This window comes from Phyllostomus hastatus, unplaced genomic scaffold (genome assembly GCF_019186645.2).
Source record: "Phyllostomus hastatus isolate PE091 unplaced genomic scaffold, TTU_PhHast_1.1 phas_scaffold_177, whole genome shotgun sequence".
NCBI lineage: Eukaryota > Metazoa > Chordata > Mammalia > Chiroptera > Phyllostomidae > Phyllostomus > Phyllostomus hastatus.
Window position 1 is genome coordinate 1,538,759 of NW_025334012.1, and position 72,089 is coordinate 1,610,847.

At 39.4% G+C, this 72,089-nt stretch overlaps 4 protein-coding genes across 4 annotated transcripts; 2 read left to right on the forward strand and 2 right to left on the reverse strand.

Moving 5' to 3' along the window:
- Window positions 1-21,673: 21,673 nt before the first annotated feature.
- Window positions 21,674-22,609, forward strand: LOC123831500 (olfactory receptor 9Q1). Its single transcript, XM_045858381.1, has one exon. It carries the CDS (start codon window positions 21,674-21,676, stop codon window positions 22,607-22,609), a length of 936 nt encoding a protein of 311 aa, XP_045714337.1.
- A 10,419-nt stretch (window positions 22,610-33,028) lies between these two features.
- On the forward strand, window positions 33,029-33,961 carry LOC123831509 (olfactory receptor 9Q2-like). Its single transcript, XM_045858391.1, has one exon. The coding sequence runs from the start codon at window positions 33,029-33,031 to the stop codon at window positions 33,959-33,961; it is 933 nt and encodes a 310-aa protein (XP_045714347.1).
- A 10,348-nt stretch (window positions 33,962-44,309) lies between these two features.
- On the reverse strand, window positions 44,310-45,278 carry LOC123831524 (olfactory receptor 1S1-like). Its single transcript, XM_045858404.1, has one exon. The coding sequence runs from the start codon at window positions 45,246-45,248 to the stop codon at window positions 44,310-44,312; it is 939 nt and encodes a 312-aa protein (XP_045714360.1). The 5' UTR covers window positions 45,249-45,278.
- Window positions 45,279-54,988: 9,710 nt separating this feature from the next.
- Window positions 54,989-55,948, reverse strand: LOC123831443 (olfactory receptor 10Q1). Its single transcript, XM_045858318.1, has one exon. It carries the CDS (start codon window positions 55,946-55,948, stop codon window positions 54,989-54,991), a length of 960 nt encoding a protein of 319 aa, XP_045714274.1.
- Between the last annotated feature and the right edge of the window lie 16,141 nt (window positions 55,949-72,089).

Here is a 72,089-nt window from a genome sequence, read left to right on the forward strand (position 1 = left end):
ATTGGTTTTAGAGAGAGAGATGGAGGGAGGGGGAGAAGGAGAGAGAGAGAGAGAGAGAGAGAGAGAGAGAGAGAGAGAGAGAGAGAGAGAGAGAGAGAGATTGAGATCAATGTGAGAGAGAAACATTGATTGGTTGCCTCCCATATGTGCCCTGACAGGGGATCTAACCCACAACCTAGGTATGTGCCTTGACTGGGAGAACGTTCCAACCAACTGAGCCACACCAGCTAGGGTGGGTTTTTAACTTTAGAGGGGTTTCTTGCACCAAGACTTTGATAACTTGATGATAGCTAGGTGCCTGTATCTGAGGAAAACAAACATACCCTTATACCATCACATTTTGCAATTAAGAACATAAAGGTGAGGCTTATGTTTATTTACAGGAGAAAAAGGGAAATTTCTCCATAATTAGAGTTCATGTTATATAAACTACTTAATTAATTTCAGACCTCCTAAGGGTGAGTGCCTATAAATCGTCTGGATTATTCAAATTTTATCATATCACTATTTCAAATTTTCCTGCTAGATAAGGTCTGACTGTGGCTATTGAATACTACTATGAACTGAATCTTATTTCTCCCAACTCCTATGCTAGAACCCTAATCCTCAATGTGATTGTATTTGGAATAAGAAAGTAATTAAGGCTAAATGATGTCTTAAGATTGGGCCCCAATCTGATAACATTGGTGTCCTTATAAGAGGTGACACCAGGTATATCACTCTCTTTCTCTCTACTTTGCGAGGGCACAGCAAGGAGGCCATCTACAAGCCAGGGGAGCGCTCCCACCAGAATGCACCCTGGCATTCTGATCTTGGGTTTCAGCCCCCAGAACTGATAAAATAAATTTTTTGTTGTTTAAACCACCCAGTCTATGGCATGTTATTATGGCAGTCCCAGCAGACTAATACAGATACAAAACCTGAGGTGAAGAGAACTTTCAAGTATTAATAAGAGTGGTGAGCACTTGGCCTGTGTAAATAGAACCCAAATTCTGTACTGGAAAAACAAGAATGAGTAATCTTAAATTTCACTTTGATGCCAGTGGCACTGCTGTTTAAAGTGAAATCCCTTGAAGACATACTTACCTTTAGCAAAGTCAGGTTCAACAAGTATTATGAGAGAATCCTCCTTCATTTAGCTCACTGTCTCAGAATGATGTAGTCTCTATTGGTAGAGAAAAAAAATAGTATGGGCAAATTAATAGCCTAATCAAACAAGTACTATGTAAGAGCAGTCTTTTGTTATTTTTTAGGGCTTTAGACTGTTTTTTTTTATGAGGAATTGATGTGATTGTTGGAATGGATTCCATTTTTTTCCCCTTAAAAAGTGAACATTTATTGTGATTCTATTCTGTATTCACCACTGGGGTAAATCTAGTTTTGAAAAATGCAAGAAAATAAAAGACACGGTCATGTCCTCAAGTTCTGCGCAGGAGGCAAGGCTGACATACAGGAAGCAGCACCAGGAGAGCACGTGCATCAGCTGCCACAGTGTGGGGGGCAGTCTCCAGGTCATTTACGAAAACATGCTTCAAGACCATTTCGTTAGCAGTTAGTCCAAATTGTAAGATGATGGGTAGGTGATAAAATAGAAATTCTGTAATTTAGATTTTCTCGATTCAGATTGGTCTTCTTGGCTAGAGAGATCTTATGATATTAAGAAAAAAATTTATGTAATACCTCTGCTATATTAAAGGTATTTTACTCATGTCTATATGGCCTAAGCATATATTTTATTTTAAATAGTAAATATCTTACTTAAAAAATGGAACCACATTGTAACAGCAGATGTTTTGGAGGCAAGGAAACTTCTGTGGGATTTCCACTATAGCAGCCAGTACTCTCTTGTCTGTCTGTCTTTATCCATCTCTTCTGTCTGTCTGTGTCTCTCTCACTCTGTACACACACACACACACCACACATATTGATATTGTGTGCTTGCAGTGTTTATCTGTCATATATAATATATATATGTATATGTAATATATGCATATGTAATATATATGATAATTTTTGGCTCATTTCCTGTACAGCAGAGTCCTCTATAGACATAAACTCAACACCTTGCGTTTCAGTTCCAGAACAGCTTATTAAACTATCAGCACATGAGAAATAGGAGAAGACTGCAGATGTTGGAGAACAGAAAAGATTAGACTTCCCTATACGATAATGGATTTTCTTCCAGTAACTTATGAGTCAACCTAATAATGCTTTGGAATGTAAGTTTTAGTTACTCTTGAGGTATAGACCAAACCCTGAACAAGGCTTGTAAAACCCTACGTAGCCTGGCCCTAACCAACTGTACTATGCTCCCCTTAGTCAAGCCCTCATCATGCTGTTTTCTTCCAGTCTCTTAGATATGTGGCTTTGGCTAATTCCAGTCCAGGGCCTGCCCAGGTCATCCCTTCCGCTCCCTCTGCACGTGTGGCTCCCAACAACAGTCAGCTCTCAGCACACTTCCGCAGGAAGCCTTCTAGGACTTCTCTTTCCTCTCTCATAGCTATGCATGTTTCTTCTTTTTAGCACTTGGACACAGTATAATTTTACATTTCTGAGCAATTATGTAATGTTTAATTACCATCTATTCTCCAGTTGGATTGTAAATGGCAACAGTGCATGAGCTGCATCTCTTTTGCTTATTATTGAATCCCTATCCTCCAGTAACAGAAATAATGGTTGAGAAGAAGTAAGGAGGAAAGAAAGGGAAATTATGGAATGGTTGGAGTAGCATATGCTTCATGTGGGGCTTGAAAGTTCTGAGGGCTTCATTTTCAGAAGACAGAAGGAGCAGATGTGACTAGAGAGGTGCATGAGTTGTTGCCCTTCTAAGTTCTTCAGCTAAATAGCTAATGAGATAATCCTCCCATCCTTTGGGCCTCACTCCCCTCTCAGCTCCTTTAGTCAGGGATTGTTGGTTGTGGCAAAAGGAAATCTGCTTAAGCTGGCTCAATAAAAGTGGGAAATTTTACTGTAATGATAAAATAGCCAATTTCATGGATACAAGAGCTCAATTGCAGCTAGAGCTCATGGGAACTGGGTTCCAGAAGTGACTGGGGAACCAAAGCTTCACTCTCAAGTCTCAGGGGTGCCGTGATTGGATTCATCTTTCCTTCACTCTGACTCTTCCTGGGCCCTTCTTTTGGCAAATTTCCTCTGTTTGCAAGGGCTCAACACAATTACAAACCTTCAAATATATATTATAAATCAGTACAAATTCTTTCTATGAAACTGATTACAGATCTGCATTTTGAAAATTTTTATTAAATTTATTGGGGTGACATTGGTTGGTAGAATCATATAGATTTCAAGTGCACATTTCTATAATACTAGATCTGTATATTGCATTGTGTGCCCAACACCAAAGTCAAACCATTTTCTGTCACCATATATTAGTCCCCCATCCCCTTTGCTCTGGTAACCACCCACTGCTGTCTGTGTCTATGAGTTCAGTTTCATAGCCCACATATGAGCGAAATCATATGGGTCATAGCTTTTTTTGACTGACTTCTTTCGCTCAGCATAATATTCCCCAGGTCTATCCAGGTTCTTGATTAAAATTCTCTAGAGAAAACATGTGAGTCAACTGGCCAGATACACTATTTAAAAAAAAATTTAGATTTTTAATTTTAGTGACAATCTTTTAATCTTTTTATATGTACATTAAAACAAATACCATAGGTCCTTCTGAATAATAAATTTTAATGTCTGGAATTCCCTAACATCATGGTTCTTCCTCAGTTCCCCATGTTCCACCATTGCCTTTAACTCTCATCTGCAATTCCAGGGAAAATACTACTCTTCCATAATTAAAGGAGGACAGAACCTACCTATTTCCCAACATTTTCTTCTTGTTCTTGCTATTAAGAGTTTGGTCTGGGTCCCCAGCAACAGTAATAGCAGCATCTAGCTTGGTAGAAATGTAGACTCTCAGGCCGTACCCTATGGCTGCCGAGTTGGAGCCCGCATTTAAAGGGGTCCTCAGTAATTTGCAGGCACATTAGAGTCTGGGAAGGACTGGGCCATAGTGTACTGCAGACCTGACTCACAGTCCACACCACCAGAGGCCAGACACTATTGGGTGTGTTGTCCACTGCATGTTCAGATGAAGTCTAGCCCATAAGATAGAAACATGGCTTCCCAGGTCTGCTGTGCTTTAGATGTTTTTCATAATGACAGTTTTAAGACAAGTCAGAGGTAGTAGTTCAAAATAGTGTCTATTATACAGTTGCATTGGGTCCATGTCTTTGCTGCATCACACCCCTTTGAAGAGACCACCAAGGCTGACAATAAAGCTCTCAAATGCTCCATTCTCTAATTTCCAGCAGTGAGTACAGGGTGGTCAAAAGAACAGAAATTGGTGCTCAGTAGCCAAGGTGATCCCACCCATATGGCCACAGTTTATGGAACAGGGAAGGTCACCTGACTCAAGTTGGGCTTTTGAGACCCTTCTGCAGGAATTTGAAATTGCAACTAGGAAAGACTGTCTGCTCTAAGGGGCTGAACTCACAGTGTATACGACTGGGAGCTGTCCTTGGCTGTATCCACCACGTGGGCTGGGTTGTGAAGGAAACAATCCTTCAGGGGTAGAGAAATAGGACATTGCTGTGTAGGGAGAAGCAGAGGTGAGAGATGAAGAAACACTGCCTGGGTTTCTGATAGCTTCCTGGGAGTTGTGCTCCCTGGGTTTGGCTGCACAGCTGCTAGTGGGTTCTGTGAGAATCTCCTCAGTCCATACAGAAAGTCCTTTCATAAAAATGTTCCGTTCATTTGAATTGGTTTCTCATACTTGCATCCAAATATCTTAACTAGTATAAAAATCAGGATGATCAGGAATAACATGTGCAAAACCAGACTTTTAGAAAAAAATGTGGTGTCATCTGAAACATTGTGGGGGACAGTGGAGCCTTCCCCATCCTGGGATGAGAAGCTGACATTCACTCCTTGGTAAGTGCTGACAAAGCAATTGGTGGTGCACTACCTGTTGCCACCTGGGACTCAGACCACGTGCCCACAGAGATGGAGGAGTCTTAAATATCAGGAATTAGAGCACAGGTTGCTCCTTGCAGTCTCTGGTAGAGAGCAAAAGAATAGAAGCAAATTCTTGTCCAGATGTCCCACATGAGAAAATAGAGAATCCACAGAGTTGATATTGCCAGCTAAAAAAATTAATCATTAGATTGGTGAGAACTTGGAGGAACTGAGACATCTCCAACAGATTCTATTCTCCCCACCCAAACCGTAACAAATCCTCTTATCATAGGCACACAGCCAGGAGCCGATTTATGAAGAGCCTTGTGGACTTTGAATTCCCACACGGAACTTTCAATTCCTATGTGGAAACTTTTGATTTATAACCTGGAGAAACAAGAAAAAGAAGCAGTTCTTGAGATAGGCTCCTAACGGTTATTCAAAGCCTCTTCGTAACTGTGTAACATAGTAACAAGACATTACTGACATCAGTTACCAGTATAAAAAGTCATAATAAGTAAAAATGTCTTAACTTTCCTGAGAAAATCACCTTTCATCTTTTATAAATGTTATATTTTATTTGAATGTGGTTTTTGTAATAATGCATAGAGAATCATTCTAACAATGGGTTGTCAGACTGGTAAAACCTGGGGTCTCTGATTTACGACTCTACTAAGGATGTGGTCAGTGAATACATTATAATTGTTATGAAAATGGTTTCAGAAGCAAGGAATAGGCAGGAGCCTTGTGTTAGTGAAGCTGCCTACGCCATCCTCTGTTAGAAAAAGATCATCCTGGGTTTTTTGAAAGCTAAGACACTGAAGTGAAGGGTGATTTTATTTTCTGACACTGTAAGGAGGCAGGAGAAGCAAAGAAGTCAGAGAAATATTCACAGTACCAGCTGGTAGCACTAAGAATGTAATTTAATACCATTGTTCTGAAAAAGATGATATAAGACAAGTGAAATAATAATTTTTGTAGTTTGTGTGCTTCCTATATGCCAAGAGGGATTCTAATGACATCTCTGTAAGGTTGGGGGGTGTTAGGTGAATGACACTGGGTAACCTTCCATCCTCTTCCCCTACCCTCTTCTATGTTGCTGCTCCAGCATAATATGCTCTTCACAGAGCCCTTCTGAGCATGAAATGGATGGGACAGTGCTCTGAAAAGTCAAAGGCACTCTGCAAATGTAAGAGCCCATCCGTTTTTCTTTCTTTGCATTTGAGCGGCGCAGTGAAAAGAAAGTGAAGCAGCAGCCTCGGTCAGAGGCATCACATGGGTGAGGGAGATAGACAATGAATGTATTAAGTAAATTATAGCTTATTTCAGGAGGTGATAATTCCTCTGGAGAAAAATAAGATGGGGCAAGAACAACAGGGAGTTTGAAATTTTACATAACAAACTTCAGTCCAAATGCCACTTCCTTGGGAATCGCTTCCCTAAATTTCTATCCTGCTGTGGAGATGATTGCTTACATACATGAAAGTTACAATGACAATCAAATGATTTTGAGTACATGGTAGCCTATAAAATTCTTGAAGGCAGGATGTATGTGCATGTGTGTGTGTGTAACTTTCAGCCCATGGTCTATAAAGCAAGCACCTTCCACAGTAAAAAATGACAACCTGACAACGTGCAGGTGGCCTCCACCTGTTCCACCCTGGTCCCATCTTTATCTAAGGGGTTTCTTCCTGACCTTGTTCCTTTTCTTTTTCTTGCCTGGACATTTTGAGATTCATAAAAAAAATGCTTGTGCATCAGATGCTAAGAATAATTGCCACAATTTCTCAGCCATAGAGAGCTGGCAAAGGTCATGCCAACCTGCAGACTGTGCCAGTTGCTTCTCTGGGCAGTGCACTTGTCCTACTTATTTTTCCCTAGGGTTTCTCTTGTGTTAAAGATGAAAGGCAGAAACTTGATGAAGCGCCTGACTCCAGGAGGGCAAACTGGCTACAATGGGCCTTGTCTTTCCCTAGGTAAATAGGTTCCCATTATACCACCCCTGGGTAAAGCGTGGAGGGGGCAGCTATGTATCTACAAAACGTCTTTCTCCCAGGTCACAGCTGGTGAGAGCGGCAGAGCCTATGATTCTTGTCATTATTCCAAATGAGGAAATCGGACCCTGGAATGCAGACGTCTCCTTGTGTGACAAATCAGAACCAGAATTCAGACTCCCTCAAACATTGTTAGGGAGGGCACAACAGGGCAAATGCTTTTAGCAAGGGGGAGAGAAGATAAACCTCTTCTATTCCCATATGAAGGGTGCCATTTACCATTTACCATTGCCATTCCATAAGGAATCCCAATATCCACAATAACTTCTTCTAGGGGACCCAGGTCAGCCATTGACAGGACATAACAGTGTTGGGGGCAGAACACATTACTAGAGTCTTCGGCTGAACACAAGTCCAAGATAGAGAATATTCCTATTCTCCCCATCTTCCCTGTGCTCACATGGCCTGCGGGGGGAGGGTGGCATATAGTAACCACAGGTAGGAATTCTGGGAAAGAGAAGTAGGAAGAAGGGCTAATCAGCAAATTAAAATCCCTCCGGTTTCACGTCTCCAGATGGCTAAGTCAGGTCTATCCTCAGATATTTTTTTGAGGGAGGGTGGGTATAATAAACAGCTGTGGAAGTGGAAGCTTAGCGAGATTAAGAACTTACTCGGAAAACTAATAGCTAGTGTAGGGTGGTGGTGAGGATGGAGAAGGGAATGGGGACGAGGACCCAGGGGACTGGCTACTCATACAGTGCTGTCTTTCTACACCTTCAGCCTGAGATTACAATCGGTGGAAGAGCAGAAGGTCATGAGCAATGAAAGAACAATGAACAAGGAGGGAAAGAGAGTGTCCAGAGAAAGATGAAGTGGGTTTCAGGTGAGGAAACTGATCAGGTTTACTTGGTCCACACCCATGCCAATGCTGCCAGATCACATTTTCTTTTACACTTGTCATGTGGACAATGGCTTAGTTTAACACTGACCTTGTTGCCTGGGCGTTTCCAGACATACCAAAAATTCTCCCTCTGCAGCCTCACATCAGAATTCTGGCACAGCTTCCCATAACTGATTAACAGAAATTCCCAGCATCATCATGGTCACATTGAATTATTAAATAGTTCCTTTTTGTACGATTGTTTCTTCTCCCAGACTCTGAACTCCTTGCTGATCTTTGAACACACTAAGGGGTGTTCTCGCCTCGGGACCTTTGCACTTGCTGTGCCCCCTACTAAAATGCTATTCCTCTAGAAATTGTCTAATTTATCCCTTGATTCTTTCAGAGCATTGTTCAAATGTCACTTTTTAAAATTTTCACCCAAGGACTTTTTTTTTTCTTTTAGAGAGAAAGGAAGGGAGAGAGGAAGAGAGAGAGAGAAACACTGATTTGACAGGGAAGCGTCCATTGGTTGCATCCTGTACACTCTTGGACCAGGGATTGTATGCACCCGGATTGGAAATTGAATTTGCAACCTAGGTCTGTGCCCTGATTAGAAATTCAACTTGCTACCTTTTGGTACAAAAGGATGCTCCAACCAACAGAGCCACATCAGCCAGGGCAATACCACCTTCTGATGAGGTTTTTATGATCACCCTATTTAAAATGGCAAACAACCTCCCCAATAGCCCTTACTGCTATATTTTCATGCATTGCTCTGATTACCATCTGACAAAATGCTTCCTTTCTGTGTTTTACCTTCCATTGTCCCACAATTATGTAACTTCATGAGCGTAGGGCTCTCTGCTGTGTCCTCAGTGCCTAAAACAGCAAAGCATATAGGAAGTACCCAGTGAATATTCAATACTTGTGGACTACGTGACAAGTAGTCCCAAGTGCATGCACTCCTTTATGTGGGACACACTGGCCCCTACCTAACACAGGCTCAGAGTCTATGGCATGAAAGGAGACCAATGTCGTTTCTTCCAAGGGTTCTATTTAAAAGCCTCTTGATCATTTCCTACTTTCTCCCGCAGCTTCATGACTTCCCAGTCTCTTTGGTCAGTTATGTCTAAATAGCTTGAACTTTCAGGATGAGTTCCTTTATCCTAAACGTAACTGAACAGGCTATTTCAATATGTCAAAATGGGTGATGTTCTTTTTGGTTAGGCCTTTGTTAATTGCTGTGTGCTTCACTCTGTCATCAGAGAATGTCTCTTGAATGGTTAATGAATTTGAATGATAGTTTGGTTGGGAATTAAAATTAAAATTCAAAATCATTTTGTCTGATCTTTATAGATGTTTTTTCCCTTTGACTCCTGGTATTCAATACAGTAGATGAAAATCTGGTGGCAGTTTGTTTCTTGTCCCCTTTTGGATCACTTGTTTTTTTTGTTTGTTTTTCCTCTTCCATTAATGTGTAGGATACTCGTCCGACCTTTGAGTCTAGAAATGTGTCTTATTTGCAATGTTGTTATCAAGACCTTCATGAGCTCTTTGGATCTGAGGGCTTAAATTTTTTTTTAAGTTCAAGGAAATTTTTTCTTATTATTTCTTTAATTTTATTATCCTCTTTATATATGCTCCCTGAGCTTTTTATTAAATGGATAATTATATTTTGTGTCTGTTACCTTTTTTCTTGATTCTTGTCTTCCCAGCTGGTATTTGTGCTGTATATTGTGGGTGTGTATATATATATATATATATATATATATATATATATATATATATATAACAGTTTTATAATTTACAGTTTCAATATAGGTATGCAACAAAAATAACTACTTTATTTTAAGTGAACTCAATATTTATTCCACTGAAGGCAGAAGGAAAAAAGAATCCTTCCCATCCTAGGCAACTCAGTCACTTTCAGTTTTAAACATGGCCCATTCAGGACTTAAATTCAGTCAAAATTCTCTCTTCTTTATTTCCTTCTTTTCTCTGGGAGTGATATGAATGCCAAGAGGTTTTATGTATCATAATGGCTTTGGGAGTAGGACATTTAGTATAACTAATTTCCTCTGTTCCCACTTTCCTCTGTGCAATGGTAGCTGGTCCTTTCTGGTTCTGACTGGCATATGTTTCTATCTGCCACTCTCCATGGCCATCCATGGCTCCTCTCTTAAGAGACATACACGGTCTGTCCAGAAAAAGTCCCATCATTGTTAACATAATGAGAATGGTTTATGCAACATCATGTAACCTGGCAGCCAAAGAGAGTGGGCTGGAGTGCGCATGTGTGAATGGTGACAATTTCACTGTACTCGTCAGTCGGGGAGAGGGGGGTGGGCAGTAGGCGCCATTGAGTGAGCATGTGTGACCATCGCATTCAAAATGACTGAGCCAGTAGAGCAACCAATCTGCATCAAATTTTGCATTAAGCTTGAACATTCCTCCGTGGAAACTATTTGGATGATTCAGAAGGCTTTCAGGGACAATGCAATGAGTGACTGGCAGCTTCATCATGACAATGCTTCTGCTCATGTATCGCATCTCATAAAGAGTTTTTTGGCAAAACATCAAGTCACCCAGGTGACTCAGCTCTGCTATAGCCCAGATTTGTGATTCTGTGCCTTCTGCCTTTTCCCAAAACTAAAATCACCTTTGAAAGGGAAGAGATTTCAGCCTGTCAGTGAGATATAGGAAAAAACAACACAGCAGCTGATGGCTGTGTGAAGTTACTCTCGGTCCCTCTGCATCTATCACCTCATGCTGGTAAGTTGCTATGCTGCCTCGTTGGATGCAGAGAACCCCTAGAAGGTTTGCCACTGCCCTAGAGAGTGAGGCACTTATATCCTCTCCTTCAGATATAAAAAATGAGATGGGAGCTTATATGACCTCCTGACCTCTCTGGGGCTCACTGGGGCTTGGGAGGTGTTGGAGGCACTGACACCTTGGTAACAACGATCACAATCTAATCAGGATACCCTCTGATTTTTTTCCTCTCCTGCCTGCTGATAATATTTTTTTTTCTTTTCCAACAAGAAAAGAACTCTTTATCATAGTGTGAATTTTAGGTTCATGGTATAAACTCCCTACTTCCTGTCTTCTAGGATTGCCCTTTATATTAAAAGATCCATTTGAGGACTTTTCAAGGAAAATCTTTTGTTTTTCAACATAGTCTGTCACAACTAAATGCTATACTGTCAACACTTTTATTCTTTTAATGCATTAAAAATTCTGCTTAGAAGTTCAATTGGTTTTTCAGTCCAGGGTGCATCAGGCTTGCTCCTGAAGGGAAGGTGCATGACAAGTAATCCTTGCTTCCTGAGTCATGGCAGAAAACAGGGGCTGTAAGGAACACAGGCTGTTGGGTTGGGGGAAGTGGCGGTGGTGGTGGGAAGCCAGTGCTCAACATCCTAAAATATTACTTGACTGAAATTAAGGTCTCATCTTTGGAAATACGAGTTAGATTTTCAGATGCCTATGATTATTTTGTACACATTGTCAACCCCTGCTTTATGACATCATCATGATTCCCAAGGTGTCTGGCGGAGGCTGCTGACTGCATATTTTAGGAGGTTTGACAAATGTAATCCTATGTACACATTTCACTGTCTTGTGCTCCTTCCGTGGCCCTCATCAATTAGTTTCATTTTCTGTGACCTCCCATCACTGCTAGCCCTGACTGGGTGGATTGCTTCCTGTAGCAGCTGCTGCTATATAGGATTTCTGCTACTATATCTGAGTTGCTCTCTCTTCAATTCTCTTCAATGACCAGACTATCTGTGATCCTGTTCACTTACCTGTTCACTAGCAAAACCATCCAAACATTGTCAGATTAGGTCTGCAGGTTAAGACCTGCTCTACCTTTGCCTCATTTAAAACTGTACTTGGGTTGATCTTCGGGACCCATGCTTTAATTTAGGTATGCAATGATTTAGGCAAGACCCTGGAAAGGAAAAATCTATGACCATGTTCTGCCTACCACTGAGCCCCAGGCTGAACTTTCTGATTTTATAGCTGAAGAGCAAAGGAGTAAAGGAGGCCCTGAGGAAAGCTCTTAATAAACCAAGTTGTACTCATTATCTTCACAGCTCTGCAAAATGCTCATCAAAAGCCTCTTCTTTTGTATTAACATCTGGGCTGTCATTATCATTTGCAAGTGTGTGCAGCACATAAGCAGGGAACCAGGCTGGTGAAGCAGAGAATCTTCAGGTAAGGAACTTTCCCTGAAGCCTGCCTCCAGGGAAAGTCATAAAAAACAGAATGTCAACAAAGGAAATTCCACATCTTTTTCTTTTGGAAAAAAAATATATAATTTATCATGCTATTACAGTTGTCCATTCCCCACCCCTTTATTCCCCTCCACTCTGCACACTCCTCCCACCTGCATTCCCCACCTTTAGTTCATGTCAATGTGTCATAAGTTCTTTGGCTTCTACATTTCCTACACTATTCTTAACCTCCCCCTGTCTATCTTCTACCTACCATTTATGCTACTTAATCTCTGCACCTTTTCCCCCTCTCTCCCCACCCACTCCCCCACTGATAACCCTCCATGTGATCTCCATTTCTGTGGTTCTGTTCCTGTTCTAGTTGTTTGATTAGTTTGTTTTTGGTTTTGTTTTAGGTTTGGTTGTTAATTACTGTGCGTTTGTTGTCATTTTACTGTTCATATTTTTGATCATCTTCTTTTTCTTAGATAAGTCCCTTTAACATTTCATATAATAAGGGCTTGGTGATGATGAACCCCTTTAACTTGACTTTATCTGGAAGCACTTTATCTGCCTTTCCATTCTAAATGACAGCTTTGCTGGATAGAGTAATCTTGGATGTAGGTCCTTGCCTTTCATGACTTGGAATATTTCTTTCCAGCCCCTTCTTGCTTGCATGGTTTCTTTTGAGAAATCAGCTGACAGTCTTATGGGCATTCCTTTGTAGGTAACTGTCTCCCTTTCTCTTGCTGCTTTTAAGATTCTCTCCTTTTCTTTAACCTTGGGTAATTATGTAATTATGATGTGCCTTGGTGTGTTCCTCCTTGGGTACAACTTCTTTGGGACTTTCTGAGCTTCCTGGACTTCTTGGAAGTCTATTTCCTTTGTCAGATTGGGGAAGTTCTTCATTTGTTCAAATAAGCTTTCAATTTCTTGCTCTTCCTCTTCTCCTTCTGGTACCCATATGATTCAGATGTTGGAATATTTAAAGTTGTCCCAGAGGTTCCTAAGCCTCTCCTCATTTTTTTTTGAATTTTTATTTCTTCATTCTGTTCTTGTTGAATGTTTCTTTCCTCCTTCTGCTCCAAATTATTGATTTGAGTCCTGATTTCTTTCCAGTCACTGTTGGTTCCCTGTACATTTTCCTTTATTTCATTTAGCATAGCTTTCATTTTTTCCTCTAATTTGTGACCATACTTAACCAATTCTGTGAGCATCCTGATTACCAGTGTTTTGAACTGTGTATCTGATAGGTTGGCTATCTCTTTGTTGCTTAGTTGTATTTTTTTTTCTGGAGCTTTGATCTGTTCTTTCATTTGGGTCTTTTTTGTTTGTTTGTTTCAGCACACCTGTATGTAGTGAGAGGTGGAGCCTTAGGTGTTCACCAGGGCAGGGCAACCCAGGTCGCTGTATTGTGATGCTGTATGTGTGAAGGGTCTGAGAGGGATCAATGCTGCTTACTCCACTCTATGCCAGTGTTCAGTCACTTCCCCCTGCTTCCCACAAGCAAACTGGGCCCTTCTGGTTCTGATTCCTGAGTGGGTGGGCTTGTGTATGTTCTAGGACCCTGTGGGTCTCTCCAACGAGCTCTCCTGTGAGGCTGGGAGTTTCTCCTGCAGCCTCAACCCCCACAGGTGTTTTCAATCAGAGGTTTGAGGCTTTATTTCAGGTGCCGGAACCCTGGGCTGTGTGGTCTGTCTTGCTCCCCAATTGTTCCTCTCTGTTTATTTGTGCACGAATGTGGGACCACCCGCTCTGCCAACCGTCGCCTTGCCGAGAGTCCTCTCTGCCCCAGCTGCCCATTTCCTCCCCTCCTACCGGTCTGGGTGAGTGTTTCTTCTTTAACTCCTTGGTTGTCGGACTTCCATACAGTTCAATTTTCTGGCAGTTCTGGTTGTTTTTTGTTTTTAAATTTGTCGGTGTCCTTCTTTTGGTTGTGCAAGGAGGCACAGTTTGTTTACCTACACCTCCATCTTGGCTGGAAGTCAGGAAATTCCACATCTCAGTGGGGGGAAAATACTGATCAAGCTTTGAAATTAAATTATGTGACAGGGAAGGCTGACCTCAGCATCATTGTTACTATTGAGCTAGAAGAGAGAAAAATAAGGAGATGAGGAGATGACAGTTGCATAATGAAGCTATGAGAACTGCTACCATAAGAAAGAATGCTTTATCATCTCAGAGGATGTTTCCATATATAATTAGAAATGATTTCTAAGTTTATTTTTAAGTGAGAAGTTACATGTGACATACTTGGCATGGTGCCTGGTACCTGGTGGGCACTCAGGGATGCTGGCTCATTCTATGGCCACCACAGTTATTATCAGTGGGTTCTATACTCACTACAAGCCAAATGGGACATTCTACTGCTATCTTAAAGTAACAAGATGGTTTGTATTCTACAATGTTATGGAATGTGTAAAGATTCAGATAAGAACTAGGAAGAAAGGTTGAATTTGGGAAATGGTCCTGGGAATACCCTTCTGATAGGGAAAATCAGGGTACCTTACTGAAGAGTGGCTTTACTTTCTCTTTTGTTTTTCTTTCCTTTGTTTTCCTGCACAACTTGATGAGGTTGGTACTGGTACTGTTATTTGAATTTACAGATGAAGAAGTTGAAGCATAGTGAGAGTATGCATATTTTCCAAGATCACACAACTAGAAAATGATGTAGCCAGGATTTGAACCCTAGCAGCCTGATATCAGAATCCATACTCTTAACCAAAACTTTTAATGTCCTCTCCCTGGGAAACTCTGGGTGGTGGAAAGAGAGAAGGCTAAAATAGAAGCTATCTGCATTTAGGATTAAATTACTTTGGGGTATGAAAAATATCTAATGATCATGATATGTTCTAAGAGCCATGAGGTATACCAGCTGGGGTGTTCTGTCTCCACCAAGGAGTAGGTTAATGGCCTAACAAGCACATTTTCTACCTGAGGATAGGGCGACTTGGCAATATTTACCCAGTAGGAGCTTGAAATTGCTATGGATCAGTAACTGCCATGTGCCTGCCATTCTTACCTTTTCTAATGGGTGTTTTTACTTTGGTTATCCTGCCTGGCTCACCAGTGTATGTTGGGTACTGTAGGGCAGGCAGATAACTTGTCTTTTTAGTTCATAGTTCTCTGGACTAAGAGAGGAGCTGCGTCTGGATTGACAGAGACCAGAATATCCTAGACTTTGATCCCAATGATATAATTTGTTGAAGTTAGTGTGTATGGGTCTCAGGGTGGTGATGAGTATATTTTGCATGTGATTGAGGTGGTAGGGTATGAGTGTTTATGGACTGTAGGAAATATTGGATTATTGTTCAGAAAACTGTCACTTCACTCTTCTCCCACTGTGAATAGAATACTTATCTGCTTCAGGGTGATTAAATTTGACCATGGAACTTCCTTTGGCTGATGGACATCAGCAGACCTATATAAACAAAGACTTGAAATGTGCTTTGGTCATGGGACTTTGCCCACTTGTGCTGTTGCCACTGTTAGAAGATATCCTGAGTGTCTTGGTGACCCAAAGATGATGAGAGACACATGAAACAAATCAGGAACCAATCTCCAGCTTGGCCAAACTAGAAAAACCCAGTTCAGATGAGCCAAATCCTGACTTACCCATGGACCTGTGAAGGTGAGAATAAATTCTTATTGCTGTGTGTAACTGAATTTGTGGGTTTTTGTTAACACAGCAGCTAAGTAAATGTTCCATGGTGAAATACTTTCAGACATTGCTGCATAATACATACTTCATATCAGAGATTTACAATGTATATTATCATACTCAAGTTTCAGAAATTCTTTAGTCAGGACAATTGTTTAATGTCATTTAAACCAGTTTCCCATATGTCTTTGAGCACTGAACCCTTTTGTGGTTTGTTAAAAGTAAAAGAGTAGTAATAATTAAATGTTAGGTAACCTACTTTTTGACCTAATTTTCTTCTATTAAAAAGAAAAATTCCTCCTGGTTGAGGAAAACAAGACAAATTGATATCTGGATTATGAAATTTAAGAGCCTCTAATCTGTGGTTGAAACAGAAGAAATTTGGATGATAAAGGTATGGAACATCATGGATAACAGTACATAAAGAATTTTGAATCTTCTTCAGTGCATTGAATTGGAAAACTGAGGAGCTTAGAGAAGCAAGATGTAAACAGAAGATGATCTCAATAGGCAAAGAGGTGGGGATGTATGGTAGCAGGCAGACTTGAGATGGTGAGAGGCAGCCAGTGACAAATTCCTTGTGATGGGCAATTTGAAGCACAATGATATCCATTATTAGTTCTAATTTTTCTTCTCTGTGCACCTCTTAAGTTTTTTATTAATATATTTATTGTAAATATGTTACCCAAACAAACCCTGTGTTCATTTTGCTTTAAAGAATGAAGCAAAAGAAAAAAGGCCATGCTTTCTGATTGGCACAACATGGTACTGGGTGGGCTTAGTAATCATGGGAAATGGGTGCAGTGTGCATACTGCTCTAGTGGAAGCAGGATGTGGAGAGCCATGCGAATGCAATAGTGAGCCATTGAGGGTCTTCAGAAATTTTGGGACAGATTCTAGATATTATACTGAACCAGGGGTGAGGGTTGTGGCAGAGACTTGGCCCAAACATTTGTTTGCTCAAATATCCACTTGCTTCTGTGCATTTTCTAGATCCCCTGCCATGATGTTGAGGTCATGTGACTGGATTCTGGTCACTGGGATGTAGGTAAAAGTGAGGCAGACCCCTTCCAGGTCTGGTCCTTAGTGATATTTTACATGACCTTCACCTGCTCTTTTCTTGCACTCACAACTTGAAGGCCACTTGTTTCAAATGGCATAGCTGCAAGATGAAAGAGAACTACCTGACCACACTCAATTTTCTTTCTGTGATAAATAATTATATTAATTTTAGTTTATTATATTTCTTGGGGTGACATTGGTTAATAAGATTATATATGTTTCAAGTGTACAATTCTATAATACATTGTCTGTATATTGCATAGTGTATTTGAAACAGTAGATTTTTCATGGCTAAAATAAACTTATTGTGTAGTCACTGTGATTTAAGGTAATTTCTTAGCCCAGAGGACTCACCTCCTTACCCAATGAGCTTGTGTGTGTGTGTGTGTGTGTGTGTGTGTGTGCGCGCATGGTCATAAAAGAATGTCCTTTTGGGCAGTGAGGGCTGTGGCTTAGGCAGAGTCCATTAACAACCAAAGTGTGTAGGACAGACAGAATTTCTAGTCCATTTACCAAGTACCTACCTGTATGACCTTGGGCCCCTTTACCCTGTTTCCTCATCAGGACAAATGAGGAGTCCCGTGATCTCTTTCAATCCTCAGGGTTCTTGTGAAGATAAACAAAGAGAGTGCTTTCAAATGATGAAAGATACTCTGCAAGTATTAGGTCTCACTAAGTTGACCTTCCTACATTCTCTTTTCTTAAATGGAGGGAAGAGAGGAAAGAAATAGACTATCCCTAGCTGACTAAAAGGCATTTTTTAAGCTTGTCTCCTAGAAGCCCTTTTGTCTTGCCTTCCCTTTTCAAGCATGTACAAGTATCCTAGTGCCAGTGCTATGATGAGACATATGAGTGGCAAAAGAAAAATCAATAATATTCATATTCTATTTGCTTAAAATGTTGATGTCTTGTTCATCATATTTTTTTTGCATTGATTTTCATTTTTTAAGATTTTATTATTTTTAGAGAGGGAAGGGAGGGAGAAAGAGAGATAGAGAAACATCAATGTGTGGTTGTTGGGGGTCATGGCCTGCAACCCAGGCATGTACCCTGACTGGGAATCAAACCTGCAACACTTTGGTTCGCAGCCCGTGCTCAATCCACTGAGCTTCTCCAGCTAGGGTGTGATTTTCATTTTTAAATAATATTTTACTATTACTTATTGTGTTTACTAATGTCTTTGGTGCCACCTTAACTTCTGTACCTGAGGAGAGTGCCTCACTCACTGCACCCTAGTCCTGACTTACCTAGAAACAACCTGTGCTGTAGCAAAAGTCTCACTCATTGTCCCAGGAATAGTCCCTGGGCTCTCCTGCCCCTGTGAATTTGTTTACACTGGTCTCCTTTCCTGGAGAGTTTTGCCCATTATCCTAACTGTCACCTCCTCTGGGAAGCCATCCCTGATCTATCACAACTATAAGTAATTTTGCCTTACATTGAATCCCCATGGTACTGTACCTACATCTCACGTTAGGATTTAGTGCTTTTTATATGGTAGGATGTATAATTATCCTACTTATTAGGTTGCACATTCTTTGTAGACAAGCATTGTGGGGGGTTTTTGCCGGGGAGAGTTTGTTGTATTTTGTATCTTTTGCTCTTTGTTTAGAACTCTTAGCACAGTGATGAATCAATGAACTACGTGGTCTTACTTTCTCTCATTTCTCATAATTGTCAAAGAGAACAACTGTTCCATTCTTCTCCATCTTTCTTATTTCCTTTTCTAAATTGGGACATGTTGAAATTTAATGACTTAACAAAATACCAATGAGTTTGGGGTTAAAAAAATACTACAGTGTCAAAAATGCAGAGAGCTGGCAAAGGGTAGGCCAACAAGAAATTGCCAATATCTCCTCTGGGAGATATCCCAGGCTGTTGTTTCCCCTATAGTTTCATTTGCTTTTAAAGAGAAAAAAGGAAGAGACTTAATAAAACACATGACCCCCAGGGAGGGCAAACTTAGAAGACGCTATGTGTCTTGTTGAGGTCTTGGTAGAGTCCCCAGTGTGTTCTACTGGGTAATGTGGATCAAAGCCTTGTGTTTGCAAAGCACTTCTCAACTAGGGTATGGCCACACTGATGAGGGTGGTAATGGGCACAATTTCTGATGTTGACCTCAAGAGACTGTGCAGAATTGGGGTTCAGGGCTTTTAGACCCCACTCAGTGGGCATGTCTCAGGGCTTTGGGAGTTAGGACTCAGATCAGGTGAGAATCCACACGAGTAATAATGGCCTTCCCTCAGAGACCACTTTAGCCATTGACTGGGGACTTCAGAGCTTTTGTAACAACTATTAGAGTCTTCCCCACAAGGGAATTGTGTTGGGGCCGGGTGCTCATAGGAAGAGGCTGTTCTCCAACCTCCTTTATTCCAGTCTGCACCTGAGCAAAACTCAGAGTGAGGGATGCATCTTAGCTAGATCTACCAGGTCATGGAAACAGAAAGATTAAGGGAAGAAAGAGAAAATAGTGCTTGACAGATTTGTATTGAGAAAGATGCAGTGCAGGGACTGACATTCAGGCAGCTATGACACTGTTGTCCCCATGTTGATTCACTGAGGGGAGTGATTCACTGAGGAGGGGTAAGGGCACTGAGGCCCCAAGAGATTAAGTAACTTGCTTATCATCCTAACTGAGCAAGTATGGGAGGACAAGAACCACCCAGTCTTCCTGCTGCCCAGGGCAGTGTTCTCTTCCCCACACACTTAGGATGGCTCTCCCAGCAACAACAGAGAGCCATTAGAGACAAGGGGAAATTAGTGGACAAAGAGTGAAGAGGACTTTCCAGGTGAAGGTGAAGGGGAATTCAGGTGAGAAAACTGATCCAGTTCTCTTGACTTATGCTCAATTCAAATAACCGGATCCAATTTCTTTTATTTATCATTTTCCTCTATATGTCAGTCCAACACTGGAGTAGCTGCCAAAGTCCAATGCTTTAAAGATGATCGAATATCTTCTTTATCCTCATCCACTGCAGCTCTGCCAAAGGACTGCTGTCCTTTAGCACAAAAGTGTACATCAGCCTCCAGATATGAATAGACTGCAGTGGTGGTATTCATGCTTGTTTACTTAGAGGTAGACATTTCCTGAGTCCTGCTGGGCTGTTGCAGTAGCTTTGTGATGTATGAGAAACTCTGTTATAAGATAAATAGTGCTTCTGTGGGTATTTTTGTTCCTAATGACAGTTCCACCACTTACTAGTACAATGTTGGGCTTGTTACTTAAACTCTCAGTTTCCTCATCCATAAAATGGGGATAATAAAAGTTCCTATCTTATAAAGTGGTTGTGGGGATTGAATGAGTTAGTATGTAAACCACTTAAAATAGTTTCTTTCTATGTGTTTGTGTTAAGACAATATCGGTTCTTATAAAATTTATTTTTGGTAAACAGCTTTCTGTCTTTGGTAAATAAGGACATTGGTAGCTTGAGAATGGAATGGTCAAACCAAAGATAGCTGTGACCTTCATAAATGTTGATTTTTAAAATATTAATAAAAGTAAAAATAATCACTTGAACATTTGTACAGTGCCTTTCTCTTTGCAAGGTGCTTCATATCTCATTTCAAAACTTTATTCCACAAAAAGGCATTGGGCCTTTACTATGTGCTGAGATCCAGGGGCATGTACTCTGGCTAGGGAAGGCAAACTCAAGAGAGACTTCTTGTGTCAGGAGCTAGGTGGGACTCTCGGGATGGTCAAGAGAAGTGTTTGAGTGGAAGGGGTGGCCTTTAGAAAGCAGAGATGTGAGAGAACATGGGGGAATTAGAAACACCACAAATCATTTAGTATGGCTGGAGAGGGTGGGGTTTGGCTGTGGATGTGAGGAGTGAGAATAAGAAGGAGACGTGAGAAAGTAAGTAGGGAGGAGCTCAAGGAGGACATTCTCTGACACCCCAGGAGTCTCAATGATATCCTATCCTTGATGGGGTGCCATGGTGCAATTTTTAACAGGAGAGTGAGACATGACAAATTAAAGTCCTAGAAATATCAGTTTAGTTGCAATGAGGAACAAGAATTGGCAAGAACCAAGTCTGAAGGCAGATAGAACTGTTAGTTAAATGGCTGTCACTTTGGTCTAGGCAAGGGATGAAGAGGGTTAAAAGGGAGAAGCTGTGGTCATGGAGAAAAGGTGACAGAATCCTGAGATGGATATTCTCGTGGTAAGCAGGATCCACACATCACCCTCTAATGGAGCAATAGGAAAATTTTGGTTAAGATGAACTACTGCTATTTGTGACAACATGGATGGACCTTCAGAGTCTCATGCTAAGAGAAATAAGTCAGACAGAAAAAGTTAAAAACCATATGATTTCACTCATGTGGAATATAAAACTGAAAACAACAAAATGAACAAACATGACAAACAAAACCTCACAGACACAGACAACAGTGTGGTGGTTACTAGAGGGAAAGGAAGTTGAGGGTAGTGAAGAGTAAAGGTGGTCAAATATTGATACATAGTGATGGAAGATAATTTGGCTTTGGTGGTGGGCACACAATGCAATATACAGATCATGTATCATAGAATTGTACACTTGAAATATGTATAATCATATTAACCAATATCACCCCAATAAATTTAGTTTAAAAAGCGATTATCTAAATCACAGGGTCTTACACATTTAGTTAGTAATAAAGGTGGGAGAATATATACTCTTATTCTGAAAATGTCTACCCATATTAGTTTTCTTGACATACTAAGACAACTGCATGTCATAAAATTCCCTTGAGGGTAGGAGTTAAGACCAGTCATCTCTGAAGCCCCACACAGTATCTGGCATATTTTTTCCATAGTGTATGTTCAATAAAATGTAAACTAGAAATGCACTTAAGTCCTATTTGTAGCTTCCTAATTTTCATCTCATCCTAGCCCTCTCAGGCACCTCTGACTTCATGGCAGAGAAGAACCTCACTTTAGTGACTGAATTCCTCCTTATAGCATTTACTGACTATCCTCAACAGGCATTCCCTCTCTTCCTCCTGTTTCTATTTATCTACCTCATCACCTTGTTGGGGAACTTGGGCATGATTACCCTGATCCATGTAGATCGCCGGCTCCACACCCCAATGTACTTCCTCTTGAGTCACCTCTCCTTCATGGACATCTGCTACTCGTCTGTCACCGTCCCTCAGATGTTGGCCATGTTGCTGGAGCTTGGGGCAGTTTTATCCTACACACGCTGTGCAGCTCAGTTCTTCCTCTTCACCTTCTTTGGTTCCATTGACTGCTACCTCCTGGCCCTCATGGCCTATGACCGCTACGTGGCTGTGTGCCAACCCCTGCTGTATGTCACCATCATGACACAGAAGGCTCGTTTGGGTTTTGTGGCTGGGGCTTACATTGCTGGTTTCTTCAGTGCCTTGGTGCGAACAGTCTCAGCTTTCACTCTCACCTTCTGTGGAACCAATAAGATCGACTTTATTTTCTGTGACCTCCCTCCCCTTTTAAAGTTGACCTGTGGGGACAGCTATACCCAGGAAGTGGTCATTATTGTGTTTGCCATTTTTGTTATCCCTGCCTGCATGGTGGTGATCTTGGTGTCCTACCTGTTTATCATTGTGGCCATTATGAAGATCCCCTCAGCTGGAGGCAGGGCCAAGACCTTCTCTACCTGTACCTCCCACCTCACCACCGTGTCGCTGTTCTTTGGCACTCTCATCTTCATGTACCTGCGGGATAACTCTGGCCAGTCGTCAGAGGAGGATCGGGTGGTTTCTGTGTTCTACACAACAGTCATCCCCATGTTGAACCCTCTCATTTACAGCCTGAGGAACAAGGAAGTGAAGGAGGCCCTGAGGAAAATTCTGAAGAGGGCCAAGTTGTCCTAATTCTTGCCAACCTTGGACTATCCTGAGAATCACCTCCTCTACAAGCACCAGTATTCTGGACACATTATTTTCAGCACACTCAATGTTGAAATGAGTATGTCATGGTACAAGGTATAAAAAAGAACCACAAACTTTTGTTTTGGGGGGTAAGGGAAGAAAAGTAAGAGGCAGCCTGAGAAGAGAGATTGGGGTGAATGCTCTAACTCCCAGCGAAAATGAAGAAAGGATCTGAAATGAAAAGCTGTGTAATCTAGACAGCATATTTCACAGGCCTGTGACTATAAAACATGATTACATTTTTTTGCAAAACTTTTTGTGAAAGATTTCCACCATATAGAAATCTTGAAAATAATGTACAGTGAACCCCCTATGCCTCATACTGAGATCCTGTAATTGCTAATATTTTGTATATCTGCCTTATCACATGTATAATCAGTGTATTCATTTACCCATCCAACAATTCATCCATCAATACACTTTACTTTTTGATGTATTTCAGAGTGAGTTGCAGCCATCGGTGTTAGTACTCTTCCTCACTATATACTTCAGAATGGTATCATCAATTAGAATTCAATATTTAGATTACATTTATTTTTAATGATTAAAATGAAATAGTGGTTTGATGGTCCAGTTAATAAAGCTGATACTACTCAAAATATTCTTCAGACTCTTGTATTATTTCACGGGGATGCCTCACATGATTCGCTATAAAAAGCCCACAATGACATACCTGTCAATTGCTATCGGCATGGAAATATGTCTGTGTTTTCTTTTTTCCCACCTGTTCCATCTCCCACTTGTCACTTTGTTTGCCTGAGAATCCACTTGGTAATTGACATCACTCCCATTGCCCATAATAGTACCTGCAGTGTCTGTATCATAGATGTCAACACTCTGTATTCTTAAAGCCTTTGACCTTGGGGAAGCAGAGCATTGCTGTATTCCACGCAGAGGTGGGCAGGAGGGAATCCTGGCCTGTACATAGTTCCTGTGCTCTGCAAGGGCTAGGGCTCTCAGTCTGTGTCCAAAGTGTCTCAGAGACTGATGGTTCTTGATCTTTATTTCTCTAACTGTAGGTGACTCAATCACACCCAAGGCATTGGAAGGGAACAGGTCCCACCTCCTCATCACTTTCTGTTCTTTCTTCAACCCTTATTCCTGGAAACTAAACTCCTTTTCTTCCTGTCCCCTGTGTTACCAAAAAACAAGATACCAGGTATGTGAATGGTATAAACTCCCAAGGGAGGGAGAAATGGGAGTAACAATATTGGGTCTGTGTGAATAAGATAGTGTACAGAAGGGTTATTTGCTCTCTTGGAATCTTCCAAAGGTCAGGGAAAACACAATGAATTGAAGGGGACTGCTAGGAGAATGGGTTTCCAGGTCTAAGGAGACAATGTAAGGCCTTCTTCTAATTCAGTTTTAAGCAGACAGTTAAAGATTTCCACTTAAGAAGAAAGGGCTAACGAAAAGGCTGTAGGAACTAGTGGCCCTGAAGCCCCAATATTGTATGTGGAACTCTATTTACGTTGTACTATGTAGAGGGAGCTCAGGAAGACTTCAAAATGTGCTTTTCACTTACGTATGAAGAGGATACAGGGTTAAATGAGATAAATAGAGAGGTCACCTGGTTGTAAATAGGTGTTAGTGTTTCCTTACATCTTGCTATACCTTGTGTTGAAGTTATTCAAATAAAGCAAAGTGTGATTATTTTTGTTGAGTTATTTTAATTCTGAAAGTCCTGTTTAGAGAGAAAACATATAGCTGCTTGTAAATCATTGGGTATGGCTATAGTACCTGAAAGAAGAAGAAAAGTGCTTCTGGAGAGAACCTTGGATATCCAGCTCAGTAAAAGGATGGTAAGTATGATACTCTACCCACAGCTGCCTGGTCTCATGCCTGGCACTTGGCTGGACCCTTCCAAACACCCTTCTCAAGTGCCTGCCAACACATGGTTTTCTCTGAGAAGAACTCCCTACCATAAATCAGGTCCTTTAGGAGCTGTCACAGAAAGAACATGTTGGTATCATGACCTCTCTGGTGGCTTTGTGAGATCCTCTCACCCTCTTTTGTCCCTGACTTGAAATAGGGGTGGTGGGGACCAGGCTGCTTGGTGCAGAGGAGAAGAAAAGCCACAGCCCTTCCAGACCAGGGCAAGCTAACAGATACGACCTTACTTTGGTTGCAGAAAACATGAGCAATATGGTGTGAATTCCAGGGGGCCAAGAAGGGGCCTGACTCCATTTTAAACTCCCTTCCTTTTTTTTTAATGCTCTTACTTGAAATTTGCCTGCTTGACTTTTTTCTGGAGATTGTAGGATATGACAGAATGCATGCTGGGTGGTGACCGCCACTTACCAGCTATGCGTCCTTCATAAGGGAATTCCCCATCCTGTCCCTCAATTTCTCCATTTACAAAATGGGGGAGAAGATAGAATAAGAGAATTCTAAAAGTCCCTTTTGGTCTGACATTCTATGTACTCGGGCTTTACCTCCATTAAGGTGTAAATTTTTTGAGAAGAGATCCCACATTATGTATTGCCAGCCACTTTCTTCGGAAGGGGACTGTTTCAGAGTCCTCCCAAGCATAGGTCAGGATGGGGGGTGAGAACCTGAGAACTGAGTAACTGAGAAGTATAGGGATGGGGAAGATGCAATGACTAGGCACAAACTCTCCACACTTGACATTGGCTCTAACAGGTCAGGCATAAAGCTTAAAGAAGATACAAACAGCAATTGTCTTTCCAATGCCTTGTTGATGGACACTAGATTTGCAGGAAGGGTGTAAACACGAACTGTTTAAATTCCAGTGACAGGTCTGCTTCCAGCTCTGTCACCTGTTGTTTCCCCAAGTTACTGTTTGGCCACCACCTCTGTGGGGTTTCCTGATGAACAATGAGGTGCAATGGGAATTTTTCTGATTCTTCTTACCTTAGTGTGGTAGAAATCTGTGCTTTTGTGTTTCTAGAACAGCATCCCTCTCTTCTGGGAAATGCCCTTTTCTTTACTGTAACCAAGTGGTTCACATAGGTACTTCCATCCCCTTGTTGGTTCCATCCTTCTGGTGTTCACTGATTGGCCCTGAGGCAGGTAGGCACCTGACTAATATTGGGCCAATCTTGGAGCCCCATCCTTTGGCCATATGATATCTTTGACCTTTTTTGGGATTTTTTTTTTACCTTGGCACCAGATAGTTATTTTTTTATCTTTTTTGTGGTGAAAAAGCTAGAACATGCGAAGTGTAGACATGGCCTGTGGCCATATTTTCAACATTGTGAAAAATGTAGATTTAGAAAGAAAATAAAGCTAATAATCAGAGACAGTTAAGGACAATGGAAAAATTCCTGATGTCATGGTCCCAGGTGTCCCCAAGGTCTAGCTGCACCTTCTCCTGTCCTCCCCATGGTTCTGAGAATCTGAATTTTTCTGTGTGCTTAGCCATGCTGTGTGCTAAGCTTTGGTTACACGCAGCTAAGAAGTCCTCATTAAGAAACCCAGGAACTGTAAATCATTCCCCTTTTAGGATCTCATTGTCTATACTTGTAAAAAGTTGGACTGGATTCCTAAGTTCCTTCTGGTTCCATCATTCTGGGAAGTTCAAATCCAGAAACTCTGAGAAAAGTTATAAAAAAAGCAATGGAATAAACTTGTCTCAGGTCTGCATATCCTCGAGAAAATATGGGAACTAGGAAGGGGAGATATGCATTTTAAAGAATTATAATTGAATCAAGATGAATTCACTTAATTACCTGTTTATCTTTTATTTGGGAGTTCTGCTGTATTTTGGAGGAATAAGGAACTTCTGAGTAAAGCCAGTTAATCATTTTTGGCTTTAAAAAGTCATGGAATCAAATGAAATAATCCAACCAGTAACTGTCTTTCTGTCAATAGTTGGGAACCTCAGCCTGTTCACCTGTGCATTAGAAAGCCTGAGTCACTTGACTTCTGATATCCCCTTTAGTTCTAGCTTCTTATAGGAGCCTAGAAAAATTTTGGATTTCCAGAATATGTAAAACAAGGGCAGTTCACTGATGATGAACTGCTATATCAGGAATAGTCCTTCCAAAGCAAATTTATGAGGTTTAGCCTTGAAATGGCATGAAATACACCCAAGTACGGATTGGGAAATATAGCAGAAATGGATCCCAGGGTGACAGTTGAGGATTTATCTTTCTTACACAAAAATATGTAGTTCTTCCTAGTGCCTCCTCTAGACTGTAAGTCATGACTCTTTGGTTACAAGGAATAGATATCCACTTAAAGTAGTTCAAGAAAACAGCATTTTGGAAGAGGAGAGTGTTTTTTAAGAAGTATATTTTACTGATTGTGCTATAACAGTTGTCCCATTTTTTTCTCCCCTTTATTCCCTAATACCTTGTACCCCACCCTCCACCAGCATTCCCCGCCTTAGTTCATGTCCGTGGGTCATAAGTTCTTTGGCTTCTCCATTTACTATACTATTCTTAACCTCCCTCTGTCCATTTTATACTACCATTTATGTTTCTTATTCCCTGTACCTTTCCCTCCATCTCCCCTTCCCCTCCCTGCTGATAACCCTCTATTTGATCTCCATTTATGTGATTCTGTTCCTGTTCTAGTTGTTTGCTTTTTTTTTTTTCAGGTTCTTTTGTTGATAGTTGTGAGTTTGTTGTCATTTTACTGTTCGTATTTTTGATCTTCTTCTTTTTCTTAGATAAGTCCCTTTAACATTTCATATAATAAGGGCTTGGTGACGATGAGCTCCTTTAACTTGGCCTTATCTGGGAAGCATTTTATCTGCCCTTCCTTTCTAAATGATAGCTTTGCTGGATAGAGTAATGTTGGATGTAGGTACTAGCCTTTCATGCCTTTGAATACTTCTTCCTAGTCCCTTCTTGCCTGCAAAGTTTCTTTTGAGAAATCAGCTGATAGTCTTATGGGCATTCCTTTGTAGGTAACTGTCTCCTTTTCTCTTGCTGCTCTTAAGATTCTCCCCTTTTCTTTAACCTTGGCTAGTGTAATTATGATGTGCCTTGGCATGTGCTTCCTTGGATCCAATTTCTTTGGACTCTCTGAGCTTTCTGAACTTCCTGGAAGTCTATATCCTTCACCAGATTGAGGAAGTTCTCCTTCATTATTTGTTCAAATAAGTTTTCGATTTCTTGTCTCCTTCTGGTACCCATATGATTCAGATGTTGGAATATTTAAAGTTGTCCTGGAGGTTCCTAAGCCTCTCCTCAGTTTTTTGAATTCTTGTTTCTCATTCTCTTTTGGTCAAATGTTTATTTCTTCCTTCTGCTCCAAATCATTGATTTGAGTCCTGTTTTCCTTCCCTTCATGGTTGGTTCCCTGTATCTTTTTCTTTATTTCACTTTGGATAGCCTTCATTTTTTCCTCTATTTTGTGACCATACTCAGCCATTTCAGTGAGCATCCTGATTACCAGTGTTTTGAACTCTGCAACCAAACTTTAAACTCTAATAGGTTGGCTATCTCTTCATCGCTTAGTTCTATTTTTGGAGTTTTGATCTGTTCTTTCATTTGGGCCATATTTTTTTGTCTCAGTGCACCTGTTACATTGTAAGGGGCAGAACCTTAGGTATTTACTAGGGTGGGGCAACACACTTTGCTGCATTGTGGTGCCGTGTGGGCAGGAGGAGTCAGAGAGGGAACAATGCCGCTTGTTCAGTCCTCAGCTGGCTTTCAGTCACTTCCCTCACTGCCCACAAGCAAATTGATCTCTTCTGGTGCTGATTCCTGGGTGGGTGGGTTTGAGAACATTCTAGGACCCTGTGGGTCTCTCCAACTGACTCTCTTGTACAAGTTTCTCCTGCTGCTGCAACCCCCACAGATTTTTACAGCCACATGTTTTGAGGCTTTAGTTTCCAACACTGGAATCCTGGGTTGCACGGTCTGTCTTGCTCCCCAGTTGTTCCTCCATGTTTATCCGCATGCAAATGTAGGACCACCCAGTCTACCAGCCACAGCCTTGCCATGAGTCCGCCTCACCCTGGCTGCCCATTACTGCCCCTCCTACCAGTCTGAATGAATATTTCTTCTTTAACTCCTTGGTTGTCAGACTTCCATACAGTTTGATTTTCTGGTAGTTTTGGTTATTTTTTGTTTTTAAATTTGTCATTGTCTATTTGGTTGTGTGAGGAGACAAAGTGTATCTATCTATGCCTCCATCTTGGCCAAAAGTCCTAAGTTATTTGGAAGAGGAGAGTGTTAATGTTGGCAATCAACCCATTGACCTTTCTCCTCATCCAATCACACATGCTGAGATAGGTGAGACCATGTGGGGCCACAGGGGGTGCTGAGTCCAACTTCTCAGCATGGCTATAATACTTCTTAGAAGGAGCAAGGGCCTGGCCAAGTACCCCAAGAATTTTCTACCACAATCTCCTCTCTCTTCAACTTAGGTCCCATCTCTGAGCCCTATCCTCTTCTTTCTAAAAGGCTAGAAAGAAAATACAAATGTAGAGGAAAAACTTCTCAACTATTCCCAAACATGAAGTTCAGAGACATCCTCCTGAGGGTTTGCAATATAGTATAGGAGTTAAGAGTGTGCATTCTGAATTCAGATTGTTTGGGTTTAAACCCTAGCTCTGCCCTTTACTGTGGGACTATTGGTGATCCACTTCAATCCTCTGTGATACACTACACAGAGTGTTTAGTGTTTACTTCAACACTAAATTTTCTTGTCTGCTTAAAATTGTGATAATAATAGTACCTAACTCATAGGATTGTTGCATGGATTAAATGATCTATCTATCTATCTATCTATCTATCTATCTATCTATCTATCTATCTATATCTATTGATCATCTATCATCTATCTATCAATCATCTATCTATCTATTATCTTAGAAAGGGATATGGCATATAGTAAGCAGCTTAGATAGTTTTTGCTATTATTACCTTATTGGATTTCCATTTCACATTTTGGCTCAGCTCCCATCATGCCCCAAATCTCTAAATCAGCAAACCAAAGTTGGTCAGATCTACAGTTTTTAGGACCAAATCTTTAAATTTCTTTTACTTTAGTTTTCTAAGTCTCAACACTCACAATATGTGAAATCTTGATTTATACTTTATAAAGTTCATTCTGCTTTTCTGGGTCTGGCCTCATGATGACAATCTTAATAGTTATTTGAAAATGGTTTTAAACTCTACTGTAGCTTCCTGAAAGTAGGGTTCTGATGGCCTCAGCAGCTTATTTCACTTGGGGGAGTGGGATGAGGCAGGGTCAAGATTATTTATGAAGCAGAACTGCAGAGGCTCAGACATGGACCCGCTTAACAACTGAAGGAAAAGTCTCTTAAAAGGAAAGATGGACTCCTCTTCCATAGCTCCCCAGGGGGATCAATCTGGAAGGATGATGCTCTTTGCCTGGCCCCCTCCCAGCTCCCTTCCCAGTAGGAGTGATTGCTCTTGCAGCAGCCAGTCTGACAGAGACTAAAAAGAGCCAGATCCTGAGATGAGTCATCAGGAGATGCCTTTGCTTGGAATGATTGCTTCTTTGCTGTTTGGCGTTTGGTCAACTGCTGAGCTTTTTTGGAGCTGCACTGCCTAAGCAGCATCCTTATTTAGGAGCTCTAGTTCTGCAGCATGCTAACCTGCTTTCAATGAAAAAGAGCTATTGTGGTCAAATATTTTTGGTAAGTGGTGGGTTAATGAAAGTTGACAGGGTTTCTTAAATATAGGGCTTTATAGATCCTTTAAAATGATGACATGCAACATGATTTTCCATGTGGGGATATAGTATGCAGTGATTTCTGAACTTATGAGAACAGAAATCCTATTCTCTACCTAGGACACTTGGGGGAAACAAGACTTTGCAGGGTAGAAGCCTTTTGGCCATGGTTCTCAAACTTTGCTGCAAATTGCAATTACCTGGCATTTAAAAAAATACTTATATCTGGTTTCTACAATCAAATGTTATGATTTATTTGAAGGGGTACACACTGAACCTTAGGGTTTTCAAAGCTCCCCAGCTCAGATCATTCTGATCTGCACCAAAGTTGAGAACCACTGCCCTTGAGTCCTCTTGTCTTGTGTCATCCTCTGAGCAGGATTAGGCAACAGAGCACTGACCCAGTTTGAGTTATTGTTTTAGTAGCAAGTAGGTGCATAGCCTTCTCCGTATTTAGGTTTTTTATTTTTGTAATAGAGAACCCACCCTGGCTACCTTAGGTCTCCTGTGAGGAAGGAAGGTGCTGATGGGACTTTGAAGAAATCATGGTCTTTAAGAACACACCTTTAATATTTTAGTTTATAGCAATGCACAGAAGGTCAAGTAGGGTTGGAGTTCCTGAGAATGCTTCCCAAAGCCTTGTCTTTAGATATCATTTTTGGGGGACTAGCTGTGTCAGAACCACCTTGGATGATTGTTAATGTAAGGCCTTGTTCCACGACAGACACACTGCATCAGAATTTGTGGGGGTGGGATGATAATATTCACATTTTCAATACTTTCTTTAGGTGATTCTTACACACACTGAAGTTTGAGAGCCAGTACTCTGGAGGGGAGGTTGGTCTCCATTAACAATTGGCTCCATTTGCCTAGTAGAAGTCTGCTCATGACCTGCTCACACCTGCTTTTCTATCGTTTCATCTCACAACTCCTGTGCTTGCACTATTAAGCACATGTGCTTGTAGAGTCACAGTGTGTCTCAGTGACGAGGAGCAAACGTTTGCTAAAAAACCAAACCAAACCAAACCAAACACAGCTTCCTTTTCAAATCAGACCACAGGAGGATGGGTGCCATTGTGCAAAATCCTTGACAAAATTCCCAAATGAGATATAGCAAAACTTCAAAGAAATTCTTTTGTTTTTTCTTTTGGTATTAAGGCAGGGATGAGGAAAGAACAGAAATCAGCCCCATCAGATCCTGCTGAGCAAGGGCAGGACATGGGATGGAACTTGGGGAGTTTGAAATGAAAGAGAAATCTTCAACAATATTGGATGCCTTGTTAGGAAGTCACATGAAGATAAATTGCCTGTCCTTGGAGACTCACCTCAGGAACCAATTAGTGCATGATGTTGGTGCAGTTATTACAAAAGCAACATTAGCAAGGTCTAGTGCTGGATCAGAGGTTCAGCGAAAGAAGCTAGTTCTCTAGCCCTACTATCCCAGGCTGGCTCTGAAAAAAATCCCAGGGAACCTTAGTGCCAGGGATGTATTATTCTGGTAAGGGTGAAAGGAAAGAGAGAAACTCCATGAAGAGAGAATAGGACATATATGTTCTGGGAGTGACTCCATCTCAACTAGATAAAGCAATTGAAGTCCATAGAGGACAAGTGACTTGCCCAGGCACACATAGCTACTGTGGGTGAACTGGAACCCAGGTATCTTCTGGATCAGCAGGTTACCAGCAGAGGAAACACTAAACAAAGGAGGAAGGCGCTAACAAGGAGAATTCAGGTGAGGATGGTTGATGCCCAGCTCATGGCCTTCAGACTTTTTTTTCTTTGTTATCCCTAATGAGATAACTCAGTATTGACCTGATTGCTGTTGTATCAGATAATCAAACATGATCAAAGCTGTCCTTTACAGCCCATTTAGGACCCCGAGATCCATGAACTCAGATTCTCCCAAAACACTTAGACAACACCAGAGTTTTCTCTGTGTTAAAAATCAGATGTCATGTGTCATCAAACTGCTGCTTTTATTAAGGCTGTGAGAACAACTAGACAATGGTTATGGAGCTTTGCTAGGTGTTAAAATGAGCTAATGTTTGCCCTTTTGATTCCAAGGTTAATGCTAGTACTTTGAGAAAACAAAACAAAACAAAACAAAACAGAAAAAAACCCTTGATTAGCCAGCCAGCTCTAATTAAGATAATAGCTGTTGTTAAACATTTATGTTGCTAGTCTGAAAATAGAAATATTCCCAAAACAGAGCCCATTACTGATTGCTAATGGATTATTTGCTCATGTTCTTTTGTTCCTAGAATATCAATTTTCCTTCCTTAAATGTTCATTTATAATTTTAAATAGCCACTGTATCCATGTAGAGTGTCTTTAGCTTTCCGAAGCATTTTCTCATCTGTTTTAATCTATGCATTAACCGTATCTCATAAAGCAGAGCAGATGTTATGATTCCCTTTTGGCAGAAGAGGAAATTGAGGTTCAGAGAGGTTAAGTGCCTTGTACAAGATCAAACAGCTAATTGGGGACAAAGTCGAAAATGCAAGGGCTGACTTGTAAAGCAGATAATCACTGGCTCTCCGTTCTTAGTATAATAGAAGCATTCATCTCTTTTTATCTTATATTAGAGTGAGCTGTATTTATCTACTTCCACATTAGACTACAGTTTGTTGAAATCAAGTGCCTGCATGTCGGACACCCAATTTAAAGCTTTATTACTTCAAAATGAGTTGAACTTTACCCCAATCTGGCTCTTGTCTTAGCCCTCTCAAGCACACTGCTGAATGGATGGCTGGGTGGAATCGCACCCTCGTGACAGAGTTCCTCCTTACTGCATTCACTGAACATCCTGAGTGGGGGCTGCCTCTCTTCCTGATATTTTTGAGCTTCTATCTTGTCACTCTGCTGGGGAATGCGGGAATGGTCATCCTGATCCACAAAGATCGTCGGCTCCACACCCCGATGTATTTCTTCCTTGGTCACCTCTCCTTCGTGGACATGTGCTACATCTCTGCCATCGTGCCTCAGTTGCTGGCTGTGCTGCTGGACCACGGCACGGCCATCTCGCAGGCTCGCTGTGCAGCTCAGTTCTTCCTCTTCACCTTCTTTGCGTCCATTGACTGCTACCTCCTGGCAATCATGGCCTATGACCGCTATGTGGCTGTGTGCCGACCCTTGCTTTATGTCACCATCATGACGCAGAAGGCCCGCTGGGGCTTAGTAGCTGGGGCTTATGGTGCTGGTTTTGCCAGTGCCTTTGTGCGAACCGTCACAGCTTTCACACTCTCCTTTTGTGGAAACAATGAGATTGACTTTATCTTCTGTGACCTCCCTCCTCTGTTAAAACTCACTTGTGGGGAAAGCTTCACTCAGGAGGTGGTCATTATTGTGTTTGCCATTTTTGTCATGCCTGCTTGTGTATTGGTGATCTCGGTGTCCTACCTGTTCATTATCGTGGCTATCATGCAGATCCCCTCTGCTGGGGGTCAGGCCAAGACCTTCTCCACCTGTGCCTCCCACTTCACCGCCGTGTCGCTGTTCTTCGGCACCCTCATCTTCATGTACCTGCGGGATAACTCAGGCCAGTCCTCTGGAGAGGACCGAGTGGTGTCCGTGGTCTACACAGTGGTGACCCCAATGCTGAATCCCCTCATCTACAGCCTGAGGAATAAGGAGGTAAAGGCAGCTGTTAGGAAAGCCCTGAGCAGATCAAAGCCCTAGAGGGATCCTTGTCAAACATGTCATTCCTTAGTTTCTCCATCCTTTGTGTTTCTCACGTATCACCTACTTGGGAAGACTTCCTCAGACAGCCCTACTTGAAATTGCACTTGGACTCCCCACCTCCAATTTCTGGGTTATTATTCCATGTAATACTTGTCACCATCAGATGTACTATGTTTTATGTATTTAATATTGTCCAATTCCCACAACTAGAAAGCAAACCACATGTGAATAAGCCTTTTTATCTGTGGAGAGTCACTGTTGTATGTTAGTGTCTAGCAAAGCTAGCACCTAAATACTTTCAATATTTGTTGAATGAATGAATGAATCTCAGGTTCCAGTGTTTACCTTTAAGTCCCAACTTCTTCAGTTCTCAGTTTTCTTATCTGCCAAGTGGGTTTACCTACTTTGTAGTACTATATTTTGGGGAATATACTTCATGAATGGGCAGGGGCATATCTGTCTTATTCATTAGTATCTGTTGAATAAAATACATTGCCTGGCACAACAAATACTTGGTGAGTGGAGCAAAAACATTGAAAGATCACGAAGCTATCTACAAAAGCAACTATTCTTTTGGTCCCAGGGATTTTTCAAGTCTCATCATTTATTCTTTCTTTGTTTTTCTTATTGTTTCTGTGGTTTTTCAATGATGATGATGATGATGATGATTACACTATATAAACAAACATTTTCTAGGCAGTTATCACCTTGCAGGAATTCTGATGTTTGCTACAGTAATTGTCTGATTTAATTCTCACCACAACCTTATGAGATCTGTTCAATTACCCCTGTTTCATAGGCAGACGAGGCACTTGAATTTAGAAAGGTTGAGCAGTTTTCCCAAAGCAGCGAGCAAGGAAGTGGTAGAGAGAGGCTTCCACCCGGCCAGAGCCTGAGCACTTAATAGCCCTACACAGAGTCTCCGGCTATGATCCGCTGCCCACTCTACATAGTCACTCAATCTGGAGTTCATTGTTATTGCGCTTCTCTTATTCTTTTACCTGATGAAGAAATGATAATAGTTCCAACCTTTTAAAAATTAATTTATTTTTCAATTCCAGTTAACATGCACTGTTATATTAGTTTCAGGTATACAACATAGTGATGAGACATTTATACGCCTTATGATGTGATCACCCCAATAAGTCTAATACCTATCTGATATCACACAGAGTCATTACAATATTATTGACCTTATTCCCTATGCTATCCTGGTAAAAGTTCAGTCTTTGCAGGTATGAGGCAGTCATGGACAGTGACTTTATAGCCTCCGTGTGCTCATATTGTGTGACAGCACATGTCAGTGTGCGCGTGTGTGCGTGTGGTTGTATATGAGAAGATGATGTGTGTAGATTAAATAAATGGCAGTTTCTGGGCTCTAGGAACTTTCTTTTTAAGGACATATGACAAAAATTTTAGACAAGTGTTGGGTAGGCTTGTCTAGGAAAAGATACAGGGAGAAAGCTGCACTGGTGGCCAAAGAGATTTGGGTTCACACACCAGCTTTTGTTCTTGTTTTTACACAAATCTTTTTAAAAAGTGCAGACTGTGGGGTGTGGGGGGTGGGACAGCTAACTTTAAAGAGTGCATCTTGGGGCCATTTTACAAATATTAACTGCCATGCACATGCTCCCTTAGTACAACATCAACCTCTGTGGCATGGGATAAGGGCATTTGTGTTGTGGAAAGAGCTCAGAATTTGGCATCAAATTGTATAATCTCTTTCTCACCTGTATGGCTTCAGATTGGTTAGAGTCTTTCAGCCCACTTTCTCTACTGTGAAGTAAAATGTATAGAGCATTTATTCTGGGCCAGGTTTTATATGGATCTCATTTATTCTCACAACAACCTGGTGTTCATGGAGAATAGGAAGGTGCTGGGCGAAATTCTACAAACATTAACTAGTGTTATTATGGCGATTGTCTCAGGATCCACAACAAAATGAGCACTGCTGAACAGAGGGGCCCATAGCTGATCAATGACCTATTCACTTCTGAACTGTCTGGAATTCTCTCTCCAGGGCTGAGATTAGCTTTGGGTCCAGAAAATTCCAGAAGTGAAGAGTTCACTAAGATTTTTTTAACTTAACTCTTAAACTAATGCACACATAAATGAACACTTACACAAATGCTAAGTACTATGCTACAAGATTTACATGCATCATTTATTTTCATTCTCCTAACTACTTTAATGGAAACTAATTATTATTAACCTAATTTTGCAAAAGGAAGAAATAAGACCCAAAGAGGTTATGTAACTCACCAAGGTTATTCATCAAGAAAATAGCAGTCCAGGGAGGGTCTGATCGCAAATGCCTCTAACTCCTAAGTATGTATTCTTTTTTTTGTAATTAAAAAATTTAAAAGAATTTCAATTGTAGTTAACATATAATATTGTATTAGTTTCAAGTTTACAACAGAGTGATATATACCTCATATTTAAATCTCTTGTATTTATATTATACATTTGTATACCTTAGGAAGTAATCACCCCATAAATCTAGTAAAAGTATGTACTTTTACATGGTATCTGCCTTCTGCATTTCCCCCTCTCTCTCTTAGGTCCCAGCTCTTAGTTGCAATGTGCTTTGGAAGTATCTGGATTTTAGTTGAATTTTGGTCTCAATATTTGGTAGGTCTGGGGTGGGGCAGTGCATTTTATGGCCTGAGATAAATGTGAAGTTGGAGGAACTGACCTTTGCCCTCGCTCTAGATCAATGAGGAGGATGTGAGGGAATTTACAGCTCCCTCAGAAAGAGCAGGATTAGACCTTCTGAAGCCCTTCAAGAGCATCCACCCCTCAAGTCAAAGCTCCCTCCAATAACCAGTTCATCTGCATGGTGCCTCTAAGCAGTCACCAACCTTGCCTTCATGTCTTCTTTTTAATTTTCAGTGATTACCTAGGAATTCAAGATTCCTTCTAAACATTGTTATTTCTTACCACTAAAAAATGTATGCAACATTATTTTGTTCTGTCTATCATCTATCATCTACAATATATCTATCATGAAATGCTATGACCTTCTAAAAACAGGTTTACTGAGGTGTAATTGACGTGCAATAAACTGCACACATTTAAATTGCGCAATTTGGTAAGTTTTAACACAAGCACACACCCATGAAACCATTACCACAATCAAGATAATGAACATTCCACTTCCAAAAGTTTCCTTTTATCCCACTGTTCTTTCTCCCACGTGCCCCTTCCTTCACCCTCCCCTTCATACCCCCCGGCAACCACTAATCTGCTTTTTTTGCTATACATTAATTAGAATTTCTTAGAATTTCATATCAATTTTATATAAATAGAATCATGTCTGACTTTATTCACTTAGTCACTCACAATTATTTTGAGATTCATTAATATATTTGCAGTTATCAATAGTTCATTTCTTATTGCTGGGCACTCTTTCACTGCAAGGATATGCTATTGTGTGTTTATTCAGTCACCCGTCAGTAGGCTGTTTCTCATTTGGGGCCATTTTAAATAAAGCTGCCATAGCTATTCATGAAAAGTCTTTGTGTGAATGTATACTTTCATTTCTCTTAGATAACCTTCTAGGGGTAGAACGGTTGAATCCTATGGTAGATATATGATTAACTTGAAAAAAAACTGTTTTGCAAAGTGATTATGCTACTTAACATTTCCACCAACAATGTGTGAACATTCCAGATCTTTCACATTCTCATCAACACTTGTATGCCCAGCCTTTGTAATGCTGGCATTTTAATAGGTCTGTAGTGGTACCTCATTGTGGTTTTAGTTTGCATTTCTCTGATGAATAATCATGTTGATGTTGAATCTTTTAACCTGCTCAATTGCTCAATTTCCGCTAGTAAATCTTTGCTAAACTGTTTTCAAATATTTTGTCCATTTCTAAGTTGAATTTTTGTTTTCTTATGCTTGATATTTGAGAGCTCTTTGTATTTCTAAATATAAAGGACCCAGTCCTTTATCAGATATGTGATTTGAAAATATTTTCCTCCAGTTTTTATATTGTCTTCTGCTACTCTTAGCAGTGCTTTCAAAGAACAAATATTTTAATTTTGATGAAGTCTCATGTATCAATTTTGCCATTTATAACCTGTGCTTTTGGTATCATATTTAAGAAATCTTTGCTCAACCCCATGTTCATAAAGATTTTCTGTTTTCATCTAGAAGTTTATAGTTTTAAGTTTTACATTTATGGTTAGAATCCATTTTGAGTTGAGTTTTATACATGGAACAAAGTATGGGTCAAAGTAAATATTTTTGTGGCTATCCAATTGTTCCAGCATTATTTGTTTTCCACTGAGTTCCCTTTGCACTTAGTTGCCTTTGTTGAAAATCAATTGTCCATATATGTGTGAGCCTATTTCTGGACCCAGTTTTTCCTACTGATCTATTTGTTTTTCAGCCAGTACCACACTGTCGAGATACTAAAAAGTCGAGATTGGGTAGTGCTAATACTTCAACTTTATCCATTTCCATAGTCATTTTAATGGTTGCAGGCCTTCTGAATTTTATATGATTTTGAAAATCAATTTGTCAATTTCTACAAAAACATTTACCATATGCAATTTTGATTGGGATTGCCTTGAATCTTATTGATTGGTTCAGGGAGAACTGACACATTGACTTTTCTGATCCATGAACTTGATGTGTCTTTTTAAAAAAATTTTTTTCTTTCTTTTTATTTATGTCTTCTTTAATTTCACTCATCATTTTGTATTTTTCAGTGTATAGCCTTTTCAAATCTTTTGTCAGATTTATTCCTAAGTATTCCATTATTTAAAAAAATTTGTTGTTCAGTTACAGTTGTCCTGCTTTTTTCCCCATTGCTCACCCTACCCCTTCCCCCCCAACTCCCACAGTCAATCCCCCCCGCCCGCCCGTTGTCCATGCCCATGAGTCTTCTATTTGTGTTCCTTTGCTTGCCCCTTCCTCTTCTTTCCCCCATTATCTCCCTCCCCCTCCTGTCTGGTCACTGTCAGTTTGTCCTTTATTTCCAAGTCTCTGGTTATATTTTGCTCACTTGTTTGTTTTGTTGATTAGGTTCCACTTATAGGTGAGATCATATGGTATTTATCTTTTACCACCTGCCTGCACTTAGCATAATGCTCTCTAGCTCCATCCATGCTGTTGTGAAGGGTAGGAGCTCATTCTTTCTTACTGCTGTATAGTATTTCATTGTGTAAATGTACCACAGTTTTTTGATCCACTCATTTACTAATGGGCACTTAGGCTGTTTCCAGCACTTGGCTATTGTTTTGAACATTGGGGTGCATAGGTTCATTTGAATTGGTGATTCAGGATTCTTAGGGTACAGTTCCAGCAGTGGGATCACTGGATTGTATTCCATTATTTTTGATGCCATTGTAATGGTATTGATTTTGAAATTTTCATTTTCAATTGTTCCTTGCTTGTATATAGAAATGCAATTACTTTTTAAAATATTGATCTTGATAAATTCACTTATTCTAGTAATGTTAAGGGAGTTCTTTTTGACATCTAGTTTGTTGAAGAGTTTTTTTTTTTAATCAGAAATGGATTTTACTTTTTGTCAAAAGATTTACCTGCATCCAGTAGGATGATCATACAGCTTTCTTCTTTCTCTGCCAATATGGTGAATTACATTGATTGCTTTGGGAATGTTAAACAGTTTTTGTATTTCCAAAATAAACTACCTTGGTCACAGTGTAGCATTCTTTTTATTATCAAAGGAAATAGAAGATGTTCCTGAGAATTCTTGGTGGGTTAAGAAGGTCACAGAGGGTATTGTCTAATTCCATATGCCAGTTTAAAAGGGGGTTATAGTTTAGATTCCTCTAAATTTCTCTATTACAAGGAGAATAGAGAGAGAGGTAGTAAAAGGAAGATGCAGACAAAGAAGAAATTTGAGCTATTTTAATCTTCTAAGAAATATGTTTCACTTAGAATTCAGCCGTGAGGATGCAGGACTGGCAGAGAGATCACCAGGGGCAGTAGCTGCCAGGGCTGAAGGGGGCACATTTTAAAGTCTGATACCAGGAGTGAGGGTTTGGCTTCTGTGGTATTTGAAAGAGTTGACCCCTCCCTTTTTCTTGGAACACTGCACTTTCTTCCTCCATCTTCCTGACACTAATTTATCTGCTTCCCTACCTCCCCCATCACTGCTTCTCAGACTTCTTTACTGGGTCCTCATTTTTAAATGTTAGAGTTACCCGGGGCTTAGTCATAGGTGTTTCCCTATGCAATCATCCCCCAGGTTAATTTTATCCAGTCCCGTGGATTTAAACATTTACTTAAAACATTTAACTAAAATTAACTTGCTATGGCCTATGACTAATTGAGCCAGTCTGGGTCCCTAACTGCCTTCATGATTATCTTCTCCTCTTTTCTCTTCCAGTCCAATCCAACCTGTCCCCACATCAGGATTTTTAGTCCTGCTCTTCCCTCTTCTTGGAATGTGTTCCCTCTGATCTTCTCATAGCTCACTGCCTCATTCTAGTTGGTTCTCAGTCAAATAACTGAGGGACCTTCCCTAAATCCTAAACCTCGCTATCGAAAATAGCTGTTCCACCCTGTTAACATCTATCTTCTGACCCTACTTGACTTTTTTGTATCTTAGCCTTCTTGCTGCCCCCTATTTATGGCCATTGTTTATTTATTTATTGGCATATTCGTTGTCTGGGCTATGCATTGTGATATAAGAACCAAGAAAGCCGCAGGGGTTTCTTATTTCATTGAGACTCTTATTAAGTACTCGAAAGATATTTGTTTAGTGAATAAATAAGTGAATATTTTGCTGACACTTTATACATTAGGTTTAACAAGTAAATTCTACCCAATGCATGGAGTTTTTTGGTCTTTTTTTTCCTAGGCATTTCTTTTGCATTTGTATTACTTACACTAAGATAACAGGGTTTTCTATTCATTTACTCACAAAACTGCAAGTTGGCTTTTCTCAGTTCAGGTATGGTTAACACAAGAGAACAAGGGTAGCATAAAAGTTAGTTGACTGTGCTTTGCACAAAGTCTCTACAGTTTCTAAATCTAATGGTGTTGAATATTGTCTCTGCTTATCCAGTCCTAAAAATCACTTAAATTATGTTTATGTCAGTTTCTCTCTTTAGTTTGTAAGCGTATTGAGGGCATGGACCATGAACTACGTACAACTTCAGTGCCAGGGCCAAACTCAGGGCCTGGTAAATTGAAGGTTTACAATCGATGTTTGTCGAAAATGACAAATAGGAGAAGGTTTCAGGGAAATACAAGCATCTAGGTCAAAATTTATGCTTCTCTGTGAAAACTTACCAAGGTTTTCATAATTTTGTGATTCTGTCTTTTTTTAATCAGTTGTCTTTTGTGTCCCACACTGAATCCTAATTCACTTTGTCAGGTAAACTCCCCTCTTGCATACCTCTCTATTCATAGCCAAATCAACCTCCCCATTACTCACTGCAGATGGAACTATGCCTTAGAATGGATGCAGCCTTCTGGGAACCTACAAGCTGGAGGTAATAGAGGGTCAGGACAGGCCCACAGGGATGGCAACCAATTAAACCAATGAGTTGTGTTTAACCCTGATGGTTTTTATTATACCAAATATGGGCTAGATGAAACCAGTATCATGCGGCACCACTTCTGGGGTACTTTGTCAAAGGAGCCACCCTAACCTTCCAGGTTCAAGAGGAGGAACAGAGACTCAGTCTTATGATGGGGAAATGATCAAGTTCTTTAAGAGCATGTGGGATGGAAAATGTCGTTGTGACCATTTTGGGACAATACAGTCTGCCACAACCACTGTTAATATTTTGTTGACTCTCCTCCTTGGCCTCAATTTCTGCATATTCTGTTTTACATAAATGGGTTTTCATGGTACCTGCTGTTATAGAACATTCTTTGTTTATATTAGACAAATTGTCACATTACAGAAAAAGAAACTGAGGTTAGTAACATGGCTTATCACGCAGTGAGTTAGCAGCAGAGTCAGATCTGGTGCCAAGTCTCTTGATTACAAATCTAGGATTCCCTACTATTCCATGTGGAGTATGAAAGCAGAGTACTATGATGTTTCATGTTAGAGTTTTGCATAGAATAGGGTAGATTTTGAGGCAGTTGTGGAAGGCAGGAAGGACAGTTAAGAGGCCAGGTGGTAGGTAGCTCACAGATAAGCAGGTGGTTTGACATTTGTAATGAAAACACACATGAAACATAAAAGTTTAAAAGATGCCATAGAGAAAGGCAGGGGGCTGACTATATAGTTTATATATTTTCTCTTAAAGAGGTTGGATTTTTATAAGTTTACAGAAAAATATAGGAATCAACTTAGACTGGAGACAGGTAAACCTATTTGGGAGGGCAGGTAGATTAGAATTGGAAGCCATGGGACAGTTACAAAAAAGGGAACATCTTTTTGTTGTTGTTTTTTGAGTATCTAAGATATACTAGGCAGTATGGTAGTTGTGTAATAACCATTTAGCAACAAACAGCTTTGAGATGTTGAAACCATTATTCCCAATTTACAGATCAAGAAGATAAGTTTCAATGCTTAAATTAAATACTTTTCCTTAGATCATGTAAGTGGATCACAACTTGCTGAGAAGTCAGGATTTAGAACCAGACCTTTTCTTTATACTACAGAGCAATGGTTAGAAGAATTAGAGTTAAGAAATAGTAAAAATTTGCTCCAGAGGTGGAAATATTTAAAAAGAAGTTTAGGACAGGGAGAAAGAACACCCTTTTTTGAGTAGCTACAGAATATTTTTAAGTGAATTCTGAAAGATAATTTTCATTAACCAGTTGGCATCTAGATTCAAAAAATTCCAAAGCTGGAGTGGAACTCAGAGCTCAAGATTCAGTGCTTTTTACCATCAGAATCACCTGAGGGGTGTTTCCAGAATCCAAATGCCTAAATTCCTTCATTAGAGTCTGGATTGGTAGATCCAGGGTGGAGTTTGGAAGGAAAGCAGTCAAAGCTAGTTTGTAGCCATCTCTCAGCCTCAGGCAGTCTGAGGTTTGACCCTGAATCAAATCCCCTTTGCATCTAATTCAAGAATTGTGTAGGTGTAGACTCAATCCTTAAAAGAGGCAGTCCTGCTGAAATGGCTTGGTGTGACTTGATTGATTTTGGAGGAATCTGTAATTGATGAGTAACTATTTGTTGAGATGTAGCTGAATCAGAAAATGAGTGCTGGTCACATACTTCTGGGGGACCTATGTGATAAGCAAGGCAAAATGCAGAAGTAACTCCAGGTTTGAAGTTTACTTGAACTGAGGTGGTCCACCCCCACTCAGCACTCTCTCTTATGACCATGCACATCCCAGGTGCGGAATGAGTAAGATATCTAGAACACATGCCTGGGAGTTGTGAGACCTCTGCCATGCTGTGTATGTGTGGTATGGCTGTCCTGTATCCTCTGCTAAAGCTTTCTTAATGCTTGATTCTTGGTGTATCTTGTGAATTTAATTGCCAAGCTGAACCCAAGATTGCTGCAGCTGGTTGAGTGGAGAAAGGCACTGCAGTTCTGAAGTTGTGAATTTTGAAAAAGGTACCCCAGGTAATTCTAATGGAAACAATTGGGACCAATGGCCTCGTTTTATAGATGAGAAAATTAGGTTCAATAAAGTGAGCTGACATGCTTCAAGTCTGCTTGGGCACAGAGTTAGGATAAGAATTGACAGCTTCTATATATACAACCTCTGGTTTTCCATAAAATACATTTGCCAAAGTATGTTTTGCACAACACTAGACCTATGAACTAATCTGGGATGAATCAGGTCCTGTATGATTGAATAAGTTTAGTTTTGAGAAATGCTACATACTATATTACTCTCCTGGTGATTTATACTATACTAAAGGTTCTCAGAAGTTGTCTAATTTAAATAATTTTTAAATTTAACTCAGAGTTTACCTAAACTGTTTAATGTGTGATCTTTCATTTTTATAGCTATTAAACATTTCACTGAATGGTACCTTAGCAAAACGAACTTTGAGAAAGGCTGATCTAGAGAAATCTTGATTCAATAAAGGAATTAATAATAACTGTTTTCAAAGCTGCAAAAGCTAGACTATAAGTACTATACATACTTGTTATCACCTAAGTTAATAAACAATTTGTGCAAAAGTTTTTATTTTTGCACAAGAGTTTTTAATAACACACAATATATTCAAGATGTGTTTTATGGTTGTGACTTATGGAAATTAAAGGGTTTGTTTCCAAGAGCAGAGCTACATGGAAAAGCCCCAACTCTTCAGGGGTTGAAATAGGAGGCAGATATCTGAAATGTTATTAAAAGCTGAACCATCATGACTATGCCATAAACTTTGGACAAAATCATCCACCTGGTTATGAAGATAAAAGTAAGTCAGATGTCCAATACATCAAAGGCAGAAACTTTTCTTATTGATGAGCTTTCTCAGGGCACCTTTTATGTCCTTGTTCCTCAAGCTATAGATGAAGGGGTTCATCATGGGTGTCACCACAATGAATAGTATTGCACCAATTTTATCTCTGTCGTCAGGGTGCATGGATGAGGGGAAGAAATAAACCCCTACAATGGTCCCATAGAAGAGCAATACAACTGTCAGGTGAGAGGCACAGGTGGAGAAGGCTTTCCACATTCCCTCTGTGGATGAGATTCTCAGGACAGCCTTGACAATGCAGATGTAGGAGAAGAGGATGAGGGCAAAAGGGAAGGTGATGACTGATAAGCCCACGATAAACAACACAAGCTCATTGATCGTTGTGTCTGAGCAGGATAGTTTCAGCAGAGAAGCCAAGTCACAGAAGAAGTGTGAAACAGTGTTGTTGTCACAGAAGTACAACCGAAGGAGCAGAAGAGTGTGTGTCAGGGCAACAATATTACTGAGGACCCACGGAATGACTGTCAGCAAAATGCAGAGCCTGGGTTGCATGATGGTTGTATAGTTCAGAGGGTGGCAGATAGCCACGAACCGATCATAAGCCATGACCCCCAAGAGGAAATTGTCAATGACAACAAACACAATAGAAAAGTACATCTGTGTGATACAACTCTCATAAGAGATGGATTGACTCTTGGTCTGAATATTCATCAGCATTTTGGGGACAGAGGTAGAAATGGAGGAAATATCAGCAATGGATAGATTAGCAAGGAAGAGATACATTGGAGTATGAAGGTAAACATCCAAGCCGATGGCCAGGGTGATGAGGCCATTCCCAACAACAGTGACCAAGTACATACCCAGGAAAAGCACGAAGAGAAGATTCTGCTCCTCAGCATGGTTGGAGAGTCCCAGGAGGAGGAATTCAGAGATGGTGGTTTGGTTTCCCTGATGCATATTTCTGCTGATCTGAAGAAAGGAACACAAGGTCTTCTTCTCCCTACAAGGAACCCCAGTATGGTACCATTTGGCTGCAGCCTCTGCAGGAAGGTGGGTACTCCCTCTAGGCTAAAGGGCAATGAAGGGTGGAGAAAGATTATTTAATAAGGAACTATGTCAGCTGTGCAGAGCTCCAGAAAATGCCTTAGGAAGGAAATACAGAGACAGATGCTTTTCAATGAACATGTTTTAAACTCTAATATAACTCTGAATGTAATTTTTACAGTTGGCTCCAAATGTAATTAAATGCCCCAAATTAAGGACAATATGGTAGGTGTGCTCCATATTCTAAAGATGTTAGATACCCTTCTCTAAAGGAATTACTTAAAAACGAACAATCTGGTCCTATAACCTTTCCCACCATCCATCCTGATCTTTTAAATCTAAGAAGATAGAATTTTAAAGAGATGTTAAAGCGAAGAGTTTGGAGAAGAGGAAACAATCGAGGGTTAAGTATGCTTATGGGAATATACTGTCGTGTGGGTGCTTTGTTCCACTCAGCTTAGGGGGGCACTCCAGAAGAACTGCTCTTGGAGGATGTGTACAGGAAGGGGAGACTAGAATTCTACTGTACTCATGGCTAGATGTTAATTGAACAAGGACAGTTTAGAGGACACATAAAGACCTAAAGACTTGTATTTGCCTCCACTTCTAAACGAGAAGGCTTGTAGGATCAGCCCAGTATGGCAGGGATAAGGAAAAGTGAGGTAGGGCAATACTTTCTCATTTGTGGCATAGCATCAGTATGTGAGTTTCCTCTAGGCTAAGTATGTGCTGCAGGAGGATGTTGGATTCAAGTCATCTCACTGGACTCCAACCAAAATGCAGCCTGCTAGTGTAGAGGAGACTGTAGCAGGGAAAGGTGATGGAGTGGCTCTCTTACAAAAGAAGAAATATAAAATGATGAGGGAAAAAATTCACTGAGCCTCGGATGGTTTGGGCTTGATCACAGTGTGGAACTACGGTCCTGGCTGGTGTGGTTCAGTGGACTGAGCACCGGCCTGCAAACCAAAGCATCCCAGGTTGGGTTCCCAGATGGGGCACATGCCTGGGTTGCAAGCCAGGTTCCCAGTAGGGGCACACAAGAGGCAACCACACATTGATGTTTCTCTCCCTCTCTTTCTCCCTCCCTTCCCCTCTGTCTAAAAATAAAATAAATAAAATCTTTTTAAAAAGTACATGGAACTATGCATTTTTGAGGGACAATCTCTAATCTCACTTTCCTGTCCTGCCTTTCCCACCCACCATCACTGCTGTGCAAATTGTGCTGAGTTCCTGACACACTTGTCTCACTGGTTAAGAGCAGCACTGAAGCAAAAACAAACAAACAAACAAACAAAAAACCCACCTCACCTTTGAAAGATAGTAGGATCTCAGGAAGTTACTGGAATCAAAACCCAATAGCTTACCTTGTTGACATAGTAGCAGCGGGGAGACTGAGAGCAGCTCTTATGTGTTTTTCAGAACAGGACTCTCCCCAATAACCAGAGTTAATAGTCATGGTTCTGGGCTCACATGGGACATGAACCCCTTCTAAGTCCTTTGGGATTGTATCCCTGAAGTGGTTTTCCAAGACAAACAGTTTTCACATGCCAGTCTCAGTGAGGTAAATGGGGAATAGATGGGCAACTCTGCTTATTTTGTTTGTTCATCTTCTGGTGCCTCTTCCTACTTGTGATTTTTCATTTGTTGCTTAACTGGTTACTGCTGTTCGTGGCAAGTGAGTAGCTTGTTGTGTGTCTTATGTTCCCAGTGATGGGAAGCATTTTGAGAATTCCTTCTCCATTTCCCTGTAGTACTTAGTAGAAGGGGAGCACTTAGTGAATACCCCAAGAACTGAATTAATTCTTGCACTAGGGTTAATGACTCCCAAGATATGCCATCTCTAGTAGAAAGGATGGGCTATAGCCTCTGTACTGCTTGAATGAATGTCAGCAGTGGAAGAGGATCTAGGGACCCCTTGACTCAGCACTCAGTACTCTTAGTTGCAAACCAAAGAAATAAACTCTGGCCTTTTAATATTGAAAGCAAACATATTGAAATGATATTGAGTGGTTCATGGAGACATTGGGAAGGCTGGAAAAACAGACCCTGAAATGGACAGGAGCAAGGGAGGCTGTATAGGCAGAGACATAGCCCAAATCAGTATATCACTTCTTCTAATGTTTACATGTGCCTCATAATATAGTGCAAGTATTTCTCACCACTCCTTAACAGCAAACAATGAACCTATGGACTAACTATATAATTACTCATGACTATTATTTAAAATAACTTGACAATGAAGGTTTTAATACCTATCTATCTATCTATCTATCTATCTATCTATCATTTATACTTCTAGTCACAGTTAGAAAGAAAATATAAGTGATAGAAGCCAGGACAGTGGTTGATTGGGTAGGAAGAGAACTTGATTAGAAAGGGACACAAGCAAGAGAACTATCTGGGGTGATGAAAACATTTCATTATTGGATATAATTGTTCATATACATCAAACTGAACCAATTTAGATCTATGTGTTTTATTCTGTTATTTACACACTGATTACAATATAACAGAAACAGAACAAGCTCATCACTTTCCCCTTTTTTGCTTCAAGTGGAATTTGAAACTCTTACGACATCAGAATCAATGGAAAATCTTTTCTTGCCTTATTTTTCCTCCTGGGTAAGCAGAGGTTGAGATGTTAAATCTTTGCTGGGGTTCTGGAAGCAGATGTTGGGAGATAGAGTGGAGCCAAGGATGTTCCTACACGATAACATCCAGAGTGAAGAGTCATCTTCCCAGTCGCATAGGAAGTTATTCCATGTTATGTAGGAGAAGAGAGACCAGGTGTGTGGCACCTCCTCAGAAACAAGACCCAGGATAGAACAAGCCAGTGGGAGGCACTTATGTATAAACACATGGATTTGCTGAAGGTTTGTGGCCTCATATGGACCCGTGGGAGGGAGCTGACAATGAAGACATTTTGGAGCTAGGCTTCCTAATAACTATTTGGTCATGGGGGAAAAAAGATAAGTAAACACTTCTTGGAAAACACACAGAAGAACTTACCAAAAGTTATGTTGAGGAGGACATGGGCATGTGTGGCACCATGGTCTTCTTGCATTTGTCAGTCTCTACTCTAGATAAAAAAAAATTGACTTATAACTGTGGTTCCTTTCCCCAATAGTCTGTAAACTCCCTGAAAGCAAACGTTGTTTTTTTTTTGTTTATGAATTCAAGCATATAACTGAGTGCCTGACACACAAGAGTCCCCTTTTCATCCCCAAGTCACTATCTCAATGTTCTCCTTCTTATTCTAAACCCCTGCTTCCCTTTTCACCTTTTGCCTATTTATTTATTGTCCCTTTTCCTCTTACAAACATTAGGTCAATGGAGTCAGAGACTTTGGAAAATAGTAGGTTCTCTTTAAATGTTTGTTTAAAAACAAGTAAATGAACATGTAATAAATATTTATTGGAGAAATTGTATTATGGCATAAAAGGGTCTTTCTAAAATAGCTTCATAAAGATCACCAAGTATGTGGTCTGTGGTTCCGGGGATGGTTATACAAAGTTCTGCCCCATCTCTGTTGAGTAGCCTCTTTCCTAGTGCTAGGAACACCATACTTTTTCCTCTTAATGAGAGCTGGATTGAAGCCAATAAGAATAAGAGAATTCTCAGATTGGAGCTAGTGAGTCAAGACAGGCCTCAGCAATAATTACTATCATATTTCAAACCTTTACTGATTTTCACTAGAATATGTAATTTTACAATGTGGTTTTTTAAAGTCGAGAGAGTCATTATGAAAATACCTGTTGAGATTCTTTTTTAAAAAATATATTTTATTGATTATGTTATTACAGTTGTCCCATTTTCCCTCCTTCATTCCCCTCCACCCTGCACATCCCCTCCCACCCACATTCCCCCCCTTTATTTCATGTTCATGGGTCGTACATATAAGTTCTTTGCCTTCTACATTTCCTATACTGTTCTTACTCCCCCCCTGTCTATTTTCTACCTACCTTCTATGCTACTTATTCCCTGTACCTTTTCCCCCTCTCTCCTCCTCCCACTCCCCTGTTTATAACTCTCCATGTGATCTCCATTTCTGTGGTTCTGTTCCTGTTCTAGTTGTTTGCTTAGTTTGTTTTGCTTTTGTTTTAGGTGTGGTTGTTAATAGTTGTGAGTTTGCTGTCATTTTACTGTTCATATTTTTTATCTTCTTTTTCTTAGATAAATCCCTTTAACATTTCATATAATAATGGCTTGGTGCTGGTGAACTCCTTTAACTTGATCTTATTTGAGAAGCTCTTTATCTGCCCTTCCATTCTAAATGAAAGATTTGCTGGCTGGAGCAATCTTGGATGTAGGTCCTTGCCTTTCATGATTTCTTTCCAGCCCCTTCTTGCCTGCAAGGTCGCCTCTGAAAAATCAGCTGACAGTATGATGGAACCTCCTTTGTAGGTAACTGTGTCATTTTCTCTTGTTGCTTCTAGGATTCTCTCCTTATTTTTAACCTTGTGTAATGTAATTATGATGTGCTTTGGTGTGTTCCTCTTTGGGTCCAACTTCTTTGGGACTCTCTGAGCTTCCTGGACTTCCTGGAAGTCTATTTCCTTTGGCAGATTAGGGAAATTCTCCTTTATTATTTGTTCAAATAACTTTTCCACTTGTTGCTCTTCTTCTTCTCCTTCTGGCACCCCTATAATTAGGATGTTGGAATGTTTAAAGATGTCCTGGAGGCTCCTAAGCCTCTCCTCATTTTTTTTTTTTAATTCTTGTTTCTTTATTCTTTTCTGTTTGGTTGTTTCTTTCTTCCTTCTGGTCCACTCCATTGATTTGAGTCCCAGTTTCCTTCCCAACACTATTGGTTCCCTGTACATGTTCCTTTATTTCACTTAGTGTAGCTTTCATTTTTTCATCCAATTTGTGATCAAATTTAAGCAATTGTGTGAGCATCCTGATTATCAGTGTTTTGAACTGTGTATCTGATAGGTTGGCTATCTCTTCATTGCTTAATTGTATTTTTTCTGGAGCTTTGACCTGGGAGGGATAATCCACATTGCTTTGTTGTGACACTGTATACAGGGCAGGGGTCCGAGAGGGAACAATGGCGCTTGCTCCATTCTCTGCCAGTTTTCAGTCACTTCCCTTGCTTTCCACAAGCAAATTGGACCCTTCTGGTGCTGATTCCCTGGTGGATTGGCTTGTGTACATTCTAGGACTACAGAGGTCCCAGAGCTCTCCAATGAGCTCTACTGTGAGGCTGGGAATTTCTCCTACTGCCCCTTCAATCCCCACTGGTGTTTTTAATCAGTGGTTTGAGCCTTTATTTCCCCATACTGGAGCTCTGGACTGTGTGATCTGTCTTGCTCCCCAATTGTTCCTCCTGGTTTATCTGCACATGAATGTGGAACTGCCTGCTTCACCAGCCGCTGCCTCTGTCTTGCTGGCCAGCTGCAGCCTTCCATGCCCCACTCCACAATCCAGTGCTAGGTCTGCCAGTTACCACCTTGTAATGAGTCCTCTCCACATGCCTGCCTCCACCCCTCCTACTGGTCTAGATGAGTGTGTCTTCTTTAACTCCTTGGTTGTCAGATTTCCATACAGTTCGATTTTCTGTCAGTTCTGGTTTGTTTTTTTGTTTTTAAATTGTTGTTGTCCTTCTTTTGGTTGTGCGCGGAGGTGCAGTGTGTCTACCTATGCCTCCGTCTTAGCTGGAAGTCTGAGATTTTTGATAGTGTGGTACTGCAGGTTATTTTGACCTGTCCCATATCCATAAAACAAACTGTCTGCTCAGGATGTGTTGTTATGTAGTCTGTTTCATGCAGTAATTTTTTTTATGTAGACATCTCTCTATCAACACTTATTAGTTATAATTAGACAACACAGACATGAATAAATGCTCACTTCCTATATGGTTTCTTTGGTCTTCAATATGTGAGAATGAGAAATTGGAAATCTTGGGAATTTTTAGGAATGCATAAACTTATAAGTAATTCTTAAAATATTTTCAATGTTCTTTGTACATTTTACTCATTATTATGTATATCTAAAATTTTTTAAATAACATAAATACTAGGTATATTAGTACATACCAAGTACTGTAGACTATAGTGAATAGCCAAATACTGGAACACACCCATGAATATTATTGCTGGTATTTTAATAACTAAGCATTCAGGTCTCCCAAAAAGATTAACACAGATTAGCACTACACAGAACCATATGTCACACTGCCAATTTAAGGGGTTAAATTTGCTTCCAAAATTTATTTCTTGGAACATCATTCATAGGATTTGTGTAATATCCTAGGCACACAAATTTAGGGATATTAATTTTATTTGCAAGAATGACTCACTGTTTGAAGCAGATAAGACCATGCACACACTCTCGGTGGCAGCTACCAGCAAGACTGACTGATGAGGTCATGACTGCTCCTCTTCCAGTGCTGTTTATCCTGATTACAGGAACGTAGACTTAACCTTCAACTCTGCATGTCATGCTTTCCGCATTACCCTCAACATGATTCCTCTGAGCCCTGTCACATTCTCTATGTTGATCATTATGCTATAAGTATGCAGAAGAATTATATTACTTTCCCCAATTTTCTGGATTTCTCAATTACTTTTTCTCAGAATCTGGATTTAATAATAAATAATTTCTCTTTGAGAAATTCTGGGAAGAAATTCCCACATAGAAACATGACTCCCACCACTGTGACTAACACTTCCTTTCATCCACTGGTTAAACCATAAGAAAAGAGCTGAAGAAATCCACTGTGACAACATACCATGATGATTTTGTTGTGTAGTCTGGACTCCAGGTTCTCACTGATAATATGCTCAATTAATTACACTACCTGATAAAATACATTTTAATAAATTCCAACAAGAGAGGTATAAATAGAGAATGTCAATGGATAGAGTGGTTACTTCCTGAGCAAGTGCTTCTTTGTAAGTCTGTTGATACCAAGAACAGACTCACACACCCAGAAGGCTTCATGAAGATGCTGAGCAGGGTTTTGAAAGAAGTAGACTTTTGAAGCAAATGTTGAAGATGAAAGAGAAGAAAAGTGGAGGAAACCTAAAACAGTTTTGCAAGTTCTGACTTCCACTTAGTGCTACCACAAAGCTACCTTATTACAGGGAGTTGGAGGGGCCATCATTTTCTCAAGGGGAACATCACTGATTGACATTTCAGTCCTATCATTTGATTCATGATATACTCCACTCAATGTTCTAATTCTAGAATCTAATAATTTTATAGAAATACTTTGATACTAACTCTAAGAAGGAGAAGCACATTATATTCAGCTAAAATAGGCACAGGAAAGTAGTTGGGGGAGACCAGTAATTCAGCTGAAAGGATTGATCAACCCCTTAGGTCCTTCTTCTTCCCAATAGAGTAACATTGCACCCTCTTCTTTTTGAGTTCCAAGTTAATCTTCTATATAATTTGTGGCATTAAATAGAAATGAAAGGAAGCATGGAAAGTTTTCCTTTTGTTGGCATTGCCAACAATGCCTAGCACACTGTGTACATTTAATTGATTCATTATGTTCTGATGTGACTTGGCCTGGTTATGTTAATATGCAAACTGCCAACCAGAGAGTTTTGTTCTTCTCCAGCATTTAGTTGGAAATGTAGACATTTCTACCATGTTGTTAAATCAATAACTGTTCCCAGAATAAGTGACACTTTGTAGTTTAATTTTCTTATTCCCATGTGAAATCAGCTTAAAAAAATTTAAAGCACCAACAGTAGTTTTGAAGAAAAAAATGAAGTAACCAAAAACAAAAGTATTCATCTAGGAAAAATATGAAAAATGGAGAAGGGTCCTGCTGTGATGAAGGCTTTTGTGCCAAATAAATCTATGCTAGTCTCAGATTCTTTTCAGAAATCATTTTGACACTTATAAGAGGAATACAGTCTTATTTTTTTAAAATGAAAAATGCATAAATTAATAAAGAAGAAAAATACTCGCAATTCTACAAATCACAGATAACAGCCATTAGCTTTTTGGTGTTTTTGTATGCACCATTATGCATGTGCATCTCTACTGAATTGGGCTCCTGTTATAAATTCAGGTTGGTTCCTTGCTTTTATCACTTTAGTTATAATGGTAAGTATTATGTCTTATTATTAAGTATTAAATTTACATACAATGTTAAGTATGCTGTATAGGTATCCAAAATTAGAAGTTAGGTTTTAATAACTTTTCAGTTTATAAAAGAAATAAACTGCCTTATATTTTTAGTTTTTACTAAGCTTAATTTTCTGAGGTTGTGATTTTAGAATAAGAATGATTGAATCAAGCCCTGGCTGGCGTAGCTCAGTGAATTGAGTGCGGGCTGGGAAGCCCAAAGTGTCCCAGGTTCGATTCCCAGCCAGGGTACATGCCTGGGTTGCAGGCCATAACCCCCAGCAACTGCACATTGATGTTTCTCTCTCTCTCTATCTCCCTCCCTTCCCTCTCTAAAAATAAGTAAATAAAATCTTAAAAAAAAAGCAATGTCCTTACCTATTTATTAAAAAAAAAAGAATGATTGAATCAGAGAATAGAAACTTTTCCAGGATTCGGTACACTTAGCTCTATTACATTCAGAAGGATTACACCAATTTTTTCAGTCACTTGCAATCTCCACTGGCAGGCATTGTCACTCTTCCTCCTGGAGTTGCTGCTAAGCAACATCAACTTCAGGGGCTGGATCCAGACCCCTGCCTGATAATTGTTCTGGGCAAGGGCATCCTTTGTTAACAACTGTCCTAGGAGTCCTCTTCACCTCATTGTTTCTCAGGTTATAAATGAGAAGGCTGAGCAGCATGCTGTTGGCCATGAACACCAGAGAAAGGAGCCCATTCCATTGGTACCTTGAGGGTTTACCTGTGGTTGGGGCACAGGGACAGGAAGATGCCACAACCATCTGCAACAGGACCTTGCTGAGGTGGAACAGTGGCACCACCTGCTGAGGGTATCTCTGAGCAGCATCCACTATGAGGGCACAGGGAGGGGTGAGGAAGAAGGAAGAGCAAGACTGACTACCTGAAGCCACCAGCACAGCCAGCTCAAGCAGGAGTGTGGGCATCAACCACATGCCATCTTCCACACTCTCACAGAGCTAACATGTAGTGTGAGTGCCTTGTCGATGAACACTAATTCTGACCTCTCCTTGGTGTGTAAGAATGAAAGAAAAGGAAGGTGACCAGCTGGGATACTTGGAGTGAAGGAAATTAATGCATCAAATAAGTTATTGTTTGCCATACATTTGTATCTTAATAATAAAGTGTATTTCTTTGAGTGAAATATATGTCTTCATAAATAGTCTTTATTTGAGGCATCTTTCACAATCTGAATTAATATCATTGCATCCTCAGGGGACAGGCTATTTAAAAGCATCAGCCTTTATTCACATCGTGTATGGGGTGAGGGTTCCCCGCCAGAGCAAGCCTCATGCCTGAGCTGCATACCTTTCAGTTAACGCTGGCAGACTAGGGCTCCTCCACTGAAAGTTTGGTTCAAATTTTCAAGTCTTATTTAAAGCACTTCAGGAAACTGGGTGTGGATTGTGGGTGGACATGGTGCAAATATCACAAAATAGAAATATCAACTTTAAAGTGTCAGAAAAATCAGTGTTCTAATTCTACATTTGCCTTTTGGAGTTTATTATCATGGCGACATACAGACACCCACCCCAGTCCTACCCTAAGCCTTCAATGGGTGTCGGAGGCCGATTTACTGATAATGGCATTTCTCAGAGCGTCTTTGACATCCTTGTTCCTAAGGGTGTAAATCAGGGGGTTGAGTAAGGGAGTGACAAAAGTGTAAATGAGGGCAAATTGGCGGTCCTTATCCACGGAGGCGCCAGACTGGGGACGCAGGTAGACCAAGGCACAGAAGCCATACTGCAGCAAGACCACCATGAGGTGGGAGGAGCAGGTGGAGAAGGCCCGGCTGCGACCCTCAGCCGAACGGATGCGCAGGATGGCCAAGGTGATGAACACGTAGGAAACAGAAATAAGGCTGAAGGGGACGACCAGCACGAGGATGCTCACAATATAGAGGACGGTCTGGTGCACGTGGATGTCCGCGCAGGCCAGCCGCAGGACTGGAGGCACGTCGCAGAGGAAGTGGTTGATTTCCCGCAGGCGCCCGCAGAAGGGCAAGGTGAAGATTAAGGATGTGAGCTGCAGGGACAAGTAGAGCGCCAGAGCCACAGCGCAGGCCACCATCTGGATGCACAGCTTCTGGGTCATGATGAGGGTGTAGTGCAGTGGGTGGCAGATGGCCACGTAGCGATCGTATGCCATGATTGCCAAGAGGAAACAGTCAGCACCACCAAGAGTGAGAAAAAAGAACATTTGGGCCCCGCAGCCAGCCAGAGAAATGGGCTTCGGGGCTCCAAAGACGTTGGAAAGCAGTAAGGGCACCACCACGGTGGTGTAGCTGATCTCCACGAAGGACAAGCAGGACAGGAAGAAATACATGGGGGTGCGCAGGGAGCTGTGTGTGCACACCGCCCAGATGATGGCTGTGTTGCCACAAAGGATCATCAGGTAGAGCAGGAGGAAGAGGAGGAAGAGGAGCGCCTGGAATTCGGGGACGGCGGTGAACAGGCGGAACACAAACTCAGTGGGGCCGGACTGGTTGAGGACAGCACTGCGAGCAAGCATGTCTTGCACGAAACATGACAGAAGTGCTGAGCCTTTTCCTTTGCAGAGCCCTCTTATTGCCTGAAGAAAAGCAGCAACTTTAACTTTGATTTTTGATTTAGAATTACCTATTTAGTATCCAGCTTCCAATTTCAATGCTTAGAATGAATGTACAAAGAGGGTGTGGTATGTGTTTCTAAGGAAATCTTATGAATGGAATATATAGTCATCTGTAGACATTTTTGTTGACAAAGACATGTAGATATTCCTGGTAAAATATCTTTTTGTTTTTACTCTCGTATTTTATTATTATTTATTATTATTATTATATCTTTTTAATTTTTTTCAATTACAGTTTATATCCAATATTATCTTGTATTAGTTTCAGGTGTACAGGATAGTGGTTAGACAATCAAATCTGTCACAAAGTGTTCTTCTGATATTTCCAGTACCCACCTGGCACTATGCATAGTTATTACAATATTATTGACTGTATTTCCTATGCCGTACTTTACATCCCCACAACTATTTTATAACTACCAATCTGTATTTTTCAATCTCTTCACCTTTACCACTCTGATATTTTAAATCAAATTGGCAAGGACTAATTTTTTGCTTGTATTTAATGGAACTAAAGAGTTGTATAGTTGTGGATATTTTAAAAATTAGATAAATGAATGTGTTTTTCACTTTTTAAAAATTGTTAATAATTGTTAACTATTATTGAAATATAACTTACATATAGGGAATTTCACAGATCTTAAGTGTACAGCTTGATTCATTTTTCACACAATAAAGACACTGGTATCAATAATCACTACCAAGATTAAGAAATAGAACAATTCTAGTGCTATTTACGTAGCCAAGATTTGGAAACAGCCTAAATGACCCTCAGTAGATGAATGGATCAAAAAGCTCTGGTACATTTATACAATGGAATGTTATGCAGCAGCAAAAAAGAAGAAACTTACATTTTGCAACAGCATAGATGGACCTGAAGAAAATTATGCTAAGTGAATTAAGCCACTCAGTGAAAGAAAAAGAAAAGTATCACGTGATCTCACTTATATGAGGAATCTTATGAACACAATAAACTTATGAACACAATAAACTAATGAACAAATAGTAACAGAAACTTAGACACATAAAACAGACTGACAGCTGCCAGAAAGGAGGAAGGGGGGACACATGAAAGATGGCGAAGAGATTAACCAAAGAACATTTATGCACAACCCATGGATACTGACAACAATATGGGGATTGGCTTGGGGAGGGGAGCTGGTGGGCTGGGTGGAGGTGGGGAAAGGAAAAAAAAAGCAGAAACAACTGTAACAGCATAAACAATAAAAAAATGAAAAAATAAATACTCCAAAGATGAAAACAAAAACAAAAAAGATATAGAACAATTCCAATAACTTACAAGCATCTTTTGTGCCTCCACTCAGTCTTTATGTCTCCCAGAGGCAACTGTTCTTTTGAATTTTATTACTGGAAATGTGTTTATGTTTCTTTTTAAATTATATTTTATTGATTATGTTATTACAGGTGTCCCAAATTTCCCCCTTTGCCACTCTCCACGTAGCACTCCCCACTTATTTGTGTTTCAATTTATATGTGTAGTATGTACTGTACTGTAATTGGCTTCAACATTGTGTTTGCAAAGGTCATCTTTGCTGTTCTAAAAAGACTTTTTTCTTTCCTTTGTTTTTGTAGTATCCCAGTTCATGGCTATTAGATCATTTATTCATGGGTGGTTCACTTTGCATCTAGTTGTTTTGACTCTATACAAAACTAGGAAAACACCTTTTATTCTAATCCTCACTGATATATACTTTTTATTTTCTCTCATTTAAATATTTTTTTCTAAATTTCTAATAATGAACCTGAACTTTAGAACTGAGACAGGTTTAGCCTGAGTGCCTCAGTAAATGAGTGAATAAAAAAAACTGTGGTACATTTACACAATGGAATACTACAGAAAGTAGAAGGAACAGCAGAAACAAAGAAGGAACTCCTACCTTTCACAACAGCATGGATGGAACTGGAGAATATTATGCTAAGTGAAATAAGACAGTTGGCGAAAGACAAATACCATATGATCTCACCTATAAGAAGAATCTAATGAACAAAATAAACTAACACAAAAATAGAACCACAGGCATGGAAACATGGAACAGATTGACAGTGACCAGAGGCAGGGTGGGGAGGGAAGAAGGGGAAGAAACTAGTCAAAGAACATGTATGAATGACCCACGGACATGGACAACAGTGTGGGAATTGACTATAGGAGCAGGAGGTGGAATGTTATTCTAACAATAAAAAATAATTTAAAAAAAGTGGAGCTGTGTGAGATAAGAAAAGACCATAAGGATAGACACAGACAACAGTGTGGTAATGGCCTCAGGAAAGCAGGAGTGGGGTGGGAATGAGGGCTGGAAGGAAGGGAGTAAAGAGGAAAAAATGGGGACATCTGTAATAGTGTAAACAATACAAATAACATAAAGGAAAGGCCATAAAGAAACTAAAAATGCAATAGCAGAATTGAAACAGGTATCAAAACCATGACAATAAAAAAGAACTTCATAAACATCTGGGGAGGAAAAAGTACTGGTAAATTAGGCTCTTTTGGTTTGGACCACACTTTATTTTAAATACAGAAACTCAAACAAAAGGACAATGTCCACAGAAATTTAAGCAAAACAAATTCTTGTGAAAAAACTCTGTACCCAGGCTTTAGCGATTTTTGTTCAAAAATTTTCTCACAGTTACAAACAATTAAAAATATATTATTCTAAATAGAGTTACAGCAATTCTTTAGCAAAACTCTTGTTTATTGGGTGATTAATCAGGATATGTAATTCAAGATTGGGGAAGTCATAGTATAAAAACTGGATTTGAAAAATCAAATACTAAAATGTATATTTAACATTGAATGGTTAATGCAGATATTATTAAACCAAAAAAATTCACAGATAATTCTTGAAAACATACATAATAGAAAATGCAAAACTGAGTAAAATCAAAGTACTATACATCAAAATTTATTTCTGATAGACTTAGATTCAAGTATTTTTTAAAAAATGGAAGAAAGCTAGAAGATTTTTTTCAGGTAGCAGAGTATAACCAAATTACACCCAAATGAGTGGAATCCATACAAATATTGATATTTTGACACAATAAAAATATGTGTCTATAGGTCAAAAATACAATGAGCAAACTGAATAGAAAATGAAATTTTCTAATCAGCAAAAATAAACCTATCATTAGGAAAATGGGCAGTTCAAAAAGATAATATGCAAAGGCAAACAAGTATATAAAAATTCAATTTTACTGGTGTTCAAATTAATATAAAATTAAAATTGGATACTATTTTCTGTTTATATGCTGACAGTAATGAAAAAAAGATAACATCTGTGGTTGTTAAATGTGCAAGGAAAGGTATATTCCCAAATGTCACTACCAGAAATATAAAGTGCTTTAAAAATGTGTGGAATGCAATCTGATAATATATAATAAAAGACTTAAAGAAATGCATATACTTTAATTCAGCAGTACTATTTTAAGGAATTTATTCTTATAAACTAACCATGAGTATGTGCATGAAATTGTTGACAGAAATGTTTGTTGCAGTTTTCAATATAATGGTGGAAAATTCTATCAACTTAAATATAAATAATAAGACAATGCTTAAGTTAATTGCGATCTCACCCATGAGACGAAACACTGCAATTATTGAAAATGATGTTAAAGAAAAATATTTAATAAGATCAGGAAAGTTCATGAAAAATCAGATTATAAGAAAGCACTATGTCATGGCTCCATTTAATAGTAATTATATCTATTCATAAAAAATAAAAGAACTTACCTCAAAATGTGAACAGTGAGTATTACCAGGTTGGTGGGATTGTGGTTCTTTTTTTGTTTATGGCTTATGTTTTTCTATATTTAAAAATTTTACAATGAATAGACATAATTTTATAATCATTTAATAAATGAAAATAGTTTTCTTATCTTTGGTCTTGAAACCTAATGTTGAGAAAGAAGGATAGTAGAAGGTCAAGCACATGAATTTTTGTAGCCAATTAGATTTGGGTTTGAAACCTAGTTCCCATGCTAGTTGCTAATTTAATTTCTCCATTAATTATGTTAACTGATGAGCTTTGGTTCTCTCGTGTGTGACTGAAGATGTGAATAGGGAGCCTTATAAGGCCTTTGTGAAGATGAAATGTTTCAAGTGTACACTGTGTCTGGGATATGACAGGTGTCCCGTGAACATACCTGCCTCCCCCCTTTCTCCTCCCAACGGCAGGTTTCCCTTGGCGTGTTGTTACCTTTCAGTTCTGATCCTTTCCAGAGCAGATTGTAAGGCTGCTATAGAGCAGCATCTTCCCAGGCCTTGCAGTTGCTCTGAGGAACCTTGCATAATAAGGAGAGTAAAAGAGAAAAAGAAGAAAAGTAAAATTAAAGAGAGATTTCAGTAAAAAAATAATTCTGATCATCTATCATTAAAACCAAATAAGACACGCTTTGACTCAGGAAAACATTGAAAAATGATTCTATCTTACTAAGGCATGGACATTAAATGAGCAGCATGATATCCAAATGGGAGCAGGCAAGGTTTGGTGTAAAACAGCCTTAATCTGTGGAGAAGGCAAGGCACGCAGTAATGGAGCCTGCTGTCTGCCAGGGCGGGTCATGCCAGGGTGGTTCCAAGGAAAAACTAGCACATGTATCCAGGTGAGGCTATAACCTATTTAAAGAAGCAAACACATCAGAATTTGTTCTTCCAAATAAGGGTTCTCTCTTCCATAGTCATTTTTAAAGGATTTTCACTCACTCTGAATGGTGGTGTTCCTTTTAAACCATTTCTGGAGCCCTTCTGAGGTTATTTTCAAAGACTGCTCATTTTCTTGAATACCATCAACTGTGACATATGTTCAGAGTTGGAGGACATATATTTTTTTTCTTAGATGCAAATCATTTAAGATACAGTGAGATCTACAGTAAACTATAGTAAATGATCTATGTGGTCACATTTTTCACTCTAAATTTTGTTCAAAATAGGAGTTTGTGAGGCTAAGATTGTTGTACAGTAAAAAACATGAAAAATGTTTTTTCAGCTTTTAGGAAATATAAGAATGAACATTGTCATTGCCATTAGATTTAGCATTCCAGATGTGTGGCACAGTCTTGGTGAGAATTTCCCTCATGTTCAGGTTTTCAACTCTAAGTAGTTGATTCTGTCACTCAAATTCAATTTTTTTGGCCACTGACCTTGAAATAACCTGTCCACTGGCACAAACAGAATATCTGAACATTTCAACATCTTCATCCGACTAATGGATGAGAGGTTGATTGCATTTTAAAAAGTTCTTAATAGACACCTTTCCTGTGCCAGCTCTTTATTTCATGTTCAGAAGAGCTCTGTGAAAATAAATCTCTCTGGTCTGAGTCTTTATCATCCTATTATATGATGTAAGACATTCAAAGCTTCATTTCTGTATCACCAAACAGTCCGTACAAACACATAAGCTACATTTATTATTCTCAGTCCTTTCCCCAAAGCTGTCCTCAGATAAACTCCCACCCATGTTCTCATCACTACCCATAGAACTCACTTGACTTTTGGGTTCCCATGTTTCTTCCTCAGGGAGCTAATGCTTAAAGCACTCAATTTCTGGCAATGCCAGTTTGATGAACATTTCAATCAGGGCTCCATTTAAGCACTGCAAGGGCAAGAAAGCCTGCTTTATTCACCAGCATATGCCCACCACAATCAATTTGTTCTGAACGAAATTGAATTACTTTGTACTTAAATCTTTATGCTGCAATTTCTTTAGGCCCACTTAGATTGGGAACTTCTCAGCCCAATGGTTATTTTGTTTATATTTGTGTGCTACACGCAAAAAGGAAGATGTGGGTGGAAAGATTCAGTTGATAAATGGATTGTGGCAAGCAAAGCAATTAAACTATTGATGTGTTTGTTGAACCAATAAGTTTGATAATGCTGGGATACTCTTCTAGGTAGCAGTTAGCCCTTAATAGTGATGGAGCACTATTACAGTGTGTAATGTATGCATACTACTAATCCATAAACACAGTGCATGTGAAGCCAACACACTTTTCAAAATGTCAGAGAGCCATGGAACCAATAACAAAGCTCAGTCATAGGTCAAATGTGTGCTCATTTATAAAACACGGAAAGTTTCTTCTTCATATCTGGAAACTGTAAGAGAACTCAAGAGGCATCTAGTGTTATCCTCTCATTTCCAAGTACTACTAAAGTCCACCAGGATTAAGCCTTGTCCAGAGCATATGGCCAGTTATGTGCATACCTGAGGCCAGAATCCACATTCTATTTGATTAGTTAGCAGAGTGTAGAGTCTACATACACACCTGTAGTATATCTCACTTTTTTTTTTTTTTTTACATCAAGACTGTGTAGCATGGTTAAGAGAGTGCAAACATCCATTCAGAAGGAACACTTTGCATGATTCTGGCAGTGCTGCTGCAAGACATGCCCAAACTCAGCCTGGAGCTATGCACACAGGAAAGGGAAACAAAGTCTTTTGTAGGATAACTTAGGAACTCTTCGAAACTCCTGCTAATCCAAACTGTTTCCCCTAATCATGACCACTGTGCCATTCCCAAGTTAATTACACATTTAGGAGACATTTGATCTCTCGACAAGAGTTTGGGATCTGAATCTGCCATTTACTAGTTCTAGAACTGTGGACAGTTGCCTACTTTCTATGAATCTTAGAATCTTAGCTACAAAGGGTATACTATAGTTACCCTACAAAGTATTGTGAGAATTGACAGTAATATGCGTTAACTCTCTGCCTGACTTTTAGTAGATATTTTCCTGTTCTTTTTTGCATGAATGAATAATTTGTTAGAAAACTATTTCTTATGATGATTTTTTTCATTTTACAATGAAAAAATGTGGTTATTTTTGTCATGAAAATGTGATGGACTGAAAAAATGTTTTCCAGTTTCCTGACTGTGAATCTTGTTTCTCCAGCTTGTGATGGCATTGGCATGCAGACTGTGGGTCCCAGGAACACTGACAAATTCATAAGCTGCACCAAAATCAATAGGAATTTGATCTTTCTTGTCACTGGTATTCATGGGATAGTATTAAATTTTTGCAGAAAATTATTTTACAAAGTGTAGACAAAGCTTAAGAGAGGTTTTAGCTTTGTCTGTTTGATTCTTTTGGACCCAGAAGAGTTTGGCCCCACAGTAATGCTCTTCTCCGATGAAATCAAATGCCAGATTTCATCACCCTCCTAATTGCACTTGCTGCCCCAGCTCTACCGAACCACTTACAGTTCCTTTCCATGGACTCTCTTGCTCTGGGTACTCTGCATCATCTATTCTGTGTTCTCTGGAACTCATTTCCTCCCACTCCTCAGCTGCATCTTACTCCTCCTTCAGAGATCAATTGAGGTGTCATCTCCCCCAGAAAGCTTTCCCTGATCCTTATCTTTCTCCAACTCTAGGGATAGGGGCTCCTTCTATGAACTTCCAGAAAACCTCCTCATCACAACCGATAGGCCACTGACCTTATCAATAAATAAATCAAGAAGATAAACATTTATTGAGTATCTGTTATGAACTCAAGTTTTGGGCTCAGCTATGTGAAGGGATACAAGATAATTATAAGATTGTAGCCTCATGAGGGAACATGATACATAGGAAAGTAATTTAAACATCCTGTGAGGAACTAATTCCTTTGAGTTTGTTCCTTAGAACAGAATTCTTCATGAACCCTCAGAAATGAAAGTTTTCATGATCAAATTTTAAAACATTCAAACTTTTTTAAAGATACATAATGTATATTAGCATCATGAAGTTCTGTGAGGTCCTGTTGTAAAACAAACAGATTAATTTTACCCCTCAAATTTTCAAAGTCTATTTCACCATAGAATACTCTCCACACCACAGCACCTTTAAATACTTATGATTTAATAATGCTACTTGAAAAAGTGAGAGCCATGCCATGCTCTTTAAGCTAGGTCTATAGAGGGAATACTCAATGAAAAAGCAAAAGATTTAAGTTTCATCCTAGCTTTATGCTTATTACATATATGATCCTGGGTAATACAGCCATTTATCCAAGTCCCCTTTTCTATATCTGTAAAAGTGAATAGTAACACCTACTCTGATAACTCATTTGCTTTCTATAATTTAATATTGCTATATATTAACATTGCCTGCATTGTAAAGCACTGTGGAAATGTGTTTTATTATTATTATTAGAAATAAACCCAAAATGCAATTAATCAAAGAAATTAAGTCTCTCAAGATATTTCCTTACCGTTTTGAAAATGTACTTCATTCCATCATCTACCTAAGAAAATTCATCAAAGAGCAGGTTAACATTTTGCTGAGATGTTAAGAGTTCCTGCCAAAGATGTTAGAAGGAACTCTCCCAGAAACCTCACTGACCCTTCCATCCTCTTCTTACCTGATAAAATGGAATGAGGATCCATAAACTTTGTGCAGTATTTCTTGGAGAAGACAAGTAGATGGTATATGATACCCTTTAATTTCCAGATGAGAATAGAGAAGTGTCCAGGGGAAGCAAATATTCAGAAGAGACAGCTCTTGAAATTTGTGATCAGGGTGGAGCAGGGTGAGAGGGACATCATTCAGAAGGATGATACTATGGAATAATCCTAAATCAAGTCCTGAATGAGACCTGTCTCCTCCTTTACAACAGAAAATAGGTTCTGATACCTCCACTCAGAGTCTAGTCTTGCCTGATTTAGTCAGATTATTTAGTGTCTTTTATGAAATCTCTTTAAAATTAATGGTTTCCACAGAGGAGAAATAACTATCCCTAGTGGGATAATTGAGAAAAATTTCCCTAGATGATCAACTAATCAGGATTAATGGGCAACTCTTCTGTGTGGTCACTATCAACAATGATTTTCTGTGAATTCCAAGTGGTATTCTCATTTTTTTCCTATATGCAGAAAGAACTTGCTAGTGTGTTCCAGACAATCTCCCAGTGAGCACTTTGAAGGAAAACACTCATTTTAGCTTGAGCTCATGAAATGACACCAGCCTAGGCATCTGGAGTTCTGAAGTCTAGTTATACTCTGCCATGTGGTAATTATTGACCTCAGCAAGTAGTAAAGCTCTTATGTGGGCCTCCTCATCTGTGACATGAAGGTTTAAGATTACCTGGACTCCAAGGATCCTTCTAGCTCTAGAATTCTTTGAACTGTTATTTTGTTGAGAAGCAGAAAACTTATGAAGAATGTTCCATAATCATTCCTTCTGATCTTTGGTTTCATGTTTTCTTATCCTACTTATTTCTGTCTCTTAATTAAGTTTTCCCTCTGCTGATAATTTGCATGTATATGCAGAAGTAGGTTTACAATTGTTGGTATGGAAAACTATATAATACAAGAATAAACTCTGTGTTTCATGTACTCACAACTGTAAGCCTACTTTTGCCCACCCCTATATATTTTATATATATAGTTATAATTCCAATTCTTAGCCTAACCATGTTTTTAAATTTGTTTCTATCTTTCCAACTCCTTGTAGATCTCACATACTTAAAATCACATACTTTCTCCTCATTACTGTCATTCATTTTTAGCCCCCTCTCCCCCAAAACACACATTTTGAATCTGAGAGTGCATTGTAACTTGCTTTGACCAATGAAATAAAGCAGAAGTGAACAGGACTTGCTAGTGTGTGCCATAAGAATTTTGTAGCTTCCACTCTCATCTCCAGTTTGTATGTTATGTAAAGAAGCTTGTGCTGAAGTGATAAAATACCATGTGGAGAGAGAAAGGTACAGTCAGCACCCAAGGCATCAATGATGTGAATGAAGCCACCTCGGATATTTCAGCCCCAGCTGAATACAACTTTATACAACTCTAGAAAATACAGAAGAGAAGAACCATCCAGTTGAGCTAAGCCAAAACATATAATCATGAAAATGAATAAATAGTTGTTTCAAACCACTACATTTTATAGTAGTTTGTTTTCAGCAACAGTTACCAGATACATGGGTCACTTTAGGTCACTGGCATGGAAATCCCAGTTTGCCAGTAGTTTTCATAGATTCAGTCTCCACTAACAACTGTGACTTTTCACTGCTTTATGTCTACAGGCTCTCACATAGTTTAAAAATATATTTAAAAATTGTAGATAGGTTTTTTAGATTGCATGTTTCCATGGACTGAATACTTGTGCCCCATACCCAAATTCAAATTTTGAATCTTCATCCCTAATGTGACAGTATTTAGAGGCGGGTCTTTGCTCATGAAAGTGGAGCTCTCATTAATGGGAGTAGTGTCCCTATATGAAGACAAAAAGACTTGAATTCTCCTTTTCTCCACCATATGAGGATACGATGAGAAGATGGCTATCTACAAACCAGGAAGCGTGTCCTCAACAGACAATAGATCTGCTGGAAATTTGATCTTGGGCTTCCCAGTCTTCAAAACTGTGAGAAATAAATTTTTATTGTTTAAGCCACCCAGTCCATGGAGTTCTGTTATAGCAGCCTAGAGTAATATCTAAACTTCTATGTTTATTGCAGTATATTTACAATAGCCAAGGTATGGGAACAACCTAAATGTCTACTGATAGATGAATGGGTAAAGAAAATGTGCATGGGAATAAAAGACAGAAAACTACTTGAACAACAATTAAAGTAAAATTTAAAAAATTAAAAAAAGAAAATATGCTATATACATATTACAGAATATTATTCAGCCTTAAAAATGATGAAAATCTCATATGTAACAATATGAATGAACCTGGAAAATATTATGCTAAGTAAAATAAGCCAATTGCAGAAAGGCAAATACTGCATGATTCCACTTATGTGAGGTTTTTAAAATAGACTCATAGAAAGAGAGAATGAAATGTTGATTGTCAGTGGTGGGGGCAGGAAGAAATAGGAAGTTGCTTTTCAATGGGTATAAAGTTTGTTATGAAAAATGAGTAAGTTCTAGAGATCTGTTGTATAACACTGTGCCTACAGTTAACAATACTGTAGTTTGCACTTTAAGAGGATAGATCTCATGTTAAGCACTCTTACCACAGTTAAAATGAAAAAGAGAAAAAAGGAAGTCAAAAGGTACAAATTTCCAGTTATAAAATAAATAAGTCATGTGAGGATATAATGTACACCATGGCAACTATAGTTAATAATACTGTATTGCCTATGTAAGGTTGCAAAGAGAGTAAATCTTAAAAAAAAATCAGTAACTGTGTATGGTGACAGATGTTAACTAGACACTGTCATGGTCATTTTGCAATGTATACAAGTATAAAATCATTATGTGTATACCTGAAACTGAATAACTGAAACTGAAACTGTTGTATATTAATTGTACCTCAATCAAGAAAATTAAAGAGGGGAGCAAGAAAAGATACAAGGCATCTATTTTGCTGGCAAGGATCACAGCTCAGGGGTTAAGGTTTTTATAGTAAGTGGCTTCCTGATTTTGGCAAAAACAGTGAAATGTTGCAGCTAGAAATTAATTCGTGAAAGCTTCACCTACTGTTTCAACCATTCCAACAATTTTGGAAATCACAGAGGCATGATAATAAACAATTATGCAAACAAACAAAAAAGCCAAATAAAGTTATATTAGACACACTAAAAAGAAAAGATTCTTAGACTCTCAACATTCTAGAAGCAGGAGACAGGCTGAGAAAACTTCTCAGTAACTGCAAACATGTGCTACCCTTCATGAAAGAGGAAGGATGATGCTGGGAGTAGGACCATGAGCTTAGCAAGTGATGCCTTGGACCACAGAAGGGAAACTCTGGGCCCAGAGAATAGAGCCACAAGGGAAAGAGAATTATTCTCAGGCCTTGAAAACTAATGAAGTGTGCCCTGCTTGATTTCAAAATTTGTTGAGACCAATAATTCCTTTCTTGCTTCCATTTCCCTCTCTTTTGGAAGGGAATGCCTGTAACTGTTATCCTATGCCAGTCCCACCATTGTACTTTGGGAGCAGACAATTTGTTTTCTAGCTTTGCAGGTCCACAGATGGAGAAGAGTTTTGCCTGAACATAGTTCACACCTAGAGTCTCTTCTAGATCTTGACTTAGGTAGTTTATGATGAGATTTGGGGTTTTTGAGGTAATAATATCTAGATGAGATTTTGAACTTGAGTTGATGCTGTGATGGGTTGAGGCTTTTGAAAATGTTGGACTAGAATGAATATATTTTTACTTGGAATATGTTATAAATACAATTGTCAGAAGAAAATTCAGAGAGCTTTACTTGATATGAATATTTTATTGAGAGAGATACAAACTGCACACAGGGAGACTTCAAACTGAAAGTGATTAGCAGCTCAGAGGCTTCCCATTTCGGGATGGTTTATGAAGTGGGAATGAGGAAGATGTTTAACATTTCCAATGATTAGTTATTAACAACAAAAGTTTCCAGGTGGTAAGGGATTAGTTAAAAATGAGGAACTCATATCATTTTAGGAAGATAAATTTTATTTATAACTATTAGAGGCATTGACAAGGAATTGCATAAGTTAAATTTCACTTACATTCATGAAATAAGCTAGATTAAGTTTTGCTTATGTGGCTAACTGGGTTTGTCTGTCCAGGGGATTGTCACACCTGGTCTCCATTTTATTGTATTTTAAGACAATGGGTTCTCCTCCACCTCCTGCCACCTTTTAGGTTCATCAAAGTTATATGACTGAAATTCAAAGAGATAAAATTTTATATTTATGTGGGAAAAATTCCATAAGAATACAAGTGATGGCTCATCAGAAAAGTGAGAACCAGAAGACAAATGGCATGGCATTTTTAAAGAGGTGAGAGGGGAAAAAAGGGAGCTTTCTTAAAATTCTCTTTCCATTGAAAATATTCTTAAAATTAAGATAAAAATGTAAAAGACTTTTCGAATTCCTTTAAAAACTATTGACTTTAAAAATAGCAATCAGTGATGAAATTTATAAGTAAAATATTACAACAAGACTACAAATATGGAGAAACAGTGCGTGAAATTACACTTTTTAAAAGGTGTCTTATGGATTTACTGTAGCAACATTATCATAATTCATGGTAGGCTGTGATAAGAATGCAGGTACAAAATGTAATACAAAACATATAGCTGAGAAATCTGGAAAACATTATGCTTAGTGAAAGAAGCCAGTCAGTGAAAGACAAATACCATATGATCTCACCTTTAACAGGAACCTAAACAACAAAACAAAGAAACAAGCAAAATATAACCAAAGACACTGAAACAGAGGCCAGGCTGACAGTGACCGGAGGGGAGAGAAGAGGGAATTTAAGGGGACAGTGGGAAGGGTTCACAGGAACAGACGTAAAGGACACATGGTCATAAACTAAGGGGAGGGTGGTAATGGGAGGGAAGTGGGGAGGGGTGGGAGGGGGGACTGGATTGGGAGTAAAAAGGAGAAAACTGTATTTGAACAATGATTAAAATAAAAAAAGGAAAAAAGATATAGCTGAGAAATCAATAAAGACTAAAAATCTGTATAAATTCAAAAAGAAGCTGGGAAGGAGAACCAAAGAACAAAGAGAAGGGATGAATGAAAAATGCATATGAAGATGATGTATATACACACTCCAATCTGACTGAATTAAAAAGGAAAAAGTATGAACTATATGCTCTTTACAAGAGGCACACTTTACATATGAGAAAATATAGGTAGAAATCAAAAGAACACTGTATATCATGCAAATGCCAATCATAAAAAAGATAACGTGGGTAAATTAAGATTAGACAAAGTAGATTTCTAGACCAGTGATAGTGCTAGCCATAAAAAAGAATGTTGCTTAAAGATAAAATGGTTAATCCATCAATAAGATATAACAATGGCAAATATGTGTTCATCTAATAACAGAGCTTCAAAATTCAAGAGACAAAAATTGTCAGAACTAAAGGAAGAGACTGACAAATCCATGGTCATAACTGGATTTGAACCCACCTCTATCAGTAATTGATAATGCAAGTAGGCAAAAATACATACAGATATAGAAGATTAGAACCACACTATGAGCTCACTCAACCTAATTGACCGCACTCAACATTTACAGGGTACAAATGCTTTTCAAAGACACATGAGACATCAGAACCAATTGCATATTGTGCCAGACAACAAATCTCAATGATAATAATTTAATTAGCCTCAAAATTCTGGATCTAGTAGTTAACATTAGTTCCCAGTTTGGTTCCATTCAAAAGGAGGAGGAATAGGTGGCACATAGCACTCATGAGTCCATAATAATTCTGATCCTGTTGGGCACATCACCAAGGTCCTCTACCGGCAGCCAAGGATGCTCCTTTATTATAGCCCAAAATGCTCTGTGTGACTGGCTTCCTAATCCTCTGTGATTTGCAGATATTGGCTGTACTCTCTGGGTCTGTCCCTCAGGAAGTTCTTTCATTTACATAAAAAGTGACCCATGTTTGCACTTGAGTAGCTTTCTTAGTTGGCTTTCTGCCCATGTAAACTTGGAAGCCCAGAGTCTTCTTTTTATTTTAAACTGCCCAGGTCCTTTTCAGTCTTGAGTTTGCACTTTTTTCAATACAATGCAATCTAGTATAAAAATACAGTAAAATACAATACAAAGCCACATGAAAGCTTTAACTATTTCGTGAGTTTTCCATGGATCTTGTAGAGGTTTTACTCTATGGATTATTATCTTTCCAACCCCTGTCAATTGTTTGTTTGCCATATGTCCAACTTTTGCCAACAACCTCCTTGCTGCTTTTGAAGCCTTAGGTCAGTCCCAAACCAATGTCACATATTTTGTGTTTCTGTTATATGACACCTCACTTCTAGGTACCAATGCCTGTACCCACTATTTATTGCTACAAAACAAACTATTCTAAAACTTAGCAGCTTAAAATAACTACTATTTTTTCAAAAACTTGTGGGTCGGCAGAGCCATTTCTTGCTGGCCTTGCTTGGGAACTCTTAGGAAGCTGTAATCATATAGTGGGGTGTCTAGGAAAAAGAATTTTCTTAGGGCAATGGGCCTCTCACTCAACATATTCATGTACTAGGGGATGTCTTTATGACATTGTGGTCTCATAATTTGAAAGAGCCAAACCCTAATATGTAAGTGCTTATCAAGCCTTTATTTTGGATCATGTTTTCTGATATCATTTTGGGAAATTCAAGTCAAATGTGGTGATTGCCAGGCTGAGGGGGATGGGCAGAAGTGGAGGTGGGTATGGGAAGATAAATGGTGATGGATGGAGACTTGGGGTGGTGAACACACAATACAGTGTACAGATGATGTGTTATAGAATTGTATACCTGAAATATGTATAATTTTGGTAACCAGTGTCACCCAATAAATTTAATAAAAAGGAAAAAGTAGAAGAAAAAATGGATATAATTAAAAAGTTGTTGTGGGAGCCTTATACATAAGGGCACAGATGGCAGGAGAGGACTTCTATAACAATCAACTTAAAAAGGAAAAAGTGTAATTATTTATATTTGTAGATTACAATTATATACATAGAAAATCTGAAAGAATTTATAAACCACTAGAACTAATAAGTGAATTTACTTACCAAGTCATAGGTTAGTAAGTCAATGAGTATATTTGTAGTATTTTTTTTAGAGTAAAAGGAAACAATTGAAAACTAAAATAAGAAAAAATATTTAAAATAGCATTTAAAAAAGGGAAGGGTGGACAAGGAACAAGTATAAAGGACCCATAGACAAAGCCAAAGGGGGGAAGGATGAGGGATGAGGGTGGGAGGTAGAGGTGGGTGGAGTGGGGGAAAGTGGTGGCAGGAAAATGGAGACAACTGTACTTGAACAATAATAAAAAAATAAAGTAAAAAATAACTGCTCAGATGAAAGATTTTAATATATATTTTTAAAGATTTTATTTGTTTATTTTTAGAGAGGGAAGGGAGGGAGAAAGAGAGAAGAGAAACATCAATGTGCGGTTGCTGGGGGTTATGGCCTGCAACCCATGCATGTACCCTGACTGGGAATCGAACCTGTGACACTTTGGTTCACAGCCCGTGCTCAATCCACTGAGCTATGCCAGCCAGGGCTAAATGAAAAATTTTAAAACACATAAGGCCAAGAGCTTTCTTATGAGATGAGGAAGATGAGTAAAATTAAACCTTAAATATAAACTAAAGTAAAATAGCATT

Excerpts from the sequence above, each read along its gene's own strand:
- LOC123831500 (XM_045858381.1), top strand. The coding sequence starts at position 21,674 with ATGGCAGAGAAGAACCTCACTTTAGTGACTGAATTCCTCCTTATAGCA.
- LOC123831509 (XM_045858391.1), top strand. The coding sequence starts at position 33,029 with ATGGCTGGGTGGAATCGCACCCTCGTGACAGAGTTCCTCCTTACTGCA.
- LOC123831524 (XM_045858404.1), bottom strand. The coding sequence starts at position 45,248 with ATGCATCAGGGAAACCAAACCACCATCTCTGAATTCCTCCTCCTGGGA.
- LOC123831443 (XM_045858318.1), bottom strand. The coding sequence starts at position 55,948 with ATGCTTGCTCGCAGTGCTGTCCTCAACCAGTCCGGCCCCACTGAGTTT.